Here is a 72089-nt window from a genome sequence, read left to right as displayed (position 1 = left end):
AGTTCGACCTCGGGTTACGCCTTCGGTGCTTTCCCAACCTCAGTTCGTGCCGCAATCCCGAAGTGCATGGTGTACACCGGACAATCACCCTATGTGCTTTGCGTGCAGGATGCCTGGGAACGTTGCAAGCTATTGTCGCCATTAACCGCCGTCAACCTGGAACTCTGCGCCTGCAGACTTTCCTCCGTAGTCTCAAGTCCATGTGGCGCCACATTCGTCGTTCCCGACCTCCTTTTCGGACAGCGCCACCTTTACTAACCACCGTTCGCCGTCACCACGCCGTCGCTCGCTCTCCCCGGTGCGTCGCCGTCCTGGTCCCAGAGATACGGAAAACTAGTCGCCGCAGTTCCTGAAGCACGAACTGCGTCGATGTCGAAAAGTCCAAGGCCTCATCCGCATCCATCCCCTAAAAATGGCATCGATGTTATTGTTGAAGGCGTTCGGACATTAGCTCTGGTCGACACACGAGCCGCCGTTTCCGTTTTTCACGCTGATCTCTGCCATTCCCTTCGCAAAGTGAAGACGCCCGTGGATGGACTATCGCTCCGAACCGCAAGTGCACAACATATCGAGCCAATGGCTGCATGCACGGCTCGGGTCGTTATTCAGGAGGTCGTGCACCATATTGAGTTCAGTGCTTCCAGCTTGTTCCCACGAAGTATTTTTAGGATGGGACTTTCTTTCTCGCCATAAAGCAGCGATTGGCTGCGCACGCGCATGAGTGGAGTTTTCTACCTTTTCTGACGCATCGTTTGATGACGACCATCCCATCCACGCTACTAAACTTGTCGTGGCAGAAGACACTCACATTCCGCCCTGTTCCGTATGTGTGCCTGTATGCTGTGTATCTGTGACCGACGCCACAGCCCTGTTCACGCCATCTGACATGTTTCACCGCCGCAACCTTTTTCCGCTGCCGTTTGCCGTTCTTGATTTCCACTCCGGGGCAAGCGCCATGTTCATCAGGAACATATCGACCGTACCGTGCGCCCTCCTAGAAGGCGAAACTCTTGGAAGTCTAGAACATATAGACCTTGGCCTTGTTTTCAACGTTACGGATGGCGTGTCACACATTGACATCGACGGACTAGATCCCTGTTCGTCAGATCCAAACTCAGCGACTGACGTTTTTCGTGCCTCTGTGGACGATGCTCTAGACAGCACCCAACAAGCTCAATAATGGCTCTACTTCAGCGATTCCATTCGTCTTTTTATTTGTCACACAACGCGCTTGGGCGTACGTCCACTGTGGAGCACACCATCGACACTGGAAGCCATGCTCCCCTTCGGCAACGGCCGTATCGCGTCTCCCCAAGCGAGCGCCGCACCATCGAGCAGCACGTCGACGACATGCTCCAGCGTGGCGTTGTTCGACCCTCAAGCAGTCCCTGGGCATCCCCTGTCGTTCTCGTCCGGAAAAAAGATGGTTCTATTCAATTTTGTGTAGACTATCGCAGCCTCAACAAAATCACACGCAGGGACGTCTATCCTCTCCCTCGCATAGATGATGCTCAGGACAGCTTGCAAGGGGCAGAATTTTTCTCGTCACTTGATTCCAGGTATTGGCAGGTTCCTATGGCGGACGATGATCGCCCGAAAACGGCATTTGTCACCCCTGATGGGTTGTACGAATTTAATGTCATGCCATTCGGTCTATGCAACGCCCCTGCAACATTTGAACGTATGATGGACAATGTTTTGCGGGGCTCAATTGTAAGATCTGGCTGAGCTATCTAGACGACATTGTCATCTTATCCGCCTATTTTCAGACGCACCTTCACCGTTTAGAAGAAGTTTTAACATGCCTTTCCAGAGCTGGGCTCCAACTTAACCTCAAAAAATGTCGCTTCGCCGCCATAAAACTTACCATCTTGGGTCATGTCGTCTCTAAGGACGGCATGCTCCCCGACCCAGCCAAGCTTCGCGCTGTCGCCGAATTCCCGAAGCCAACCAACATAAAATCCCTTCGTAGCTTCATAGGGCTTTGCTCATACTTCGGGCGCTTCATTGGCAACTTCGCTTCCATCATTGAGCCATTGACGAAGTTCCTATGTGGTGCCCGTGACTTACCTGACTGGTCTCCGGCCTGCGACCATGCGTTCCAGACTTTGCGGCTTCTACTGACCTCGCCATACTTCGACACTTCGACCCTACAGCGCCTACCGAACGTCGTACTGACGCCAACGGAGTTGGCTTTGAGGCTATGCTTTGCCAACGTAAACCAGGTTTCAAAGAATATGTCATCGCCTATGCCAGCCGCACCCTAACGAAGCCAGAATCCAATTATACAGTTACCGAGAAGGAGTGCTTGGCCATCACCTGGGGCGCTTGCTAAATTTCGACCATATCTGTACGGCCGCCCATTTGATGTGGTCACCGACCACCACGCCCTCTGTTGGTTGTCTTCTTTGAAAGTTCCGGCAGGTCGTCTGGGGCGATGGGCGCTTCGCCTCCAAAAATATGATATACGAGTCAAATACAGGTCTGGTCAGAAGCATTATGACGCCGACGCTCTCTCCCGTTCACCCGTACCTGCTGATCTATCGTACTCTCCAGGTAACCTGTCTTCACTTGCTGTGACTGATATGGCAGCTGAGCAACGGAAGGGCCCACGGATTGTTGCCCTCCTCACCTTGCTCACCAATCCTTCCCAAGCCGTAACGACACGCGCTCTCCGTCGGCAAGCATCTCACTTTGCAATACGCGACAGGCGCGTAGCCAGAAACTTTTTTCGAGGGGGGGGGGGGGCGCGGTCGACCAAAAGATGAGACGGGGAAATATGTAGGCAAGGCTTCTTGCGCGTTGTTTTTCAAACAAAGCTGGAAATAACTGACGTTAACATGCGATTTGTGTATGCTAAACGGTAACTCTAAGGCCACCTTAAGGAGCTTAGATGATGATGACCTAAATTATCGTTCGCCGGTCTATGGGTAGGCCACGGGTGATTCGTTCGTCCGTAGAGCAGGTGGTTATGCGGGCACGCGCTCGCGAGCGTGATGAGGAGTGTGCTCGTGAGTGGCGCGCGGTCCCCCCGAAGTTCGTCAGGCGGAAGTGGAGGCCAACACTGGGTGTTTACTATCAAGATTCGCGTGTTTTAGATTTTCCTTTAGGAAAAGGACTAAGTTTTCTTATCATCTATGAAGTACAGTCGAGCACGATTTGAAGGTTATCCCGCCAGCATCGAGCGGCCGTGCGTGCCACCGTCCTACGGTTTCGTTTCGGAACCATGAAAATCAAGATTTCGCACTCTTCTCTCCCTTGTTGGCTGTTCCATGCTACCATGGCCCGCACTACTGACTTGCCACCCTTTGGGGTTTCAAGCTTTACATTCGTTGTTATCAAGCACACACTTGGTTGCCTTTTATCTACGCCGACGATAACGAAACTGCAGCATGGAAGATTTGCTAAAGCTGGTGTTCTATCTGCTTCATTTGAAAGAGGAGCTTTCCCGCGATCACCTTTGAATCGCAGTGGACTGTGCGTGCGGCACATTCGTATATTATGGCGGTGAAGCTATCAAACGTGCGTCTTCGTCCTTATCGCCTTTTTTTTATTTTTTGTGCTAGTAACATGAATAGTAAACTTTAGCGGAACACCTTATTGCACTGCTGCTGAATGTTGAGCTTGTTGCACGTTTCTTAAATTTCATTCTATTTCTATCTGTTAAGTGGAACAGACATGGCTTCAGTAAAATTCCGGGTAAGCAAAGCTCCGCATTAAAGAGAATTGTACAGTTTTGTTGATGTGGAGGAAATACAATATGGGCAGTGCAATGCTTTTCATACAGCAGAAATTATGGAACTTCAATGGTCAATGAAATGCGATGTCGGTAGAGAAATAAAAATATCAGTTGACTGAACAAAATACAGTGACATGCTCTGTCATATGATTATACTTTGTACCAGTGTAAAGACAAGGAATGACCCGCTAAACTCCAGACCACATGTATGCCTATATGATGCTTTTCCTGCTGTTCCGCCATTTCCCGGCTGTGCTGTTGCGCCAGCGGCACAGCGGGACTGCCTCGATAGGCTCACGGCAGGTTCCCGGCGCTGCTCGGTGTATCCGGCGCGAAATGCAGCCGAGCTGTACATGTTTACATGTACAGCATCTGGAGCAGGCACAGGGATCAGACGTTGACGTAGTCCTTGTTCACAGCTTTATATGAGCAAGAATGTCGTTAAAACTAGTAGTTCCGCGCCTGCAGGCGACTTCAGGCGGTTATTCGGGCTACTTAAACCGCACCCCAGCCTAGCACGAAACATTTCGCAGAAGGGGGGGGACGGGCCCGGTGTGCCCCCCCCCCCCCTCCCCCCTGGCTACGCCCCTGGTACGCGATCAGCTGCTTTATCGACGCAACTACTACTTGGATGGCCGGAAATGGTTGCTCGTGATTCCTCTACATTTGCGGTCCGATGTTTGTGCCTTGTTCCACTCTGGTCCCACGTGTGGTCATGTCGGTCTACTCAAAACCTATGAACGTTTGCGTCTTCGCTACGTCTGGCGCGGGATGCACAACTTCGTGCGAAAATACGTTCGATCCTGCCAAGATTGCCAACGCCGAAACCCGCCGGTACCTCATCTGTGTGGTCCGTTACCGCCCCTGCCTTGCCCAGTGAAACCATCTGACCGTGTGGGCATTGATTTGTACGGACCGTTACCATGCACAGCCGCCGGTAAGCGCTGGGCTATACGCCTCGAGCTTCGCGATCGCTGCGCCGCCTGCCGCCGCTTCTCCGCGGCGTTGACGGGATATGCGCTGGTGGCTGATAGGGGCTCGTGCAGTGTTTTGGTTCTGTTTCGCTTCTTTTTGCCTTCCCGCGCCCTAAAAAACTTGTTATGATGACGACTATAAGCAGAGTACGTTTAGGTCACTTTAAAAGCAGCTGCGTCTTCGTAGAGCACGCGATCGCCTGCAAGAGCCACCCGCGGGGACGCGGTTCTGCGCGCATCGTCGCCGCTTTTCCGGGCGTCGGCGATGGTAGCAGTAGTATATTGTCACGTGGCCAAAGACGACGCAGTTGTCTTCAAGGAAAACAAGTTTATTGGAGCGAACTTGTGCTACCCTAACAACTCAAAAGAATACAGAGGCGACGAAGCAGCGGTCAACAAATTGACTTGCGCAGGCGAATGTCGTCGAAAGCAATGCCGCGGCGTCTCCTCCGCAGGCTTTTATCTTTCGGCGCAAGTGTTTCTGGAACCGTCAATTCACATCCAGAACATTGTAGATCACAGAAGATTATTCTGGGCTAGCGACGTTAGGGCGAAACAGTCTGCTTATCTGAATGAGAAAGCCCGTGCGGCATAAAAATAAAGAATGAAACACGTGCTTCGCATGTGACACAGATAACAGAGCCGGGCGCGGCCGGGCATTAAAAAACAAACAATAAATAAACAAACCCGTACATGGTTCGCGGCATTACCCCCCCCTCTAAGAGTGCATCGACCCAATGCTAAAATAAAACGACAGTCCGAATAAACAGCAACAACAAAACAACAAAAAATTCCCCCGCATTTCCCCGAGGGGGAGAATGTGAAAGTGCGAATGCACGGTTGTCGGCCCGCTTGCGGCGCTTGCGCTCGGCCCCCGCAGCCCACCGCCTCGCCGCCTTCTCTTCCATCTCTTCCATCGGGTTTGTAGTATCACGTGTACACCACGCAGTTATCAAGCCGCTATAACGCCGCTGAGTCGCCAACGCACGCCGCTGACGACGTAGTTTGAATGCGTTAAAGATATAAGGCGCGTTACTCACACTGATATCAGCGTGGCTTCCGTGGCTTAGTCGGTAGCGCGTCGCGCTGCGGCCGCAAAGTCCTTGGATCGAAACCTGGCGCCGGATGCTGTTTCTTTTTTAAATGTAGAGGAGCACTGCGGACGCCGCCGACGCCGCCGCCGCCGCCGCCGCCGCCGCCGGCGGTGGATGGTTTGGGGTCGCTTATAAAGAGCATTCGCTCTTAAAAAAAAAGTCCGTCATCTTGCGAAGTACGGTTTGAGGCGAACCATGTGGACGACTTCGGGTCGCGTGCGTCGTCGTGATGTGCCGGAATCACCATTGGGGATGACTTCGTAGGTTAATTGGCCAACACGTCGTAGAATCTGGTAGGGTCGGAAATACCGTCGCAGAAGCTTCTCACTGAGTCCGCGTCGTCGGATGGGAGTCAAACCCACACATGATCCCCTGGTTGGTACTCGGCGTCTCGGCGTCGGAGGTTGTAGCGGCCGGCATCCACCAGCTGCTGGTCCGTTATACGAACTCGAGCGAGCTGGCGGGCCTCCTCCGCACGTTGAAGGTAATCTTGGACGTCGGCGTTGAGGTCGTCGTCTTCTACATGCGGAAGCATGACGTCGAGCATCGTAGTCGGCCGTCTTCCGTAGACAAGCTCGAACGGTGTCATCTGCGTAGTCTCCTGGGTGGGTCGCTGTGTTGTACGCAAACGTGACATACGGGAGGACTTCGTCCCAAGTCTTATGTTCAACGTCGACGTACATAGACAGCATGTCCGCGATCGTCTTGTTCAGACGTTCCGTAAGTCCGTTCGTTTGGGGGTGGTACGACGTCGTTCATCGGTGATCCGTGTTGCTGTAGCGTAAGATTCCTTGCATCAGCTCCGCAGTGAAGGCCGTCCCGCGGTCCGTGATTAGGACTTCAAGGGCTCCATGTCGTAGCACAACTTGGTTAATAAAGAACTTCGCGCAGCCCACCTTGGAAGAGCGGCCGTCTCTGCGTAGCGCGTCATGTAGTCTGTCGCTACGACAATCCACTTGTTCTCGGATCGTGACCTAGGCCCAGAAGGTCCATTCCAATCTGTTGGAAGGGCCTCGATGGGACGGCGATTGGCTGTAAAAGTCCGGCGGGTCTCATCGGCGGCGTTTTTCGTCGCTGGCAGTCACGGCAGCTCCGGACGTAGTGGGTGACGTCAGAGGTAAGGCCGGGCCAGTAGTACCTCGCCTTGATTTTTTTAATCGTGCGAGATGTCCTGAAGACGGGTCGTCGTGGCACGCTTCCAAAATTTCGTCACGAAGGTCCGCGGGGATGACACGAAGGTAATTCGCTCTTGTTCCGGAGCTGAAATGAATGCTGGTAAGCTGCGTTTGAAGGTCCTAGGAACGGCAACGTTGCATCGACGCGTAAGTCGTAGTCGGCACGCTGCTGGGCGGCTAGGTCGCTCTCGTCACGAGTCCGAAGAATGCGCTGTCTTCATCAGAGTCTTGTGGTGGTGGGTCGACGGGGGCGCGAGACAGGCAGTCGGCGTCGGAGTGTTTCCTGCCGGATTTATAGACGACTGTAACGTCGAACTCCTGCAGGCGCAAGCTCCGCCGCCCAAGACGGCCAGAGGGGTCCTTCAAATTGGCGAGCCAACACAGCGCGTGGTGATCTGTCACAACCTTGAACGGTCTTCCATACACGTATGGTCGAAATTTTGAAATCGCCCATATAATAGCCAGGCACTCTTTCTCAGAGGCAGATTAGTTATTCTCCTCCTTCGACAGACCACGGCTGGCATAGGCGATTACCTTTTCGCAACCGCTTTGCTTTTGGACAAGGACGGCAACCAAGCCTATATCACTGGCGTCCGTGTGCATTTCCGTTTCGGCGAAATGAGCGAGCACGGGCGGGCTTTGCAGGCGTTTTTGCAGCTCGCAGATTGCTTTTTCTTGGTCGTTTTCCCAGCTGAAAGGGGTGATATCTTTCGTCAAGAGCGTGAGTGGCTCTGCAATGCGTGCGAAGTTTGCGACGAAGCGCCGGTAGTATGCGCACAACCCGAGAAATCTTCGCACGCCCTTCTTGGCCTTGGGAAGTTCGCAATGGCTGAAATTTTTGCCGGGTCAGGTAGGACTCCAGCGGCGTTGACGACGTGGCCGAATAACTTGAGTTCCTCGTATGCGAAGCGGCACTTTTCAGGCTTCAGCGTTAACCCCGACGTACGAATGGCCTCGAGTACAGACTCCAACCTTGCAAGGTGTTCGTCGAAAGTCCGGGCGAATACCACAACGTCGTTGAGGTATACGAGGCAGGTGTGCCACTTAAGGCCAGCTAGCACAGTGTCCATGACTCTTTGAAACGTCGCTGGTGCTGTGAACAGCCCAAACGGCATCACCTTGAACTCATATAGGCCGTCCGGGGTTATAAATGAGGTCTTCTCTCGGTCTCTCTCGTCCACTTCAATTTGCCAGGAGCCGGTCTTCAGGTCCATCGATGAGAAGTACTTCGCATGGCAGAGGTGGTCGAGGGCGTCGTCGATTCGAGGCAGGGTGTACACGTCCTTTTTGGCGATTTTGTTCAGTCGCCGGTAGTCAACGCAAAATCTTAATGTGCCGTGTTTTTTCTTCGCCAGTACGACCGGCGCAGCACAGGGGCTTTTCGATGGCTGTATAATGTCGTCGCTGAGCATCTCGTCGACTTGAGCCCTGATGGCTTCCCGCTCGTGTGAAGAGACGCGGTACGGTGACTCTCGGGTAGGTCGGGCTCCATCTTCGGTTATTATCCGGTGCTTCGCTAGAGGTGTCTGACGTAGTTTTGCGCTCGACGAAAAACATTCGCTATGGCGACGCAGCAAAGCCAATAATTTGTTCCGTTGTTCTTGCGGTAGCGCCGGATTCACGTCGAACGGCTACGGGTGTGCGTTCAAAGTCGGCGACCGCGATCACGTCACTTGCTTCTTGCGTTTCTTGGAGGAATGCAATTGCCGTGCCCTTGTTTAAATGCTGGTACTCCTCGGTGAAATTAGTAACCAAAACGTGGGATTGGTGTTCCCTGAAGCGCGCAATGCCTCTTGCGACAGAGACACCACGGTCGAGAAGCAACCTTTGATCACTGTCTACGATAGCGTCGACGTCAGGAGCAGCATCTTCACAGTAGACTGCAATCATCAAGCTTGCGCGGGGTGGCAGGGTGACATGATCATCGGCAATCCTTACAGCAGCACGGTATTCGGGGTTCGGTTTCGGCGTCATGGAGCGATGGGGGGGAGTTATTGACTTGGTCTGCAGATCAATTATTGCACCGTTGTCCATCAAAAAGTCCATTCCAAGAATTACGTCGCGGGAGCAGTTATAGGCAGAATGACGAACGCCGCAGGGTACGAGTTCGCTCCAGAGCAAGTTCGCTCCAATAAACTTGTTTTCCTTGAAGACAACTGCGTCGTCTTTGGCCACGTGACATCTGGTGAAGGTGCTGGGTAGGGCGACGGTGAACGGTTGAATCGGGCTGGTCCTCGGTTGGTGTTGGACAGGTAGTCTTCGATCTCAGTAGGGCACTGGCCAGGTCGGGGGCGTGGTGCGTCGACGGAAAAGCCTCGCAAACCGAACGTCTTGTAGGGGCAGCGACGGTATACATGTGGTCGGCCTCTCCGCAGTGGTAGCACAGCGGACGATTATTGGACGTTCGCCACACTTCGGTCTTCCTTGGGGCGGGGGGTTGCACCGCAGGTGGTCGGGCCGGCGACAGGGGGCGCCGGTACGGAGTTTCGTGACGGTAGGGCGCAGGTGGGCGAGGCCGGCGAACAGCAGCCGCGTAGGACATGGCTTGCGGCTCGCGGGGTGCTTCCGACGTCGTTGAGGTTCCCAGCGCTTGCTGCACTTCTTCCCTAATCACATCGGTAAGGGAAGCGACTTGCGGCTGCGGCAGCGTGGGGGGAAGTTTCCGCAGCTCCTCCCTCACTATTGCGCGGATAGTCTCACGTAGGCTGTCTGCCGGAATCGGCATGCTGTCGACGTAGTTCGCATTGGCCGCACCAACAAAGTTGCGGTCATACTGCTTAGCACGCATTTCGAGAGCCTTCTCAATCGTGCTGGCTTCGGTCACGAATTCAGCGATGGTTTTGGGCGGGTTGCGGACAAGTCCAGCAAACAGTTCCTCCTTCACACCGCGCATCAAGAAGCGTAACTCTTTTCTTCCGTCATTTCGAGGTCCGCGCGGCGAAATAGTAGCTTCATCTCCTCAACGAAGATCACGACCCCTTCGTTGGGGTGTTGCGTGCGCGTTTCCAACAAAAGGGTGTCTCGTTCTTTCCGCACCACGGTGGCGAATGTTTTGAGGAACTCCCTCTTAAAGAGAGTCCAGTCGGTTAGGGAGCTTTCATTGTTTTCAAACCACGTTCGGGCCGTATCTTCTAGGTAGAAGAAAACATGGCGGAAAGTTTCTTCGTCATCCCACCTGTTAAAGATGCGGACGCGCTCCACTTTCTCCAACCAGTCCTCAGGGCCTTCTCCGGGGGATCCGCGGAACGATGGTGGTTCCCGGGGCTGTTGAAGAACGAGGGTAGTGCTGGTCATGGTGCCTGCGTTGATCATGGTGGTGGTCACGACGTCTTCTTTCTTCACTTTATCCGGAAGGAGCCCAAACTCCGGCTGAAGACCTTGCTGTTGGGGGCTGGCACGAGTGGGACTTTCTTGCCGGCTTGACGAGGGCGTAGGGTGCATTTACCAGCACCTCCACCAGATGCCACGTGGCCAAAGACGACGCAGTTGTCTTCAAGGAAAAGAAGTTTATTGGAGCGAACTTGTGCTACCCTAACAACTCAAAAGAATACAGAGGCGACGAAGCAGCGGTCCACAAATTGACTTGCGCAGGCGAATATCGTCGAAAGTAATGCCGCGGCGTCTCCTCCGCAGGCTTTTATCTTTCGGCGCGAGTGTTTCTGGAACCGTCGATTCACATCCAGAACATTGTAGATCACAGAAGATTATTCTGGGCTAGCGACGTTAGGGCGAAACAGTCTGCTTATCTGAATGAGATAGCCCGTGCAGCATAAAAATAAAGAATGGAACACACGCTTCGCATGGGACACAGATAACAGAGCCGCGCGCGGCCGGGCATTAAAAAACAAACAATAAATAAACAAACCCGTACATGGTTCGCGGCAATATCACCCCTGTCACCTCCAAATACGTCAGGCACAAATGAATTCTACTGTACAGGGAGAGGTTGGCTTCATTTTGCAGCGTGGACAACGAATGCGGCTTCGTTTCGAATATATACGTCGCAGAAAAATATGTTTCGGGGATGTGATTAACCAATCCCGGACAATATAACTTTTGCCTTTTATAAGAATATAAACCATGCGAAAATGTTAAGTGTATTCCAAGCCTGTACGTCGTTAAATATGCGCCCACACACGCCTTATAGCAAGAACCAAGGCAATCTAATATGAAACCACGGAAAAATACATGCTGTGCAAGTGCGGAAGAAACATAATAGCTCTAACGGAATTGGAAAAAAAAAAAACACAGTGCAGCTTCTGACATGCTAAATACGTTCTGACATGCTAAATACGGGAAAAATCGGCAAGGGCTCGGACCGCCGAGCCCCCCCCCCCTCCTGTAGTCTCCGCCTATGAAAATGGTTCATCGCCATTGTGAGAGTACACATAGTAGCCACATATGGTTAGTGCGTACGTTGCTTGCGACAGTGGCACTAAAATAATTATCGGTAGTCATTATTTCATGATAGTCAAATTCCCCCCCCCCCCAACTGCATACGTCAGGAGTCCGTCCGCTTAGGGCAAACTCATTTGTCGAGTTCATTCTGCAGCAACATAGACGCGTGAGCGATTCATCTCCGAATGAAGGCGGTGCGGGCACGGCATGCTTAAGCATATTCTCTATTTTGTCGCGGCCTCAATGCGTAATGTGTATTTGATCAAGCTATAAATTCCCCGCTCTTACAAGCAGGCGGTCGTCCTAAACGGATTTCTTCTGCGCCCCTTATGACCAAACTTGTCGTGGTCGATCTGGCGGTAGGCGGCTATCGCAGGTAGCTCGTCGAAACATTTAATGCGCGTCGCCTAAGCAGGTTAGACATTCATTGTCTTTCTGATGCTGGGCTCTACTTCATCTGAACATGACAACATTTCGCAGCACGAAAATTCCCCCCTCCGCGGCACTATTTCACCGAAAAAAAATTTCTGCTGGTGGTGATTGCAGAGGGTTGACAAACAGCATCGTTTCATGGCACTAACCGGCGTGGGCTGCCAATGTAGACGATGTGACTGCCCATTGAGGAACAGCAGAGGTTTGAAAATGAGAAATGTTGCTACGAGTAAGAGCAGACCATGGCGCTGCTTTGGCTGCCAGCCTCTCCGGCGCATTGCGCACGTCAAAATAGCCGCCGGATTTAACGTTTCGGGAAAGAGTCATGCCGCTGCCTTTGCTCGTACGATCTGTGTAGCGCCGCGTGCTCAAGACCCCACCCATATCGGAAAGCCAACACACTAACTCCACCTGTGCGCGCGTCCAATGCAGCAGCCTCACTGGCCTCACTGTACGCGCCGCGCGGCAGTCTCGCCTCTTTCACAACCCCACTGCGCATGCGCAATCCCCTAGCGGCCAAGTCCCTAAGCAGCCCGGCAGGGGCAGCAGACGACATTCCCCACAGCTCCCGCACAAGCGGGAAGGGGTCGTGGTTGTATTTACATCGTTTGATTTTTTGTGTGTGCTCGTTGTGCCCGGAGAGAGAGAGCGATCTTTAATGAAGTCTGGCGATGTTAGCTGGGCTAAAATGCCTAACTTGCTACGCCAGTTGATGACGTGATGAAGATGATGGCGATGATGTTCAAGAAGTTGATGCGTACACATACGGCGAGTTATTCACAGCGACTGGTCTAGACCTGTGGGTTGCAGGTACTCTATCAGAGCTTTGGTAGCCCGCAAAGCACGCTTGGGACACGCCCATGGTCCTAAAACGTCCTTTAGCTGCATGTCCACGGAAAGCGGCAGTCCCAAAGCCACTGCGAGGGATACTCTTTGAGCACCGAATCGAGCACATTCACAGAGCAGGTGCTGCAGAGTTTCTCGCACATCACAGTGTGGGCAGAGTGGCGACGTAGCCTGTTTTATCTTGAAGAGGAAGTTGCGCGTGTATGCGACATTCAATCGTATGCGATGTAGAATTGCTTGTACCCGCTTGGAGAGTCCTGGTGGCATTTTAAATTTGCAGTTGGGGTCGATGAAAGATAACGGCGCGTAATACAATGCCCACAACTTGTGCTGCGTTCCGCTGTAACTCGGAGCGCCGAAAAAGGAACGGTGTCGGCTTCTATCGCTTCCCGTCAGCCGCACGCGATCGGCTACGGCGGCTTGCGTTGCTCGCGTCGGCTCGGGTTATGGGAACTTTAGGCTTAGCATCCTGGCGGATATTTGATCGCCGCTATCTGTGCAACTGCGAATGACAATCCGCAACACAACTTTTCACCACACTATGATCCCCTTTCTCGCATGTGGAACTCTATTTAAGCTATAACTGCCGTTTGAGCGATCGGTGACCAAGACATCTGCGTAGCCTGTTTCGATGCTTCCGCGCAGATATCGCCATCTCTCGGCCGCTCGGCGCACCGAGCGCCGCGGCGACCGCTCAGCGTAGGCTTGCATCGCGGCAGATATCTGATCGCCGCTTTTAAAATAAGCCCTGACAACAATCCCTAGTACAATTTTTCACCACACTAACACCTACTTTCTCGCATGTGGAACTTCTTTTTAGCGATCAGATTGGTTCAGAAGAGCAGCGACAAGCGCGGTTGCTACCGTGGTCTGCGCCGGTTCGAGCCGCTGAGTGTGCCGAGCTGGCAGGCGCGTCCGGCGTGTGCGCGGACTGTTTGCGAAGGCAGAAAACGCTTCACGATTGCTTGCTTTATCCATTTCTTGCGAGCAAACGCGCAGAATCTACAAATTCAGCTCAGCGATCATCGTAGTTGACCATGGAGCAAAAACAGTGGGCGGTGCGACGCCGACGACGCGTCTCATGCGCGCATCGGGCCGTCTCAAATTCTCGCGTACGACTAGTCGTGGCGACAGTCGTAACGATCAGTCTCATGCGAATCGCGTGTACAAATCGTACATGTGTCCAGCGCTTAAAGGCCGTGTGCGAACTGCCGGCCTTTGTTGAGCTGGCGATCGCAGTTCATGCCAGACGACTCCAAGTACTGCTCGCTCTGCTGCTCGGACGGCACACGGATCTGTCCGAGATTTCTCTGCCAGCCCTCATTCAGTGATAAGAAGCCGCCTGGTATTATGTGATGACCAGGGGCTGTCATCTTAAGGCGTTATAACACCAACACAGAAGAAAAACTTCGGCTGCTCCTCGCCGTAATGTGGGATTGCCGTGCATACGAGAACGCAGCCGGAGGAAACGCCGGCGAACCCTGCCGCTTCAACTTCCGCTAGGCAGCACGTACCGTTGGCCGAGACGTCACGGCTGCGGTGTGACGTACCCGGGCAGAGGTCCATTGATAATTTTTATTACTTACAGGTTCACGTTCACGTTCAATGTCCATTACTTACAGGTTCATGTGACCGATGACGTAGACAGACTGCAGCTCCACAAGAGCAGCGGCTGTGAAAAGAGCAACGCGTCCCCTGGTCGGGATCGAACCTGAGTCGATCGCGTCACCAGACCGAGCTCTATAACTATAAAGGAGGCTATGCCGAGGGATATCTGATTGCGCCACAGACGCACGGTTTTAGGAGCGAAGCATCTCAGGTGTTCAGGCTGTCGGCGTCTGCTGTCGTAGTCTCCTGTCGTCACGGTAAATCAAGTTGTCAAACGATGGTCAAAACACAAGGTGTAACGAATAAAACCGGTTCAAAATAAACTTACATCGTTTAAACTAATTTAAAATACACGAATAATCAGGATTTAATTGCATTAATAATTGAAATATGTTAAATTCCGCCTCGAAATTGGTTTCAAACTCCAGGTTTTCTCCTGTAAAGCATGCTTCTTGGCATGCTGCGGCGTGTGACATGAAGATAACTTACGGCCAGTCTGTCTCATTTAACACGGCCTCCGCGATCGGCTGCCGCCGGCGCGCCGTTGCTCCGGCCGTCCCATTCGGCGCGTCCCCCAGCAAAAACATGTAATTTGGCTAACTCCGCAACGCGCCGCGAGGTGGCGGTGTTAGCCGATGGTTCGGCAGCTTGCACCCTCCCCTGGCCGGCTTTGTGGGGCCTGAGTTGCTGCGTGTTTTCACGGCCGGATTTCACGTAACTGTGTTGCAGCTTTATTTTTGTTGAGCTGACAAACCGAACTACCGAGACATGAAGTCCGCTTGCCTCAGAAGCTTCGAGGAACAGCACCGAAAAGTTAATCGCGCTGTGATTGCTGCGCTTGATCGGTGCAGGACATTTACGTGCGGACATTCAGGTACGCGGATATTTGGGTGCGAAAACTTCTCGGCTACAGAATTATCGGGTGCTTGCTTGTTGGAACAGCAGTTATATTTTTATTTCCGCATAGGGTGGGTAACGGACAACAATCGAGCGCAGTGGTTGCATTTTTATATTGGCGCCGTGTTTGATTTTGCCAGTTATTTTTAGAAGTTGAACATTTGTATATTTTTGCTTGATACCTCGTCCAAGGAACACCTGTTACGCAGCCTATTGATTTTATTCTTACACACATGCCTTTTTTTTTTTAATTTACAAGATTTCAATTTATATCCGCTTTTTGCGGCGTGCAACTCAACTAACAATAAGCTGCCGTTTACGATGGTGTTATTCCTTCTTTATGCAGTTTTCTCTAAACGAAAGACACACTGTCACTATCTAAAGAAAGCAGCATTACAAGCATTCGGTTGCCCCCCAAAACGCAGAAAATCTTACGAGGAGTTTTATGCAGGTTGTGCGCTGTCACACTAAAATGATTTTGCAAACACTGTTGTCGCCACCTTTTTTTTTTCATACGGACAAGTCTCGCATATTTTCGTGTGGAAGAACGGGCCTCTGAAAACAGCTGCAGTGTGTACATGTCCAAAACAAACATGAAACCTGTCATCATTGCTGTCATGTCAACCTGTCATCATCAAATAAAATTATTATTATTATTATTATTATTATTATTATTATTATTATTATTATTATTGCACATGGATGGGCTTCGATATCAGTAATTGAAAATTTAAATGTCTTTAGTCTTGGGTCCAAAATAGGCAAAATTGGGCTTGCCTGTGGTCACCGAAATACGTTAAGAATACAAGGAAACCGCGCTCTACTGAACTGCAGTGACCATGCAGATTATATAAAGTACGTAAGCCTGGATAAGAAATTCCTGAAAAATAATCACCTTTTAGCGAACCGAACGTTATTTAAGCACCAGAAATTTTCCATTGGTAGTAGGGAATATTGTCCGTGTGTCGAAGGCACCATGCGGCACATGTTAAAGAAGTCGCGTAGCTGCAATCGTAGGTAAAATAAAGTCATTATTATCAGGTTCTATGAGTCGCTTTGCATCCATAACATCAGCTATGCTTTCTTTTTATTGCGATACGAAGAGCGAAAGTTGACGAAACGCCATTTCGAGAAGCGTTTCAGCATACCCGGCTTTCGTTTCAACCATCGGCTCCGCGCGCCGCAGTGCGGCGGAAAACGGCGAAACGGCCTCTTCGGAATTACGCTCTTTCCGGGCGATTGGGACGGCCGGAGCAACGGCGCGCCGCCGGCAGCCGATCGCGGAGGCCGTGCATTTAATTGCTTAAATCCGGTTCGACGCAAGAGAGGGCGCTACCACCTGAGCAAGCGCGCGATTGCTCCTCCCACCGGCGCTTCTCCGGCGCCCAATCAGCGCGCGCCATGTGGCGAGAGAGGCAACGGTGCGCGTTGGCTCCAGAAACACTCTTTTCTGCAATGGATGCTGAAATTGTCCATATTGACGGGGATTAGCAACGCGATTGCTGACTGTATACAATAAATATATAGTTGAAACACAATCGTCTTCTGTCTCTCATTGCCCATTAGCAGCGATTTTGCTGTGGGAAACACCGGCGCACACTGCATGCTTCCAGGCACACGATTTGTGCCTGGAAGAATGTGGCTTTAGTTTATTAGTTTGTAGACTGCATCAAGCTTAGCAAAGTCTATTAAGACAGATTTGTAGCCACATGTGACGCTTCGTTGACTGGTACGCTAGTAGAAAATCTATGGCCAATTAAAGGTGGGAGAAGAGTCAGCGAAGCTAATATAGGCACTACGGAATTAAAATCTACCGAAAATTTTATTGTAAAGCGTAAAACCAAGGCGCGGGAAGCACATTTTGCGCTGGGTGAACAAGCGCAGCAGTCAGCAGCACTACCACACATTTGCGATCGCTTTTCTGCCCAAGGAATGCAGCTGCTAACGATAAGATATTTGTGGGAATTTGGGGACGCTTACTGCACAAGCGTTATTCAAGAAATAGTCATCGAAGCTGCTGGGAATGCTGAATGTAAAAAAATAAATAAACAGGCTATACCGTATATACTTTAAATCCCTAAGCAACAGCGCTTGGTTATGGCCCTGTTTTTCACCGGTATGTATCACTGCCCGCTTACTAGCAAGAATTGTTGTCACTATTTTGTTCGCCGAATTCCGGATCACCCGTTTCACCCTGTATATAAACTCTTTCGTACCGTGCCTATTCCAAATCGTTCAATTTGAACGATACCTTGGGAGCTTATTTTCATAGCATTCCAGGAGTTGCTGAAACAAGTAAAGCTATTTAGAGTTAGCCCAGAAAATGCCCTTTCAAAATTAGTTTTGTTTTAATTTGTGCAACAAAAACGTGATTTTTGACACTCGTTTGCATCACCTGGGTGTGGGAAAAGGAGCGTGATCATCGCGCGCCACTGCATGCTACCACAGAAGAATGCGTGCCACTCGTAATTACTCTGCATTAGGGTTTGGTTTTTGTTATCAGGGCACGAATGGTGAAGAAATGGTCAGGTTTGCACTCTTACAGTAATAATCCCTGAAATCGGCTGAAAATTTCAAGCAGTGCCTGTTTGCAGAGTTACTTTATGATTTTAGGCAGTTTTTACTGCCTTTGCACACGTTGTTCCAATTTGTACTGTAGCTCTACTTACCACACGACCATCCTCAAACAGTTTACAACTGTTAGGTTTCGTGTCTGCATCGCGAAGTTCATATTTGGCGCTACTACGCAGTTACCCAACTTCAAGCCTACCTGGTATGGCGTCTTGAGCGTCCGTTACTGATGCTCAAAAAAGTATGCCGTTCCTGATTTCCGCCCACCTAACCCGATTTCTGCAATGAGAACTGTCGATGAAAGTCCAAAGATAACACCCAGTCGCTAGATATCAGTTCCGACGAGGATAGCGCTTCAAACCGGCCTTACACACCGCCAGCTGTTTGCCTGCCACTTTCGTTTCGATACGAGGGTATCTCTGGAGGTCTATTGTTGCTTCTTCGTTGAACTCTCTATTTGGACGGAGTCTCCAACAAGTTTTGTACTGTCAAAAATGTTAAGCGGCGCTGCAATGCAGGAGGCTCGTAGTGCTCCTCTCTTTCATTGCGCAACAGCTGATTCTAGCGCATCGCACCTTGATCCTGCAAGCAGGGCAACAACAGTGAGTCAGAAGATGATAATAAACCGCAAGCCTATGTTTTGAGAGATAAATGACAGTGATCGTCAACAAGCATCAACCATTGTGTTTATTTTTCAACTCCGTGCATGTTTTTCTGCAAAGCGTGCTTGTCCCGAATACTGTGCTGGCCGTTAATGCAAAGTGAGTCATTGACAAGATGTGTTACGTCATGTGGGGACAAATTGGTGCCTCTTATAAGGTCAAACCGCCAGATTTCTTCTAGGGAACCACCCAAAATTGCATTTTGAAATGGAGGTTGGGCTTCACCGCATGGCACGAGCACCACGCGTGCTAACATTTTTTTATACCTGTCAAACTATTCCGCGCTAGCCAACATTTTTTCCAGGAAGTGTTTTTAAAATGTTTCCCTACAAAATGTATATTAGAATTTTTTTATACTATCGGTGGTTTGTTATACACAACTCCTTTTTTATAATTTTCTTCGACTACTTAAATCAAATTTTTTGTCAATTGACAAAAAATTTGATTTTGATATTTTTTTTGCAACTACGATGTATGAAAACAGTTAAAAAACTGGTGTTATTGGAACTGGCGTTCAATCATCTGCATTTTTTGTTCCTCCAATTAGTGCCTAACCAACTTTTTTAGAAAAAATGTTTTCTTGGACCCCTAAAAATCGGTCAGTTTTCCCGCGGTAACGAAAGTTAAGCACCAAGTTTGTAAATAGTTCTTGTATATATGTTTCTCTATATTTGAATTATACCATGGAAGAGAAAGAAAAAAATAACGTGGTCAAGTGGTCTGATGCAAGGCTCTACAGCACTAGGTCCTTTGTTTTGCAGTTTGCAAGTTCGAATCCCCAATAGCACATGTTTGTTTTCTTTGTGTGTTTTTTTGTACTTGTGTAATGTTTTTTATACTGATTTCACCATTTTGTGCTGCAACTTTCATTGCTCTACGGGTGAGTTGGCAGAATGCGTGCACATTGACACTGATGCTCTGGCGATCTAGTTGGCATGGTTTTGACATAAACACCAATTGCTTGCGGGCGCAGTGCCAAATCAGCTGACTCTCGGCCTGGTGCGAACAAGCCTCTTACGACACAGGGACGAGCCACGTAGCTCCAAAGGTGGGGGCAAAGTGCCTCGCATTTCGGCATTTCCTATGACACGGACGGCCCACCTCAGCCACCTCGTACGCCTCGGCTAGTGAATGGTACGATCCTAAGCGGTGCTGGAAGGCTTATCTTACGAATTCTATAGCCAACAACATGGCAGAGGCGTAGTATGCCGATTCCAGAGATATCGGAATGCCCAGTGAACGATAAAGTCAGATGCCAAGCATGTTGTTTTACATAACTGAAACGGAAACTGGTTTGAATTCCAATTTTGGACATCGTCCAATCACGCCGCATCTTCAATACGCCGCAAATGTCGCAAGGTATTTTTTTTCCGTTCAGGCTTTATAAATTAAATACCGCTTTATAGACCGGATAAACGATGAAAAGTGTGTTTATTTGAGCCAGTCTATGCGATGCAAACAAAAACAGTCTATGCGATGCAAACAAAAACAGAAGTTTGGCAAATTCACCTCAGTGTTTCTTTGATAAAAGTGGTGAGAGGCATAACTAAAAACTGACAGGTAAACTGAAAGTGAAATGGGGTAAGACGAGTCCTCCAACAGGTGCTTGCAATTGCATCAAGCACTGCATTAGGCTGCACTCGCAAGTCCAAAGGATTTCTTGTGCAGGAGTTGGTCCCACACGCACACGCATTTTTGCTTGCCCAAAGCCACCCCTTCCCCCAGAGCTCACTGCAGCATTGGTCAGTGCATGGTGGTGATGTTCTCCCCTTTGCACGGTGATAGTTTTGTGCATGCACCACGAATGACAGTTGAAAAGCAGTGAAGAGTCTGTGAACACATAATGCACACTGTTTAATAAGGACCGCATCCTCACTCAGCACTGACCGGAGGAGGAGGGCAAATGATCGTCCTCCAACTCAAACAGGATGCATGACAAGCTCTGCCCACGTCATGTGATGGGAAGGAGTGTGAAAAGACAGTTTTACACAAACAAAGGTACCGAGGCACATTGATATGTCCGTACTGTTGCATCTGGAAAACTGGTAAACAGCCTCTGCCAATACTATTGAATCATTCACTGTTGCGTCTGGAAAACTTGTAAACAGCCTCTGCCAATATTGTTGCATCATTCACTGTTGCGTCTGGAAAACTGGTAAGCAGCCTCTACCAATACTGTTGAATCATTCACTGTTGCATCTTGAAAACTGGTAAACAGCCTCTGCTAATGTTGTTGCATCATTCCCTATGCACAGCATTGTATATCATAGTGCAATAAAATATATGTGGCAGGAATGCTGCGCTTCTGCATTACCTACGCTGTTGAAAGTGTTGCATTCACATTCCAAACCCTGTCATCAACCACTTTTCATTTTACAAGGAAGACTTGGTGGGCTAGTTGGTAGGGGGCCTTGGAAGGGGTTACTGTGCATGTAGGCCAAGTTAGCTTCGTCTACCTGTGCACCATTAACCCCTGCACATTTCAGTGTCCCTTATGGTGAAAATTTTGGAACCTCTTCAGTGTTCTTTTCGATGTTCGCTGAGTAGTAGCGGTGGTAAGGACTGCTGCAGTTTACTGCTCGGAAAACGGGAGAGCAATGCCCAGCAGGTGTGTGTGTGGGTGGGCCACAGGGTGGTTTTCATGAAAAGCACTGCAAAGCTGGATGCATCCAGTCCTTTTGGTGGCTTCTGAGGCAGAGTTGGGCACGTTTTTTCTCAGCCGCCCCAGCAGAAGGGGGGCCATCCTCTCGCGTACGCCAGTGGACGGAACCGGGAGAGCAGCTCCTGCTTGCCGAGGACCACTCGCGGCGTGCGCGCTCCACAGAATGTCCCACACGGCCGCCTGGAAGCTCCCTTTGAGGCCCACACACCGGGCCACTAAGGACTGCTCGCTAAAACGAGCCGCCGAGAAAAGCGCCGCACACGTTCATGTGCCAGCGAGTGGTGTTCCGCCGTTGAGACATGGGCACAATGCAGGCCTCCTCCTTGTGGGGGAGCCTGGTTGGCGTGCCCTGGTGGCCCCTCTTCCTTCCAGGCACCACCTGCAAGTACATAGATGGGCGTGACGCAGTCCCACCCATCCAGCTCGGGACAAAATGCATCCCACATATTGTGGGCTCAGGGTCTAAAATTGGGATTGTCAAAGTGTTTGCAAAATCTGCTTTCAATTATGTCGATGGCACTTCATTTGCCCTGGGATGCAACTGGTTCTGAGATCCCAAATTGCCAAAAAATTAATTTTTTGTATTATGTAGTAGTAATATACTTGCAGTTTGCAAGTCCCAAAAAATGTGCCTGCAAAATATTACACCTCAAGTCAGTTACAAAGGTTAGTTACACTGTGAAATTCCCTAAATGACCATTTTCGCTTATGTCTCCAAACTTTGTGCCTTGTTTTCTAGGAACCAATTTTTGTTCCACAATGTCAACTGTCGGGTACAATATCACGGGATGCACCGGTCAGATATGCGTAGGTTTTGCTTCCCTCAAAAGCTTATGAACTGGGCAGGGCAATACAGCTGCAAAAATGTAACATTCACTTTTCTAGTGCAGCATATTAGTACTTACTAACCTGACATGTAATATGGTCCTAGCTTTGGCAGTAGCAATGCTAAAATTACTTCTCTGGTACTGTTACACTCCCTTATCCTTCTAGGGCCCAAATGGATATGAAGTATTGTAGTCTTAAAGGGACGGACCACTGATTTTTGTCGTGTATATGTGCTCTAGCTCATACGAAAGCCAGCATTTTATATAGCCTGGTAACCACAAGCCAATTATGAACAAATAGGCGGAAATAAATTAAATTTGGCACCAAGCTTCCTGAAATCGGAAGGGTGGTGGTTAGTAGTGTAGAAACTTGGCACTACAATATGTGTCCTAGTCACGTGACGTGCAAACCTAGCAGCTACTGCAATTGCTGAAATGTTTATTCATTTATTAATAACCTTTTAACACGAGTATTTGTATAAGTTTAAACTGTATATGCATTTTTAAACATTAGCGAGTTTTAGCTAACCGTTTTTCACGGTCTGCTCCGCTCCGATAGCAAGCGGGAGCGCCATTGCGCATGCGTGGCCCGCTTGGCCGCGAACGGCATTGGCTCCGGTTGCACTGACCGTGCCGCCGATACCGGAGCGGACCGTCGAAAACGGTTAGCTAAAACTCTCTATTATTTTGAAAATTTCTAATACATGCCGCCCACTGCCGCTGGGTTGCTCTTAATAAAGGGCTAACTGCCCAGAATCAACGGCAGCGTTCAGTAAACAGACCCAGTGAAGGAGCATTGACGATTCTGCTGGAGTCAGGGGCATTTCTTCTGCCTAAAAATTCGGTTTAAGTTTCCAAATACGCCAACGGCAGCTTTAAAAAAAAAAAAGGACACACCCGGGGAGAATCAAACTGCCGATCTCCACAACTTGAAGCCAGATTTTACCTATCAATCATTCCAACAGATGCTGCCTTCGCACAAAATAGAGTAGTGAATTAAAAATAAACACATAAAGAAATGAGAGAGCCTGCGATTCACACTTATTTTAGCTAGGGACAAGTTTTTAAATATTGCTTTTCATCTCGCATACAGAAGAAAGTATGTTCCCGCGCTACTGTATGTCATGGTTGTCAGAATTATTTTTGGGAGGACACATAATGCTCGTAGATCTAAGAATTTCGATTTAAAAAGTTCTAGGGCGTTATCAGCAAAACTGTTGCTACCGCCGGAAAATTGACTAATTTTAGAGGTCCAAGAAAACATTTTTTTTCCTGCAAAAAAATTGGTTGGGCACTAATTGCAGGAACACAAAATGCAGATTATTTAACGGCCTTTCCAATAACACCAGTTTTTAAAGGTTTTTATATATCATAGTTGTAAACAAAAATATCAAAATCAAAATTTTTGACAAGTTGTCGAAAAAAATGAAAAAAAGGAGTTGTGTTTATCAAACCAGCGGTAGTGGAAAAAAATTAGAATATACATTTTGTAGCAAAACATTTCAAAAACACGCCCTAGAAAAAATGTCGACTTGCGCGGAACAGTTTGTCAGATATAAAAAAAAAATGTTAGCATGCACGGTGCTCGTGTCATGCGGTGAAGCCTAACCTCCAATTCAAAATGTGCAATTTCGGGTGGTGTCCTGGAATAAACCTGGCAGTTTGTCATTATCAGAGGCACCAATTTGCCCCCACATACCGTAAAAACATCATGTCAATGGCTGACTTTTCATTTGCACAATATTTGGGACTAGCACGCGATGCGGAAAAAAACATGCATGAAGTTGAAAACGGAACACCGTGGCTGATGCTTGTTGTCGGTCACGGTCAGTTATCTCTCAAAACATAAAGCTGAGCTTTATTATCATCTTCTTACTCGCAATTATAGCCTTGCTCGCAAAAATGAGGTACGATGAGCTAGAATCGTGCCCTGCGATCTTTGGCCAAGTAGCAGTTGCGCGATGAAAAAGATCAGCACAACGAGCCTCCTCTATTGCAGCGCCACCTAACGTTTTTCAAATGAAACAGTACAAAAACTTATCGGAGACTCCGTCCGAATAGACAGTTCAACTAAGCAGCAACATTAGACACCCGGATATATCCTCGCATGGAAACGAAACTGGAAGTCGAACAGCTGGCAGTGTAAGGCCAGTTTGAAGCGCTGTCCTCGGCGGAACAGATATCTGGCGACTGGGTGTGATCTTTTGACTTGCATCTGAAGTTCTTATAGCAGAAATCGGGTTAGGGTGGGGGAAATCAGGAGCGCCGTGCTTTGTTCGAGGATCAGTCGCGGATGCTCCAGGCGCCATAGCAGGTAGCGTTGAAGTTGGGTAACTGCGTAGAAGCGCTAAATATGAATTTCGCGATGCAGAAACGAAACCGAAACTGTTGTAAACTGTTTGCGAATGGTCCTGGGGTAAGTAGAACTACCACAGTACTTAGAACAACGTGCGCAAAGGCAATAAAACTGCCTAAAATCATAAAGTAGCTTTGCAACCAGGCACTGCTTGACATTTTCAGCCAACTTCTGGGATTATTACTGTCAGATCGCGAACCGGACGATTGAAAATCGTTTGCTAGTTCCCCATTCACGCCCTGATAGCAAAAAACAAGCGCTGGTGCAGAGTAATTACGAGTTGCACGCATTCTTCGTTGGTAGCAGTGACGCGCGATGACCACGCCCCTTTTCCACACCCAGGTGATTCAAAAGCGTGTCCAAAATCCCGTTTCCGTAGCAAAAATGAAAACAAAACTGATTTTTAAAGGCCATTTTCTGATCTAACTCCGAACAGCTTTACTTGTTCGAGAAACGCGTGGAACGCTATGAAAAGGCGCTCCCAAAAGTATTGATCAAATTGATCGATTTTGATAGGCACGGCAGCGAAAGAGTTAAGGGATGCCGTTTCATTGGGGATAGAGAACATATATTCGGCGAAAATCGGATGTCTGTCCCTTCAAGTAGGTAGATAATAAAAAAATGTGTCCAAAATGGAATGACATATGTTGCACAACTCCAAAATTAAGTCGCATAGGCAGTTTGAAAATTGACCGCATGTTTGTGCTCAGGGCGTTAAAATTCAGTGAACATGCAGATTTCAAGTGCATAAGTTATTAAATAACAAAAATGTCTTCAAGACAAGTGTCCGTCTTTAGAGAACTGACGAGGTTGAACTTGTTACAGACACACGAGACCCAAAGTTGGCTAAAATAAAAAATTTAGTTACGCGGAGCATTGATGCCAATGATTTTTTACTTAGAGGTGCAGCAGCCATGTTTGACTATAGCGTGCTGGAAGGATGTCATTTCTAACAGTGTTAGGGGATTGTGTGGGTCACCGAGATACTGAATTGACAAACTATTGTTAAAAACCATTAAAAAATAGGAAAACAACTAGTTTTCCGAAAGCGAAAACATCTAAAGCTGGTGCAGACAGCCAGTGGACACCAAATACTACTCAAAAAAACTCATCAGCTCCCCAAGTGGTTCATCGCTGATTAACAACGCTGATTAACAAACTCTCCAAGAAAGAAATTATATCTGAAGACATTAATTTCTCTTTTGCTCATGACGATTAGAAGGTGCAGTACACTTGAGTAAGAGGAGCAACTGGTGTAGCATTGCCCAATAAAAGAAAGCTGTGTCTCCCATGTCCAATGGGAGACACAGCTTTTTGGGGTAGTGCCTTGCCAGCACTACCCCACAGAACCTTTGTTGATGTCTGTGCAGCTCCTCCACTTTGCAATGGTGTCAGGTTGGCTTGCAAAGATGCAGTTCATCACTAGTTTCACTGTCCCAGGCTTTGTACGTTGAGGAGCAGGTGCCCCGTTTCAGCCGGTTCCTTTAAGATCAGTGAGGTAATAGAGCCGCATCGTAGTTAAGGTTCTTTGTTCCTGAGGCAAGAGGTTGCCAGCTATTTGTTTCCTGGGATGCCCACGTGGCTTGGAATGCAGCAGAATTTATCTCCAAGCATTGTGTCGCAGGCTTGAATGAAAAGGAGTAAGCTCTTCCATCGCTGCTGCACCAATACACATTACACATCTTGGAATAGTGAGTGAAAGGATGTGCGATAGACCTGTGAATACAGTCAGTTCAGGTGTGAGCCCACTCGCTACTTCATGTGGTCCAACTGACGCTTCGTTATAACTTAAGCAGGTCGTCGCACGTGCAATCAGCACACAGTATTCAGTAACAGACAAAAACTCGGACCTCCTTGCACAAAATTCACTCATCATTTCTTTGGGATCGCTACATGTGAGAAGTTTAAAACCGCACTGTGGTGGCAGGCGTTGCCGAGGTTCACTCAGAACTGCAAGGTAGAACGGCAGGCACTTCTTCAGATAAAACAGGGCAGACATTCACCCAACACTTTTACAGCGGAGCTGTTATAGGCATTTTGTTGCGCCCGTAGGGCGAGAACAGTCACTCGTTCTCTGAGCTCCCAGGCAGTGTGTACTGAGGCTGACGGCACGAGCTCTCCTCTCGCACCGTATGCCCACCCGCTCCCGTCGGCCACTCGTTTGCCTCCGGCGTTCCGTATTTCGATAAGAGGTGCCATATATTGCCCTTACACAAATGTCTTCCCAGCAGCGCATTGGTGTTTTGTGGGCTAACGTACGGGATAGCAGAGGACCCCGGCTAGCTTCGCTAGAGAACGCTACGCGCCGTACACTAGCCCTGCGGAATCCCAAGACTCACGCACGGGTTCGGGTACTCACATGCGGTAGACAGGCTCCAGCAATCCAAAATGAGGCTTTATTGCCTGGCAGATACACGGCACATACCAGACAACACGACTATCGCTCGCGGGGAGACAGTGGCTCCTGTCGCTCGCTCAAGCCGCTGGGCTCAGACCTCGATATCCGTCATCCCGGCCGCGGGAGCAGGGGAGGCATCCCGTGGCGACCGATCAGGGCAGAATCTCTCGGCAGAGTCCATGGAGCCAACTGGGTTCACCGTCATCGGGGCATTCGGCGTAGGCACTGCCGAGCCAACCGACTCCGACCAAATCGCCCAGTTGACTCACCGGCGGAGCGCTCGTTCGTCCCGCAGGTCAGCTCGGAGGGGAGAGGAGATCTTCCCCAGGTCGGGGAGAGGGTGGCGCGAAGGAAGGTGGCAAACTGGTCCTCCTTCCCTCGCGCCCTCGCGCACACGTTCGTGGCAAGCCGGTTCGGCGCGTTGCGCGGGGTCATGAAAAGGACACGACCTACGTGACGCGCCGGCTGCCCAAAATGGCGGCTCCCAGCTCGCGAAAACATGTGCAGGCGAGGCGTAGGGAAACAAGGGTCCCCACAGTTCAGAAGTGAAGCGAAGATTTGCGTAAGCTTGATAAGTTGGCTTTCCCACATTTGTGTTGTACAGTGAAGCCTACTCATAAAGGAGGGCAAAATAAAAAAAATAAAATAAGCCCAGTGACCAAGATCCGGCCACGGCACTAAGCATAAGTGCGATGGCCATCGCGACCCCGAATACGACAAGGACGAAAATGCAACCATAGAGGTCCATAACCTTATTAGTCGGTTAGATTTCTCACTCCTTTCTGATTCTCGTACTTGCTTAGGATATAAGACACGAGACATGAAACCGCTCCTCCCCTCAAAGCTTGTAAAAATAGGCATAATTAAGTCGTCCTTCCACGGTGATTTCCCCACACCATTCTGAAGTTTCATTCTGCTATCAGCACACTCGCCTTCTCACGGCAGCTTACCCCTCGCACCTCTCATCAGCAGTTGGAGCAAGCATGCTTAGAGCAGGCCACAATAAAAACCCAGAAGATACTTCGACGACCACTCAATAAAAGAAAGAACGTGGCTGTCATACCTTATATTTACACCGTTGCACACCACCTAAAAAAGATTGGTGAGTGTGCAGGTGTACATGTGGTCTCTTTGGCACCTAAAAGACTAGTTTGTTTATGCTGAAAAGTAAACTCAAGGATCAAAGAACGGTGAGATTGTGGCACAAAGCGCCGAAATCAATTTGCAGCTTGCAAGGAAGAAGTTGCCCTTGCCCTCGTTACCCTTGCCCTGCAAACAACAATACGTTGGCCATTAAAGAAGATGCGCTATTGACAGGCTTTGAGAACACCACGACAACGTCGAGAAGCTCGTGGCGACAGGGCACCTTGCCTATCATTGTAAGCAGTGTGGTTGCAAACCGCTGCATGACGAGTGCAGCCTGATAGGCAATGGTCGTGACAAGACCACCCAAGAAATAATCGAGGCTTTGGAAATATATTGGCTTCAAGAGAACTGTATTAGCAAGCCTCCTGCAGCGCTATCGGATAAGGTGTGCCACACAAGGAATTGGAACATCTGGCTGGATGTCAATGAGAGAAGATTAGGGACTTCGAGTGTACGTGTCCTGTTTATTTTCATGGTATGTATGTTCACCGTTTGCAACAGAACCTTCAGTTGTTAGTCAGTGCTGTGCCTGCATCCCTTCTTTGCATCCTGTTGCTGTGTGCTGTGCATAAAAAAAAATGAGACAATGATGGCTAGCATTGCACTGTAAGAGTTATACGAGTCGACAGTAAAATTGGGCATTAAGTGAGTGCTGCAATGGTAAGCCTAAGCTTACCCTGCCGGGAGTGATGGACAGGCTCCCTCGAGCGCTTGGAAACAGCCGCGGTACACGTGCCACTCCGCACGGGCACAAGTGGACCGGGCCCCATGCACACTGTTTGACATCGTGGTCCGCCGCCAAAATCCAAGAGGGAAAAGCGTCTGTGAACTGTTGGACCGCAAGGGCCTTGTGTGGTCCAATGGGCTGCACACACTAGAGTTCCTCTACATGGCTCCCGCAGGGAGCTAGGAATTGTGCGACCATCCAACATTTTCTAATCCGTATTCACGCAAGAAAGTCTGGCATGCAGGAGCCGGGCCGCCATGGCTCAGCCACCCGAGCGGGGCACAGCACTGCAAGCGTTGACGCTCGTTCTTTCACGCTGAATCTTCGTATATAAATTTTATCATCGTTTTATCAAGCTTAGCGACAGTTTTTGCCTCATTCATAACAAAACGCCTCATTTCACTGAAAATCTGCTCCACTGCATGAAAGCCGTGTCAAATGCCGGTCCAGTTTTTATTGAGAAGTATGCCCAGCATAAGATGCTACCAATGTGCCAAGCTCGAGTGCAAATGATTTCAATGCTTTTTCTGCAAGAATTGTCTTCATTAGCTACCTTAGGCTATACACTAGCTCTGGCACTCAAACTACCCTTCACAATAAACAGAACACTACGCATGTATTTCATGCCAGGCGACCCAGCCCCAAAAAACGCATTCTCTTCCCACTCTGAATGCATCCTGGCACAGTTGAGTGTCGTGACCAATGCGCAAAAGCCACTTCAGTTGTCGCTGGACAGCTCCCTTCCCAGTTGGGACGCGGTCAAATCACTTTCATGTTCTGTTCTGTTTGTAAAGCCAGGCAAGCAACACTCAGTCATTCAGCTACACAAAAGCACAGAAACAAAATAGCAGTGCACACGGAAACATGCTGCACGCCACTGAACGCAGATTCTTATGCTATTGCTCCCAGTAGCGGCAATGGAAATGTAGAGGGGGCTTTTCTGCACGGCATCGGATAACCAGAGCGACGTCATCAAGGTGGCACATGGGAAAGGGTCGTGCAAGGGTCGTGCAATGGAGGAATACTAGCACAAACTGTCCACGTCCCATCACGTGATGCTCGGACCGCGGTCCAAAAGAGTGATTTGGCCCGTGATGTGGAGTGGCCTTAAGCTGTGCCATTTCCTTTGCTTGTATTTGTTATTAATTTCCTGTCAAGAGAGCATTTATGTTTCAGGAATACGGAAGAGTATTGGGCTGAGCTCGATACCAAGGCAAACTGTTCACTAAAGACAGCAGCAAGTCAGTGTGACACAGCTGGCTGCCCAGTCCACCTAATCGCCGTACTGGTGACTGAGGGGGGCACTACCTGCAGGAACGTGAAAACGACTGCCAACCGTGCGGAGGTGAAGGCAGCATTGAGTGCGGCCCCTCATAGGGTGGTGAAGACTGCCAAGGCCACCATCAAGGCAGGTGTGAACACTTGTGGGTGCCACATTACACGCAGTGGGCATTCCTCTAACTTGGGGTCGGCTTATGTCAGACAAACCAGCAGGTGCTTGCATCACCAACCGAGGGAGTACGACAACGTCCTGAACGGTTCCCTTGCCAGCCACTGCAAGTCTTGTGGGTGTACACCACACCTTGACATGTTCAAGCTTGTGATGGGAAGGAGTGGAAATCAAAGCATGTGCAAGGGTATAGAAGCGCATGAAATTGTCCGCCTGGGTAGCAAGTGCATCAGCACGGCGTCCATTACGCCATCCCATGAAGAGATTGAATAAACAGTAATATCTCTACTTCATTGCAATACTGCACTTCATTGCATTGTTTAGCAACCAGGGAGTGCTATAAAAGTATTCCCATGCTTCTAGCCTTCCTACAACCAATTGTATGAGGGTTCAAACTTCGTTGTTTGAACAAACTTCGTTGTATGAGGGTTCAAACTTTGTTGTTTGAACCCTCATACAATTGGTTGTAGGAAGGCTAGAAGCATGGGAATACTTTTATTGCACTCCCTGGTTGCTAAACAATGCAATGAAGTGCAGTTTAGAAGCATCATTAAAGCAGTTTTTTTTTTTAAATTGGGGATAGGCTTTTAACAATGAAATCTGTATCAAATTAGAACTACTTGCGATATCCAAAATCTAAATTGATATTTGGAATCAGAATGCTGAAATACACCTGTTTGGAAGTTTTCATCTCAATAGCTTGAAAAATAAAAAAGTTTTGTCTAAGACCAGCCTCCCCCCTTAAAGGGGCACTGACACAAAATTTTGAAATTTCCATGAGTGAAACTTAAGCGCAAAATTTTTCACAGGGACGAGAAAGGGAACGACACAGGCGCTTGTTGTTCTGTGTCGTTCCTTTTCTCGTCCCTGTGAAAAATTTTGCGCTTAAGTTTCACTCATGGAAATTGCAAACCAACTAGCTCGTCTCTCCATTTTGCTTCAGTTTATTTCTTGTTCCGCGAGCTCTGTTTCTGTGACAAGCGCCTGTGTCGTTCCCTTTCTCGTCCTTGTGAAAAATTTTGCGCTTAAGTTTTCACTCATGGAAATTGCGAACCAACTAGCTCGTCTCTCCATTTTGCTTCAAAATTTTGAAGGCGAGATAACTTCGGAGATAGATTGGTGGGAACACATATACATCATCTGCAAAATATCAGCGGCGAATACAGCCTAGAACATATTTAAAATCAATTTTAAAGTGTGCGAAACGCAACCGAGCAGCCAGCAGAGGACCACACGCAATCGACATCCCGAGGATATTGTGTAAATAACCAACATCCAACACGTCACGAGTTTGTGTTTGCCGCTTCCGCACTGCCGGCGTTTTTCGCCGGCTCGCCCGGCTCGCCGCTCCAATAGGAGGGCCGGAGGGCGGAGCTTCTGCTCTCAAGAACGAACGACCCGATCGTTGGCAGCGGAGGCGCCGTGATTTCGTCAGCTAATCGGGCAGCTGGCCGCGACCAAAGTTCTACAGCGATTCCAGGCACTCTGTTTCTATTACTGTTTATTACCATTGGATGCGAAAACGCGCCGGAGGCACAAAAAGCCCACTGAGCTAGCCGCACGGTCGCTGTGCAGGCGGCGGCCACGGCCGCGAAGTGGCCCAGGCCGGCGCAGGTAGCTCGAGTGATAGCTTGTTACCGCTGCACGAAATTGTCCCCAAGTCCCGACCATGGTGGCTTACATGAGAACGGAGTTATGATGCGATGGCGGGTTGCATTAAAAATTGTCATCTGCACCGCTTACGAGAGCGGCACTCGAATATCCGCCGCAGTGCTAAGCCGAACACATCTGTAGGCGGACCTGTAGGCAGACTGGCCGGCTGCTCCCAGCGCGTGTCTTGCCACCCACCGTCTCGAGCATCGCGCGTTGTTCTTTAGCCGCGGTAGCAGTTGCACTCGCAGCGCCTGCGTCCACGGTCGCTTTTTAATTAAGCGCCTCACGAAATCAGTACGTGGGGGCATTCGCAGAAACTGCCGTCGATGCGGATTCGACAGTGCTACGGAGGCTCTGCTCTGTGATAACCCTCCGACGGTCGCGTGGTCAGCTTTGTTCACACAAAATCCACAAAATCCATCGTTTCGCGGCACTCGCTGAAACCGAAACTGCGACTGGCCGCATTGAAAATGCCTCTAATTAAACAACCGTCGCACGCTGAAGCAAATGAGGTTTCTACAGGTTATAAGTAGGTCACTAGCTACTTATCGCAACAAAAAAAACAAGATGCAAAATTTTTGTGTCAGTGCCCCTTTAACTCAACGTATGTCCAAAGGAATGATGGTGGTTTCCAAAAAGCTAATATGGATAGGTTCTTGCGTTGCACCAACTGAGCAACCTGGTCACGTCTCGCTTAGACCGTCTACTGGTTGCTAAGCTAAAGGGCAACAATAGTGGTAAATGCTTGCCGGTATAGCGACGACATTTTGGTGGTGCTGAGCAAGGAAGCTTTTCCTCTGGCTGTGGTAAAGACATTGAAAATGTTCAGAGAGAGCCCCTCGAGGTCATGCACGAGGTGCTCCAACAGCGCAGTCTGAAGCTTCTGGAAGCTTCTGCCTGTCAGATGTTCTGCCTATTGTTTAGAGGAAGCAAGACTGGCTGGAGCGAAGGGCTGCATTTTGAATACGACCTGGCGCAGCATGGCAAGCAGCAATGTCAAGGCGACCATGCAGTAGCGCCGGGACGCCAACAGCTTTTGCCGGCACAGCGGGGCCCGCGCTGCAGAGCTGGACCCCCGCTCCTGCCCCGTGTCCAGGCAGCCGAGCTTTGCACCGTCTTGCGGGGGCTGCCACCTTGTCGGGCACACCCCCCACTCCTCCCACTACTCGAGGCACCCTTGCTCTGCGCCGGGGAGCTCCAGCCCAGGCCAAATCATCCGGGGGCCACCGTGTCTTCCAGTGGGTCACCCATTCCTGCCAGTCAAGGCAGCTGTGCTAAAGACCTGGAATGCTAGCCTGTGGCCACCGGGCATCCCTACAGCACTAAGCCATATACGCCTTCCCAACATGGATGCACCTAACCTCACACACATAGAACTGTGACCTTCTTATTCTTGGCAGTGACATTTATTGTTTCCTGGAACTCCCTTTTCCATCATTTAATGTAAAGTGTTTGTTGTAATTTCCTACATTTGGCCGTTCGCGTCTTAAGTTCCTTTTTAGTCTTTCTATAAATGTCATTCTCCCATTTTCGGAAGTCCTGTGTTGCCTCTCTCATTCTTCGCCTGTCACGTGTGCGCATCATCGCTGATTTAAACCCTACCTGCATGTCATCACGCAGGATTTTTGTTTTTTTCATCCCACCTTGCATTCGCGATGCCGAAGGCGGTTGCGCAACGTACAGGTAGTGTAAACCTCCGGTGTCGCGGCTTGCTATCTCCAGATGTTCGAAAACAAGACAAGGCAGTTGCTTAACTCTTTCGCTACCGCGCCTATCAAAATCGATCAATTTGATCGATACTTTTGGGAGCGCCTTTTCATAGCGTTCCAGGCGTTTCTCAAACAAGTAAAGCTGTTCGGAGTTAGATCAGAAAATGGCCTTTCAAAATCAGTTTTGTTTTCATTTTTGCAACGGAAACGTGATTTTTGACACGCTTTTGAATCACCTGGGCGTGGAAAGGGGGCGTGGTCATCGCGTGCCACTGCTACCAACAAAGAATGCGTGCAACTCGTAATTACTCTGCACCAGCGCTTGTTTTTTGCTATCAGGGCGTGAATGGGGAACTAGCAAACGATTTTCTATCGTCAGGTTCGCGCTCTGACAGTAATAATCCCAGAAATCGGCTGAAAATGTCAAGCAGTGCCAGGTTGCAAAGCCACTTTATGATTTTAGGCAGTTTTATTGCCTTTGCGCACGTTGTTCTAAGTTCTGTGGTAGTTCTACTTACCCCAGGACCATTCGCAAACAGTTTACAACAGTTTCGGTTTCGTTTCTGCATCGCGAAATTCATATTTAGCACTACTACGCAGTTACCCAACTTCAAGGCTGCCTGCCATGGCGCCTAAAGCGTCCGCGACTGATCCTCGAACAAAGCGCGCCGCTCCTGATTTCCCCCCACCCTAACCCGATTTCTGCGATAAGAACTTCAGATGCAAGTCCAAAGATCACACCCAGTCGCCAGATATCTGTTCCGCCGAGGACAGCGCTTCAAACCGGCCTTACACTGCCAGCTGTTCGCCTTCCAGTTTCGTTTCCTAGGTGGCGCTGCAATAGAGGAGGCTCGTTGTGCTGATCTTTTTCATCGCGCAACTGCTACTCGGCCAAAGATCGCAGGGCACGATTCTAGCGCATCGTACCTTATTTTTGCGAGCAAGGCTACAATTGCGAGTAAGAAGATGATAATAAAGCTCAGCTTTATGTTTTGAGAGATAACTAACCGTGAACGACAACAAGCATCAGCCACGGCGTTCCGTTTCTAACTTCATCCGTTTTTTTTCCGCATCGCGTGCTTGTCCCAAATATTGTGCTCGCTGTAAATGCAAAGTCAGCCATTGACAAGATGTTTTTACGTTATGTGGGGGCAAATTGGTGCCTCTGATAATGACAAACCGCCAGATTTATTCCAGGAAACCACTCGAAATTGCACATTTTGAATTGGAGGTTGGGCTTCACCGCATGACACGAGCACCGTGCATGCTAACATTTTTTTTTATATTTGACCAACTGTTCCGCGCAAGTCGACATTTTTTCTAGGGCGTGTTTTTGAAATGTTTTCCTACAAAATGTATATTCTAACTTTTTTCTACTACTGGTGGTTTGATATACACAACTCCTTTTTTATCATTTTTTTTTCGACAACTTGACAAAAATTTTTATTTTGATATGTTTTTTACAACTATGATATATAAAAACCTTTAAAAACTGCTGTTATTGGAAAGGCGTTAAATAATCTGCATTTTGTGTTCCTGCAATTAGTGCCTAACCAATTTTTTAGCAGGAAAAAAAAATGTTTTCTTGGACCCCTAAAATTAGTCAATTTTCCGGCGGTAGCGAAAGAGTTAACTACACAACATTCTAATAGAAACAACTTGTGGGACTGGATATAACGTAGGTCCCAAAAATCCGCATTATATCCGGTGCCGCACTATAGGTGGTTACATTACAAATGGTCTACACAGTATAATGCAATGATTTCTATTTCCCAATATAAGCAGGCTGGACTAAACATGATTGGGCAGGTACGAACCGTTGTGTGTCTGTACAATACACAGTGATGTGGGGAGCATTTCTGTTACGTGCTTTTTAGGTATATGAACACCCTTTGTCAAAATTTTCTAGGCCAATCCTGAGTCTTCTCGACCACAAAGAATTCAAAGAATAAGCTGTACCTTCAAACGTGACAAAAATATATTGTGGCAGTAAGAAAGCAAGGTGTTCCGGCATAAAAAGTTTCAGCCTCACTTGGGACGTAAGCTTGTAAGTTGACTTTTTGGAGGCCTGCACGTTGCCGGCTTGGGCTAGAAAATTACCCCTTGCCCGATTCCCCCCTCCCAGGTCGAGGTTACTTGGACCAAGGCTCGAAAAAGCCGTCTTTTGGCCATTGCAGTGGCAAGAAGTGTTGCAGACACTGCGGGGTAGGACACACCTGAGCCTCCTCCCGAGCAGGTCAGAGCTCCTGGTGCGTGCGGCCTCCCCGGGTGTCCTGCGGGTTAAAGGCCCAGAAGGAGGAGGGCAGGCCCTGGACGTCGCGGTGGCGCTTGACGAAGGCGCTGAAGGAAGACACGCAGTTGCCCACAAAGTGGTTGGCTAGGCCCAGGATGGCCAGGTCCGTGTGCGGGTCACTCGGCTCCCGGCGCACCGCCCGCACCTGCACCACAAGGGGTAGAAGGGGGGGGAGGGGGGGGGGGGGGGGGGGGGGGGTTCTTAAACACCAGATTCCTTACTATGGGGGCAGAAGGCTGCAGTGTGAGTGGGAAATGTTCTGCACAGCTGGCTTTTTGAATCAACCAGAGGCCACTGTGCGCAGTTCATTCTCTATCACAAGGGATACGAAAATTCCTGCAAACTCAACTGTGCTCGCAGATTAATTTCCTAGAACGAGATGCTTTAAACGTTGCTCGAAAGATTTCACCGAGCAGGACATCTTGGTAGCAGTGCGAGATCTTGCACCGCACTGCCTCCGTGGTACCCTGACCTTTGCCACACAAGGGCCCGAGGCACAGTCTCACCTGGAGAGGCTTGAGGGCTTGGTCCAGCTGCTCCAGCATGGCATCGTTGTCCGTGGCCACGAAGACGGAGCGTGCCCGCAGGGCCCGCACCACACGCACCAGCTGGCCACCAACCGGAGGGAGAACAGATTTGATTGATTGATTGATTGTAGGGTTTGACACGCTGACGCAACACAGGCGATGAGGCGCGCCGTAGTGGAGGACTCCGGATTAATTTCGACCACCTGGGGATCTTCAACGTGCGCCGAAATCTCGTACACACTGGCGTTTTTGCTTTTCGCCTCCATCAGAAAAGTGGCCCCTGCGGCCAAGAATTGAACCCGCGTCCTTGTGCTCAGCAGCGCAACGCCTCAGCCACTGAGCCACCGCGGCGGGTCGAGGGGAGAACGGGGGGCCTCCCCGTCACCATCTGTTTCCCACTAGTCGGTGCGTGGACACAGCTACTGGCACAGAGGACGCTAGGCTCGACATTGGTGGCCCCCAAAGCCATCAGAGCATCATCTACCATCGCAAGCAAAAGATTTCTTGGCTAGAGAAGGGGTCTCCCTCATTGAGCACACGGAAGACTGCTCGCTCCGTTTGTTCGCACAGAAAAGAGCATGCTTGTGGGTGAAAAAAGCAGCATGGAAAGCAGCAGCCCATAAAAATGTTCTGCCATCACAAGCTGTGGCTTTGGCCTCGTGCCAGGAAATGAACCTGGGTAGGCTCAAAATAGGCATTAGTGGTTCAAGGAACGATCATCTGTTTCGTTTCTTTGTTTGACAAGAACAAGGTATGCAGTTAAGGGCAATTGTGACCGCGAAAAGTAGTCACACAATGGGTTACTGAAGGCCTTTTGAAGACCTGTGTTGGTGATGAATCACCCATTTTTAATTACACTAAAACCTCCTTACAAGAGACACTGTTGCAAGAGCAAGGGTGAGACAGCTGAATCAGATTTGGGAGCAGTTTTTGGAGCAGCGAAATCTCGATTTTGGAGCAGAAGAACCTCGATTTGGAGCAGAATGATGACATTTATTATGTCACCTTAGGAGCCGAAAAATCAAATTTTTGGAAACTCGAGGGGAAGGGGGGGGGTGCACTTTTTTATGGATTTTGAACATACATAACACTGAAACAGCCTTTCAATTAAGTTTTTTTCTACTAGAGTATCACAAGGACGAACTGCACTACCTTTTTACAAGCCATTTATAAATTCTTAGGCTCTATGCACAGAGTGCCGTTGAAAACATCGAATCGAAAAACTAAGCAATAGTAAGGCATTTTCATTATCTTGTGAATGCTGAAATTATTCCATTTGTAATCCCAGACTCTGCTTAACACACAATTGTAGAGGCATGGCAAAAGTTGCGCAAAGCGAGATGACAATTTTCGCACCCCAGCAGCCCATTTTAATCCCCAAGGTGCGCATTCACTACGATCGCAATTTGAATAACGGTGGTATAGTTTCGCCACCTCCCTCTTGGCATAAAATTTCACTTCAGATAGATAAACCATTATTATCGGCCACTATCAGCAGTGGCCATTATCGGCCACTGCTGGAACATTTTGCGGCGATGTAGCCTGCGCCGCCACTTCTGCAGTGTCGATCGCCCCATTTCCGCCACTCGCAAGCTCGCTGTCAAAGGCAGCAATAACTCAGCGTTTTATTATAACACCGCAACGAGTCCGAAATTTCACTTCAAGCACGCACCGCGCCTTTCACTCGATGCCGAAACACAGCGAATTTGCGGCCCCATGTTGTTTTTGATGAACGCGACCCCGTTCTTCGAGTCACGCAACTTCCCTCAACAGATCAAACGACTAAATGAAAACCCAACCACCCCCATAACCAAAACCACAGTAGAAATCTGCGAAGAGCACTCTGCCTGATCCACGAGCACGGTGTGACCGTGAGCAACGGCTGGCTTCGCCCGGCGGATATGTTTTCCAATATTCACCACACCAAGATGGCGGCGCCCAGTAATGTTGTTCCGGAGATACGGCGCTCCGAAAATTGCCCTCTGTTCATCAATTTTCACCAGTAGTTTGTCACCTGAGTACACATACGCATTTTTTTCTAGAGGACCTTGCAGTTGTTTTTCATGGGAAAACTTTAAAAAACCCGACATGGTGACCTTCGAAAAAACTATCTTGGGGAGAATTTTATGCGGGTTTTTTATTGAATGATCAATCAATTAAACCTTTACAAACAGGATCATTTTGGGGGTGCTGGAAAATTATGCCGTCAGTAAGCGTTTTCCCCCACTGAAACTGGCGGGAGCGTTAAAATCCTTGGCTCTCAGACTGTTTTGGAGCAGTTTGGTGCAATTTTTGCAATTTTCAAGCTTTTGGAGCAGCCTGGCGCAAGAAAGCAGATTTGTATCAAAAGTGCGCAATATGCGCAGCTGTCTCACCCCTGCAAGAGACACCCGGCTATAAGAGACGTTTGAATGAAAGCGGTTTGGTTGGCTTTCCTATGTTCGCCATGTTAGCGACATGGCATACAAGAGACCTTGGTTACAAGAGTCATGTTTTTTGGTTCCCTCGAGTGTCTCTTGTAACGAGATTTTACTGTAACACAATCTCTCGAGAACGTACCCACCTGGGCTGCCCATTGTTCTATGGCTAAACTGATCAGAACAATTATCATCCGGTGCCGGAAAACAGCACTCATTAAAGCAACAGGGAAGAACATTGCACCACCGCGTTTCCCTCCGAATTTATCACCTCGAGAAATGGAAAAGTGGTGCCAGCCATGCTAAGGCTAATGAGGGCAGCAACCATAGGCAGTGGACTACATACAGCAATGTACACATGCATATGCACGCACACACAAACGCAAAAAGATATTCTTCTTGGGTGCACGCATGTTATGTGAAAGGTGCAGCTGGTGTGAGGGGCTGTGTGGGCCCCTTGTCAGTGCAAGAAGAATTAAAATGAAACGCTAGCGGATAGCAAATGCCCCTCTTTACACAGCAAGCCCACACTTGTTCATGCTTTGCCGTGACAAAGCAGCAATCGTACGGAGAAGCAGAAAACATGCCGTATTTGCACGATTCTAGTGTGCCCCCGATTGTGACGCACAGGTACCTAAGTTTACTTAGGAAAATTTGAAAGGAAAAAGAAAATTATTTCATGCCGATTTTAATGTGCAGATTTAGAATTGGATTTTGGGAGGAGTTCATGTCTATGAAAATTCTGCTGGCTGCCTTGAAACCGATTTCAACTTTGGGCCGAATTGTAATGCGCACACAAATTTGGTAGCTAATTGTGGCAAAAAAAAGGTGCGCGTTAGAATCGTGCAAATATGGTACGTAGTAGCACCATGCAGTGTGTCCCCTTGTACAGCCGCTCTGTGGAGCCTCTCACTGAAATTTGTTTAATACCATATTTTTTTGAGTTTTTGTGACGCAAGTTTGGAAGGGCAGTTTTCATGGGTCGTTTGCCATAGAGTATGTTGCGACTGGAAGGTAACGAGAGCCATCATAGCATGATAATAAATGCAGTTCTTGTACTTGTACATATATGGCTTGTTCTGCGAAGATAACTTTTGTGATTTTTTTTTTCCCCTGTCGTGAAAATCGGGTGCGCGTTACATTACAGTAAATACAGTACACAGCGACACAACATTTACATCTGCACAATAGAATTGGTGTCAATTTTCTTTTCTTCTAATTTTCCTGGGTAAACTTACGTGCGTGTTTTGTTTGGGGGGTGCGTTAGTATTGTGCAGTATGGCAGGGCAAAGCGAACGCGTATTGCAAGAGCGATGGCAGGTATAAAGGTGCTACAATGGCCTTTAAGCAGCAAGTGGAGAGAATAGCAAAAAAGAAAATAAGCAAGCATTTTGTATGGTGCGCTAGCCGCGACATTCCGTTATCCTGTGCAATGCACATCCTTAACTATACACTTTGGTAGGCTGCACCCTACACTAAAGGCGACCTAAAAGGTACCAAATTATGCTTATTTTTGAAAGCAATGCATAGAATGGAGCAAAGAGAACGTTTTCCAGCAAAATAAAAAAAAAATCTTGTGCCTTGGCAAAATGTGTTGTTGCTGGGGCTGAAAAAACTGGCTCGTCTGCCCCATATGCTACTGCTGCTGAACAGTGAAGCGCCTTCCGCACTTGCTCAGCAGGATGGCGGGAGTTTTCCACGCGAACCAGCGAATGTGCGCAACCGGGTTTGCACCCACAGGGCAATGGAAGGTTGCTTTTTTCACCCAGACCCTGCTGGGGAACATAATCATGGAACGGGAGCACAGAGCTTGCTGGTTTTTTTCTTCTCCCTATGTGCAGGGTGGGCGGTGAGGGTATGTGATCTGACCTCGCTCCATGCAATTGCCAGGCACGAGGAGTCGACGAATGAGGCTGCATATACCTACTTTGCTGACAATTGAAACGCGTCAATTGGTACGCAGCTTTCGACACTTGCCGCTTGTTTCATTCGCTCACGGGCTTAGGCTATTAGCGCTTGAGGCGCAGCGTACTCAGAGCACGGTCTTTTTAAGCATGATTCACTGATGGGGTTCGCGATAAAAGGAGCGTTTCGACCAAGCCGCTGGGATGGAGCACCACAGCAGTTCATTGTGAACGGATTCTCGTGTGTGCTACTCAATCATTTGTGCCTTCTAGCCAAAACATGCGCGCAACAGGGGATTTATGTAGGCACATGAGAGGTTCCACTGCCCTCGCATTTTCCTCGATGTGCTGGCAAGCCAACTTTGCCTGCCCCTTTGCACGTGCAGCCAACGATGTGCTCCTTAGGTTTTACTTTGAAATCTCAAACTGGTGTTCACTGCATTCCACCAGTGCTTCTAAACAGGAGCGCTGGCGATCGGGGGGTGACCCTGTCCCAGCGTTTTTCTTTCTCACCCCTCTGTCCGTGGCAAGATCGAGTGCCTATCATTATCGACATGGCAGGGCAACCATAATCCCACACTTGCACAACCCATGGCAATGCCACATTACTACAGAAAAATCCAGCGGAGGTTTATCTCCTTGTGGAGAATGAAGACAAGGTACTAAAGGGACGCTGAAGTGATTTGTAAACATTGTGGGATTACGAGCGCAAATTGTAGTCTGGAGTCTCTAGGCCATGTTTTGACCCCTCTCGCTCCATTTACGCGACTTTATTCAGTAGAAAAATCAATTTGAAAATGCTGTCCCGCTCTCTGCATCCTCCTTGCCAATTTACAACAATGCTTTGGACAACGTCAAAATGAGATGGCTTGGCCTGACTACGCCACTGCACGGCTCACCGACCCTCTGACAGACTCAGTCGGCCCAGCGTTTAGTCGACCGGCCGCCGGTGTGTCGTCGTAATTTGTTCGTTCAGTTGAAACTAAGCCACGACACATTTGTGCCTAGAAGAATGTGCTTTTAGTTTGTCAGTTTGTAGACTGTATCAAGCTCTAAGTCCACGTCGCTCCACACAAGCACACATGCGACGCTTCCCTGGCTGGTACGCTAGTAGAAAAATCTGAGAAGAGTCAGTGTACTAAGGAATTAAAATCAACTGAAACTTTTATTGTACAGCGTAAAACCAAGGGCAAGGAAGCACTTTTTTGCGCTGGGTGAAGAACTAGCACAGCAGTAATCAGCACGACGACACATCTGCGAACGCTTTCCCGCATAAGGAATGCAGTTGCTGGAGATGAGATATTTGTGGAAATTTGGGGGACGCTTACTGCACGCGCGCTATTCAAGAAATCGTCATCTAAGCTGCTTGAAATGCAAAAACTAAATAAAAGTGTAAACTGGCTATATATTATATACTTTATATTTCCGCACCTGGCAGCTCTGGCTTATAGTGAGTAGTCTGCGTAAGCCTCGGCTAGTGATTACTACAATTCCAAGCCATGCTGGTAGGCTTATCTGAAGCATTTTACAGCCGACAACATGGCAGAAACGCGGTATGCCGATTACTGAGATATCGAGAATGTCCAGCCAACGATAACGTCGGATGCCAAGCATGTTGTTTCACAGAACCGAAACTGAAACCGGTCTGAATACTAATCTTGGACATCGTCCAATCACGTAGCACCTCGTATGGACGTCACTGCTTTAGTTGGTGTGGCCGCCGAGGACCGCACATGGTAGTTTTTCTTCTTTCGGCCTTTATAAAATAAATACTGCCTTATCGACCGGATAAACGATGGAAAGTGTGTTAATTTGAGCCAGTCTACACAGTGCAAGCAAAAACAGGTACTTGACAAGTTCACTTCTATATGATATTGAGACGCATTTTCGGGGGGAAAAGTGCGTGTTAGAATTGAGTAAATACAGCTGGAAAAAGACACTCATGACGCATGCGCAGCGAAAATAACCTTGTGCTTCATAAACGCGCTCATTTGGCTCCCGATGGCTTAAAAAGTGGAGCAGGGAATGTTGAAATCCTGCTCAAGACTACTTTGAAGACTACTCTGAGGGGAAGAAACCAGTGCACACGAGAACGGTGCCAATGCGGTACCTGCAGCCCCGAGACTTGAGAAGGAGCCACTTTTCCACAGATACTCCCCGAGGGCCGGCCCTGCGCTTACCTGCTGGGTGACCGTGTCGGCTGAGGGCAGGCAGGCCTCGGGCGGCAGGGGCCCCCGCTCCCCCTGGTAGCCCACGCACTGCGGGGCCGAGAAGAGCAGGGGGCTCGCCGACAGGTGCTCACACGCACGCACCTGCACCCGCACGAAGAGGCTGCTCAGGGCCAGCTGTCACTCCTGGTTTGGTCATACATGGTTTACCTTTACACTTATGAGGTTCACATCTCATCCCTTCCAGGTCTCCCTCCCCCCCCAACTTCCAGACGAAATTCTCTGCACTGTGCCCCTGTGGGTACTGTGCCCCGAGACACTGTGCTACAAAGATGGTGACAGTAGGAGGCAGCTGCCAATAGCCAACTCTTCTTCCTCCGCAGTATGTTCAACACCCTCCCGGCTACTCGATAAATGGAAGGTGCCGAACATAACATGAAGAGTTCAGCAGTCATTCAGCGCCACTGTGTTCGATGCAGGCCATTGTAGAAACACTCGTTCAAGCTCACTAAATGGGCCGTTATGATCAGAATCGATGTCATGTTTGTGTTAGCTGCACCTTGGTAGTCCTTTCTTCTATCTCCATTTGCGCTTCCAGCGTCTTTGGCACCTGTGCTCTGAGGAATCGAACAAGTTTAAGCGGCTGGTCTGAACCGTCGTCTGTCCTGGATGACGACATAGCAGCGCTCCCTCAAGCTTCATGTGGCATGCGCGTCAGAGCGCTTGCCGTTCCTTTTTAGAAATCCACGTATCGGCTGGCCCTTTTTGTTCGCACAGATCCTCCTCCACGTGGCTACCCGTTCCTTCCTCGTGCTTCCGATCCGTGGGAAATTTCTCACGTGCTTCGGTAGACCCTTGCTTAGGGTGCGTGTGTCTACCTGCATGCTGTAGGCCCACACAGTTTCACCGTTTTCGCAGTCTTTGAAATGAGGTCAGTGTGAAGCAACTGGCCACTTTCCTACGGTGAATGACAAACGCTGTTCAGACGGCGTTCTGTGAGGTTGCTTTACTGTCACTCGTGTTTAAGGTTGCCACGTGGCCGGTTTTTGACCGGCCCGACCGGTTTTTTTAAACAGCGGGCCCGTTGCCGGTCCATACCTAAAACCGGCCGTCATTTGCCGGTTTTTTGGCCATCGTGCCAAGATTATGATCGTTCTGGCGTTTTATAAGCATCAATTCAGCAACTAAGGCGATAAATACGTGCCGCCAAGCTGCGCAAAGACACGTGAGCAAAGAAAATACGTCACGTGTTTCCAGAAAATCACATTCACATTTTCTTTTTAGATACGCTTAGTCACTTTCAGTACAAACTTTATGCTGCTTTCACACTACGAAAAGCTACTATAACCAGCATTGCATGACAAAAAAAAAAAAAAAAAAACGTGGCGTCTGTTTTTCAACACAAATTCAACCTTCTATATACCCCCCCCCCTTTCCAGAAGGGCCGGTTTTCTTTTGGGGGAAAGGTGCAACCCTACTCGTCTTGCTGCTATAGCATTTCTGCTCAGTGCTCTGCACGCACTTGAAATCATTAAGCTAAGTATTTCAAGTATGTACATGTTGTATGGTCAACCACCAATGTCGTGTGGCACCCGCAGCAACATTGCGGGAAATGCGTGTCAACTGGCCACGCTCTAGCTAGCGCTAGACAGTTGGAAACACGCACTTGTTCTCGGAATAAACATGTACCGCGGAGCTCCCGGGTCCGCCTCTTGCCTGCGGCACACACCTGTGACCGTTCTGGTGCCTGAAGCTGAGCGGAAGCATCGCAAAAAACACAGCCTGCAAGGACCACAGTCAACTGGACAACGCCCAGAAAGCTATGATGGATTGCCGCAATGCCGCGGCAAGTTAGGACTTGCTGGCCTTCACCTTGATCACCGGGAACGACTGCACAGCCATGGAAAACAAGGCCACACTGACCAACAGAGACGCCTTCTCGGAGTATGTCGTCGTGTATTATTCAACCTCCCAACCTGTTTTGCTTCTTGTCGCCCAACGAGTGGCCCAAATAGCGGAAAAGGTTTCAACGCTTCCACACGTCATCACGCCTAAGCACAAAGCCGGAAGAACACCAAGTAAATGCCTGAAAGGGGCCATGAAGACAAAATACAAGTTTGGTTCATTTAAAAGATTGCCGCGTTAGAATCATGCTGACACCACTTTTAACGTAGACTTCGCTCAAATAAGCTGTATAATTAGGAAAAAAGGGAATGGCCCTGCGTCCCACTAGCTCATTTCCCAAAACAGAACCTATGATGTCATGTCAGCCAGTTCTGCGATTGGCGGAGGCCAGAAAAAGCAAACCTGAATTAGGGAGAACTAAGCTTGCCGAACAAGCTATTTGTGCGTAAATTTAGGGCACATTCTTTTTATATCAATAAGAATGGTGGGACAAACAGTGGAAGTTACGAAAGCACACGTAAACATAGAAGTACCGATGCGCACTGCTGTTGGTACTGCACGCACTATGCTTGGTTTAGATGCACAGGACTGCTGGGATTTGGGGTTGCCTCAGACGACACTGGCCGAATGACGCAAGCGATGGTGTCTTACGTGACCATATTTGTTGAGCGAGCACCATGTTTCACGAAACGATTATTTTCTCCGTGAACAAAAACAAGCCAGGTTTAAATATGGTCACAAACAAACCAAAGGCAGAAGCAAGTCTCCGCTCCACACCAAGTTTAGTGGAAAGACCTGTTAGTATGATGTCATTGGAAACGTCGTTCAAACACACGTTTTGGCATGAGAATCAAAATTTTAGCTTAAATTGATTAATTTTGCCCTGAATACAGCATCATTTGCTTCCGGACAAGTGGTGGGGGCACTATAGAACACGAAATCTTTTGAATAAAACAAACCTGTATTTTGTCTTTATGGCCCCTTTAAGCTCGGCATCTTCAGCACATTTCAGCTTGCCGCTGGTGAAGCAAAACATGCTTCCCGCACTGGCTTAGGCACTCTGTCAGTTTTCTGGCAGATTAAGCTCGCTGAATCGACCTTCATCGCGCCATTTGGAAGATCTCACTTCAGTTGTCTCCCATTTGGCATTGCCTCTGCGCCAAAGATATTTCAGAGACAAATGAACACCATCTAGGAAGAAATACCACAAGTCTTTTGTCACATGGATGGTATCTTCATTTGGGGAGCTACTGAAGAGGAGCACGAGACTCTTAGTACAGTTCTAGGACGTCTAGCCCAAGCGGGAGTCACGCACAACGAGGCCAAATGCCTGTTCAACGTTTGAGAGCTCATCTACCTTGGGGGGAAGGTCGGCCAGGAGGGCATCCGACTGGATGAAGCCGCCAAAATCAAGGCAGTCAGAGAGATGAAACCCCCAGTGAACAGAACTGAATTGCAATGAGTACTAGGCATGGCAACATACCTAGCTCGGTTTGTTCCCAACCTCGCCGAGGTGTTACGTCACTCTGCTCCTGTCCAAGAAGAAACAAGAGTTGTATGGGCTTTTTATCAACAAACTGCTTTTTACAAGTGGAAGCAGCTACACAAAGCACCGACGTCCTAGCTGCTAAGAAAACAGCCGTAACAGCTGATGCTTCTTCAGTTGGACTTGCAGCCGTTCTTCGTCGACAACAGGATAAAGGGTCATCACCTACGCCTCTCACCTCTTGACAGACACAGACAGGCACTACGCACAGATGGAGGAAAAAGCTCTAGTCTGGGCTGGCGACAAGTTCCCAAACTACCTCGTCAGTAAGCAGTTCCGTTTGGAAAGACGCTCATTCCAATGCTGCCCTCCAAGGCAGTGGATGGCCTCCCGCCACGGCTGCAGCGTCTGCATATGCACATGGCATAGCCTACATGTCAGGGGGGGGAGGGGAAAAGAACTTCTGGCTGCTGCGACATGCACCGCTCGCACATTCAGGTCCCTGGGATCCAGTGGAAGGAAAAAGTCGAGAGCTCCGTCTGCTTCGCAACATCGAGCGTGCCAAATCAAAGCGGCATGCCTGCAAGGACAGTCTGAAGGAAGACAGTCTGCGCATCCAGCAAAGACAATTTTGCAGCAAGCAATGGCCACCTAGAAGAGACCTGTGTCGGGAGGTCAAGCAGTTCTTCCATTTTCGCCATGGGCTGCTTCATGAAGATGAAACAGCTCTTTAGCATGGGACCAGAGCAGTAGTAGTTGCTCACTTGTGCCAACCAGCTATCCTGCGGCTACTGTATGAAGGACATTTTGGAGTCATGAAGCCGCTGGCAAAAGCGAAAGAGACAGTCTGGTGGCCCGCAATTTCGTGGGATATCGAAGGTATGGTCAAGCGTTGTCATAAACGTGCTGAAACCACCATCAGCAGGAAAGTGCCGCTCCAGCCGACACCATTTCCAGAAAGATCCTTGCAATGGACAGCAGTGGATCTTTGTTTCCAACCCAAGTGGTGGCTGATCGTCACAGATGCGATCTCCAGATACCTGGAAATTGCACGTCCTGATCAGCTATTGGCAATGACGGTGCTAACCCACTGCAAGTCAATCTTTGCTTGCCATGACATACCTGAAGTTGTTGCCACAGACAACGTACCCCAGTTCTCTACAGTTTCCGCGTCGGAATTCACCACCTTTGCTCGCGAATGCAGATGTTGAGCCAAGGCGTAGTGGGAACCGAGATATGAAGCTCGCCGCGGAACAAAAAACAAAAAGAGGAAGAGGATTTATTTGCATGTAGCCCAAGCCGGGCGCTCGATGCTGGACTTCCCTAGGGGCGAGCCTTGTGCCGCGAGAAGCAAGGCCCTAGCGTGAGCTGTGAGCTCAGCCTCTCCATCGCAACTAGCTGTCTTTCTCGTCGTCTTCATGTTCCGGAGCAACATGGCAATGATAATTTCCACATGCTTCAGCACGTCTCGTCAAAAGCTCACTACCTTCGGAGCAATGGTATGGCAGAAGCCACCGGGAAGATCATTAAGGCATCGACAATCTACATCACATTTGTGGCCTACAGGGCAACACAGCTTAGAAACTCCAGTCACTGATGGGATGGCCGTGGCATCCGAACTGCTGCTTCCTGTGCTGCCCGACGTCCAAGCCGTACACAAGCTCCAACAAACCGACAAGGAACGCCAGCATAAAGCTAACGACTGACGCCATGACCTGCACGACATTTTGGATGGAGAGGATGTCCAGGTGGCAGACCTCAGAAAAAAGAGAACAGTACTGCAAGCCCAGATCATATATTGTCAACGCAGGAGATGCAATTGTGCATTGGAATCAAACCCACCTCGTTCCTCTCTCTCAAACTCATCGTGGGTCAACACATGAAGCGCAAGGAGCTTCACTGCAAGATGAAGCAGCTGGTGATGCCAGGATACACCGCACAGCCATACCTCTGATAACCGCTCGGCCAAAGAAGGATACCACCTGAACCTCCCCCACACACGCACTCATTCTCAGAATAAGCGCAAGTCGTGAAGCTACCGGGTCTGCCTCTTGCCTACAGCACACAGTTGCAACCATCTTTAAAGCACCTGCAGACGTGAGCAAGGCACGCGCGATGTGCCTTTGAGTTAGGCGCGGCAGTCTAATGAAGCTGGTGTGATAATGCACAGAGCACATACCTAGCAGGCGACAGTCTGCACTAGGAAACAAAACAACCAGACAGCCGCAGATTCATAGCTTTCTCTAGTGCCACGCAAGAGTGAATCACAAAAACATGCTGACCATGAAAATACCATAACAGGTATCGGGAGTACTGCCCCTGGGAACTAGGACGGTTGCTCTGCACGAGATCTGCCACGACACTGCTACCATCTTTCCATTTCGGCGACATGTTTGCATATTTTTGCAATTCTCAATGTATCTGCTAATGTCAGCCTTCTGTAGCATCCGTTAGTAGCTTAATATAGCCACCAAGAGGCAGACCTGCCCAGCCATTCAAGGAGTGGGAACGGGCAAAGTTTTGGCATTCCGCATAATTGGATGAAGCGGAATTGAGGCACCTTCCAATTTCTCAGAGTAGAACTGGAATGGAATAGGGTCTGCCCATTTTGCAACACCGGTGGGCAGCTTCTGGAGTGCCGCAATGTCAATGCCTTCTTGTCAAGAAAGCATTACCTCGGTGCCTAGGAGCGCGAAGCTAGACAAGTTCATAATTTTTCTCATGTAGCATAATGGGGGAAAAAAAAAAAGTAAAGGTAACGGGTTAAAAAAAAAGCCAAATTCACCAAACAGGGGACTGTGTCAGCACACAGCTGGGCTTTCTTATCTAGAGGGTGTTGACCAGGGCAGCTTGAGCGCCACTATGTTACCAGGATGCAAAAAGAGATGCAACAGAAAAACAAAGACAGTACAGCGTGTTGTTGGGCTAGTTGGTGAATCATTTTTAAGAGTTGAAAAAACTGCGCATAAAGGACAAGACAATAAGAAAAGGACAGGACAAAGGACAAGACAATAAGGAAGGGACAATAAGGAAGACAAGACAACAGCAAGACAATAAGAGACAACAACAAGGGACAACAAGACAATAAGGAAGGGACAGACAAAGGACAAGACAATAAGGAAGGGACAGGACTATGCCCATCCTGTCCCTTCCTTATTGCCTTGTCCTTTATGCACAATTTTTTGAACCCTTAAAAAAAAAACTTCTTTTCACATCCTGATAACATGGTCGCACTCAAGCTGCCCTAGCCAACACTCTCTAGATAAGAAAGCCTAGCTGCGTACTGACGCAGTCCGAGAGTCCCCGGTTTGCTGAAGCTGACACTGCTTGTTTTTTCTCATTATGGGCCATACGAAATTTTTCTGTGCTATGAGAGGAACGCGAGGGCAGAGCTGGCCCAAGAAAATAGATAAGAGGTGCTGCCCCCAAAAGCGCCTTCCCCTTGCCGCTTGGCCGCACGTCACCGGAGCAGTGCGGGAAAGCCCATCACTGCAAGCGGGGCAATGCAGTGCCCATTTACGACCTTGGAAATAAGGATGCGAAACCATGAATGTCATGTGACAGGCAGAGACTGCGTCCACCCTACTACTCCCCCTCCAGCATTCAGAAGCAGCGCTTACCCTAGCAGACTTGTGGCTTCAATTTGGCAGAGCCCCTTTGCCACCATTTCAACATTTTAGTTTACGGTAGCCTAGATAAGAAAGCCTAGCCACTTACCGACCTAGATCCCTCCTGGGTTCCTCGATCAAATGATGCGCAGAGTTGCTACATATATTTTTGACTTGTAATGTACTTTTTTCTACATAGGACAACCTAAGGAGGAGTGACAAACTCCAAGACAGTGTCCAGCTCCAAGACAGTGAGATAAAGGTTCAGACAAAAAGGCGTCGACACCGCAGCACGGGCAAATGTAGTTTGCCAGCCATGCGTGTTTACTGCTACGTACTTATGCCAATTGTGGACTTCTTCCAGTACATTGATATTGGGCATGAGAAGCTCTTAGCAGAACCCATATTCAAAGATACTAGTGTGTGCAGGAACATTTGCAGCCCAAGCGTTGAGAGTACCAGCACCAGGAAAAGTGATTGGATGGTAGCCTCCCGCCATGAGGCAACCGTCGCAAGGTTTCATCAATCAGGCCCGTCTTTCATGCCCTGTGTTGCTCCACGTGCCGAGTTTCCTTCCTAGCACTGATGTGAACCTGCGCAGAACTGCCACGCGTTTTTCTTTTTGCCTGAAGGAATTATGGTTAATCATAGATTTCCAGGATATACCATTACACTAATACTCATTAAATATTTACATGATTAAAACAGTGCAAGAGACAGGACGAGAAAAGCGCAAGCTGTCCCTTGCGCTGTTTTAATCATGGATCCTTACCGACTCGCCCAGCTTCGCACTCTTGTTAAATATTTACACCTTGAGTCCATCGCATGAAATAAATGTTTCCTCCACATGAAATATACAAATAACCAAAGCTAAATGCAGCCTGATAGCATCTGTTTAATGTCAAAGAAAAATTACTCAGACTTTCAAACTAGCCCTACCCCACTTTTTTTTCCACAAGCTATTACTGAAGTGCACCCAAGAAATCGTAATTTCAGTTTTAATATTAGAAATGGCTAAATATATATTTCAACAAAATGATTTTGCTTGGAACACTTGCACAGCCCGTATAAACAGCCCTGTTGAATCCTTCACGGGGTGAAGAATTGTTCTATCAACATCACCATCATCACCGTGTTCAAACTGTGCCAATTAAAGCCGGCATCCCCATCTGTCTGTCTCCTCTGGCTTTAACATTTGGTGCCGACCATCCTGGGAAAGGGACCAGGGACCAACAGGAGAGTAGTTGGGATGCCAGTGGCTGCAGGCGAGTCAGCCCCAGAACCGTTCACCGCCGACTCATCCTGAGCCAGCTCGCTCCATAGCTGACTGTGACTGAACTGCGAAGTTCGAACCCCTTGAGAACACCGACGCCAACACTGGCGTATCTATTGTCTTCTTCGAGGGTCGCCGAGTTACCCACATTCGACCGACACCAAGAATTGACATCCCCGACCAACACAGCACTGACACAGACACGCACTGTCCCATCCAGTCTACCACGCTTGAGACGAACCCTATTAGTACCAAACATCGAGGTGGTGAGCTGGACGCTCTGCGTTCGTTGTGGAACCATGCCCAAACCGATTTCAAGATAATATTGACCAATAGCAACCGACTGTTAATTTTAGAATCTCGCCACGTACTAAAGCTGAAAGCTGACTTTCAAAGAACCTGCATGAAATGAGAAACGAACTTATCGAACTAGATTCAGATATTTCTTACTTGACAGAAGAGGAAATTGAGCAAGAGGGTGAGGAGGCGGATCACTACACGCTCTGCTTCTTAAAAGTGAACGCTTACCTCAACCATTCCATAAAGTGCCCCAGAACAAGCAATCCATAAAAATGAAGTCTACATCCATCATGATACAGTTGAACCCCTTTATAAGAGACACGTACCGAGGAGCAGTTTCTGTCTCTTACACAAGATGTCTCTTATAAGCAGGGAACCATGTTTTCACTTACTAATCAGACCCTAGTTCGATGTGGGCACCGTATGACTAACATAAGCTCAAAAGAACGCTACAGCATGTTGCAAAAGATTCATTATAATTTATGTTTGGCCCCCAGAATTTATGAAACAGTTCTGAATCTTTGTTTGCTTCATGACTGTATTTACACTGCTTTTTACAACCGATTCTAAAGCTTTCTTTCCTTTCACTGTTTGTGGAATCGTAGACGTTGAGTTCACAAGACTGATGAATAGCCATAGCGCACAGCTTCTTCCGCTGTGTGCTCAGGCTATTCATTACACTTGCAGGACTCAACATCTGCGATGCTTCTTGATTGGGAGCTACACGAGTGGGAGGGCCCGCATGTGCAGTCGCGCTCCAATGGATGGCAGTAAGCTTCAACCACTTCTGTAAGTTGCATTTCCATTGTCATTTCATAGTGACTGAACCACTGTGTGTTTGCTGAAGTTATAATAAATAGCGACTGCAGGCGTCTGTCGTACACCTGTGTTTCCACAATGGAAGCAACTGCAATTAGTGACTGGTGGCACTGCATCTGAAGTTAAAATGTCTTTTACAAGCGAGATTATTGATTAAAGTTCAAGGATGACTCGTCCCTTATAACTGACTGCCTTCTACATCCGATGTCTGTTATAAAAGAGGTCAATTTAATGGAAAAGATAGGGCGGCCAACCATGTGGGTGAATAGTGTCTCTTATACCCATTTGTCTCTTACATCCATGTCTCTAAAAACGAGGTTTAACTGTATAGCCATCTTTCTTGAGACTTCGAGAGAACTCTTATACTCGTTCGTTGAAAGCACGTCTCGGCCCATGAAAGGGGACGACAAGAACTTGTTATCTACTATGGAGCGTGGGGAAGCGCAAACAACCCCCGCCGAATCGAAAGTAGCACGAGTGCAAAGTGCCGTCACAGAAAGTGCGGCATGCATGCAGCCTGCTTATGAAGACATTGTTACCTCCAACAGGGTCTGTCTCGGAGAAGGCATCGTCGGCCTGGAACCTGCAGTCTATTGAAATTTTCCAACACCGTCATAGAACCGAAAAACAACCACAAGACCAAAACAAAGCGCAGCAAACTTGTAAATCGCTGATACATCCGATGCCTACCACTGAACACAACTCACAGTACACGAAGGCTCAAGATTCAAAGGAAGCCCCCGAAGGCAACCTTTCCACCTCCTACAGGAGCGCACTACTACCACCACCGAGCTCATGAAAAGATGCTGTCTCGCCATCTGGATACCAGTATAAAAATTCTGTCTGAGCCATTGTGACGACATTTGGCTTTTCTCACGATTCAATAAAGATTGAGGCACTGGTGGAAAGGAAGTTTATGAATCCTATGGATGTTACGTGACTATTACTGTCGTCCACCAAAACACCCAAATATCAGGATTGCGGACTAATTGTTCATCCCTTGGACGATTTTTCTCGTGGGCGGGAGTACAAGAGGGGACAAACCAGTTTGATCTGACAGGATGTAGTGACTTTTGGGACAACATCGAGTCTTCAATGGAGCCACACCTGCCTGAGCACCGGTGCAAGAATTCTTTGCTCCGCGCTATCGAGCCACAACGAGTCACGCCCATCGTACACCGCCTTCAGGACCTGCTCTGTATTGCACTATGTGTCAAGAAGCAGAGGGGACACGAAGAGAGACTTCTTCAAGCGGGAGCCGCGACACAGCATGGACATGTCCAAGGCCCGTCAAGGGCCATGGCGCCAATCAGCACGCATGGCTTCCCCTCAGGCGTTTCCACTAGGCAACTGCAGATCTCGGTGGGCTACAGCATCGTTCCTCCGTGAAGAACTTGCTAGCTAGACATAGGATGGCTGTTTGCAACGCCCAAGCATTACTGATACAAAGCGCCAGCAGGAAAAAGCACTCATTGCGCTCATGCTATGCTCATCGACATCCTTCGGAAGAGATTCCCACAAGATATCACAGTGGACTACCACTGAAAGAAAGCTCATGAAAGAACTCCCTCAGCTTCTTCACGAACGGACTCAGCCGATAGGCCCCTGCTGAACCTTTTTAGTTTTCTGCATGCCAATGTTGAAAGCCGCGAGAAATGTGCCGAAATTCCTGGCAGTCCGATGAGGCGACATGATCCACAACACAAACCCAATACTGCTTCAAATAAACACCAAGTTCCAACCGTATCTGTCGTCCACCATTCAGACAAGAGAAATTTGTCGTGCTGCTTCTGCAATGATACCAACCACTGAGCTGAAGACTGCACGTCTCCTGTCTCAGATGACGATAAGAAGGCTATTCTTCGCCGTGAAGGACAATGATTTTGTTCCTCAATGCGAGGACATAGAGCTTCACAGACTTCCACTCGAGAATTGTTTGTCATCTGCTCCACTGTACAGGAAACATTATGCACTAGGTTTTCTTAAATTAACGCCAATGCTCATTTTTAAAATCTTGGTGCATCATAGCTGGGACACCCTGCATGGCCCCCCAAGAAGCTACATGTACACATCCTCTACTCTGGGTTCTCTCAATGCTTGCATCAGCGCAGTGGTTTCCACTGAACCAAAGGCTTTTTCGTAGCCAACAAATGTCACATAAAGAGGTTTATTATACCCATTTTTCCACTGCCAGGTTGACCACATAAAAGTGATCCAGTGTTAAAAAGCCTTTTCTACATCCAGTCTGTTCCCTCGGTTGCTTGAAATCTAGGGCATCACTTATACAGTTAACTAGTATTCTCGTAAACAACTTGTATGCAACATGGAGTAGGCTGATAGGTGGGTAATTCTTGAGCTCCTAGCCATTACCTTTCTTGTAAATTAGAATTACATTTAAACTCTCCCAGGCCAGTGGTACCTTCCCTGCCTGGACACACGTTAAGAATAATTTTGCCAGCTTTCCTAGCGCAAAATTTCCCCCCTCTTTTAGTATATCCACAGTTATTCCATCGTCCCCTGCAGTTTTTGCACTTTTTGTTCCCTTCAGCACCTTTTCCGCCTCGTCTTTAGTTGCTGCTAGCAGAACCTCGTGACCCAATCTAGTCCGCTCACTACTATTTCCTGGCTTCATGTTACTGGCATAGAAATCTGCATTGAAGCCTTTTCACTACTTCATCATTTCATCCAGGTTGTTTCTTATATTACCACTATCATCTGCCATTCAATATCTGCTAATCGACCAGGTTTAGAGGAAATCCCCCAGGTGGAGTAGGCTTCTGCGAAGGAAAATTTCACATCCACCTTAATGCGACCATACGGCTACAAATAAGGAAAGCTGAACACCTTTCTTGAAACTTCGTAGTTGAAGGAAAATCCGTCCTGGTTGAGGACGAATTTTCCTTCAACTTGGGGATTTCCCCTAAATCTAGTTGATTAACACCTCTCCATCACTTCGAGTTGTTGATCAATTTGCTCTTGCACTACAAACAGCTAGCTAGCCTCCTGGTTAGCTCAGTTGATAGAGTGACTGCCCTAAATATCTGCTAACAGCAAGTTTCCTCTTTGCTGGCTTTGCTTAAAAGAGCCCTGCAACACTTTTTTCAACTTCTTTCAAACCCTGAAATGCTTTCAGAACATAAAAAACCAGCACAAGTACATAGACTGGGGACCTCAAAGAACCTCAGACAAAAATTGCTGCTCTGTGCCCATCAGATAACTAAGAAACTTTTTCAAAAGATTTTCCCCTCTTTCCCAGTGTTGACGTTGTTTGCACGCTCAAATGACGTCACTTGAGCGATGTCGCGAGTATTGGCTGGCCCCCATTCAGTCGCAGCAATGAACAAGTTCAATAGCCACGTTAAAGAAATTTGCAAAAAGTGAAAAGCAGAAACTGGAAGGCGAACCCGCTGCAGCGAGCAAACCACTCGGTGCCACTCTGTGCTTCCAGGCACAACGGAAAGAGTGAAAAGCGTCTGTCGGCAGTGTTGCAGGGTCCTTTTAATGTTTCTTCCATCTTTGCCTTGTTGTGGGCATGAAGTCACTCTTCTTGCTTTTGGCAATCAACTTCGCCAGCTGCACCAATTCGGTTTTGACACTTTCATATTTTTGCATTTCTCCATCAGTTGCTGCTCACACAGCTGCTGCTAAATCTACACTTTGTTCTGTAATGTTGCTTGAAACTCCAGAGCACTGTTGTCTCTTGGCGGCTGCGAGTTGGCTTTCCTTCTTCAGGCTCTCTTGAAATCTGGCTTTATTCTCCACCTCAATGTCCGAAACCATGAGGTTTGTCATTTTTATGGTCTCTTTTTACTCGTCAAATGCCCACAACTCCTCCAGAGCAGCACCAGATTTTATTTGCCCATAAAATTTCTATTGCGAGAGCAGTTTGAACAAATCAACAAATCAACAATGAACAAATCTCTCAACAGGCGAAGAAATGAGACCATGTGTTATACCACTGGGCTTTTCCACGTCCATTTCTTGTTTCCAAAAGAATCAGTTCTGTATCCTTAGGTTACTTCGCTCCAAAAATCCAACTCCCCCTTCCACAGTTTCCCACAACCTGTGTGCCAAAGTCTCCCATCCCAATATCGTGCTTACCTTATTTACTGCTGACTCTGCCTCTTTGTAGAAACAGCCTCGCCCTCGTATTTAGGTGCCTAGGCTTTAACTCGTACCTCCTACTTAGCACGACCACAACCTAATGCTGTACAATTCTTCCCTTTGTGGATAAGGAATGCCACCGTACCATTCTTGATGCCCTCGGTAGTGCTAACAAAACTAATGCCCACTAATCGATGATGGTTGGTTTTTAATGGCGCAAGGCCGACTACGGGCAAAGAGCGCCACGGAAGACAATGCCCACTAATCAACAACTACCTGTTCTTCGAACCTCCCTGCAATATCCCATTTACCACCGGGGAGTGTTCAGTAGCACGGCTCAGCTAACTAGCCAGGCCATGCCCCACGCTGCCAGGCTGCAGTGCAGGTGCTGGACCGACAGATCCCTGGCCCCCGAATAGCCGACCGGGGTGGCTGGTGGGCTATTCGAGGGAGCCTCATCCCGCGGTGCCGCCTGGCGAGATGTCTTCCCTTTTTCGTGTCGGACCGGCACAGTCCAGTGGGACGTACCCAGTCGATGCCGTTGCGCAGGTGTATGCCGACGAAGGGGGCGCGCAGGCTGGTGCGGATAAAGTGTCGCGCCCGGTTGAGGACCGCGTCGCTCCAGCTGAGGTGCGCCTGCAGGGCCAGGTTCTCCTGCTGCACGGGGAAGTTGGCCGGGGCGCCCACAAACGCCAGCACTGGGAAGCGCTCACTCGGGTACCTGCACGGCGGTCAGTGGACGATGCTCACTGCTCAATGGCTCAGCCTGACGAGCACCATCACTGAATATGATGCTGCCCTCATTGCCCCTTGCAGTCAATCAGTCTGCCATACTCTGGCTATGCCTAGCATGCCCAACACCCCTCAGCATTGTTGCCTCCATTCACTCTGTGACCTTGACTTGTGGGCTGCTTCACACTACACCAGAGCTACACAGGGGCACCTTTTGTAACATGAACCCAAAGTAACATCTCCTCGGCGTACACTTCTCTTATTAGTAACAGTGCCATTGACGGAACTAATTATAACTAACGGTGTGTGAATATTTTGAACTTTCCAACAGCGAAGCAAATAATGCAATATTCTGTTCAGCTTTGAACCAAATAGCACGGAAATTGACTCTTGGTAATTTCAAGTCGTTCCAAGTAGAATTTTCAGTTAACTGGAAGCGACGCAGTGGTCCCAGCAATTTGACATGCAATCCAATGAAAGAGAGACTTTTATTGAGCGACAAAGGGAAGCGTGGTGGCCGTAGGTTTGAGGTCTGGAGCAACGATGGCAGCTCGTTCCACCAAGGCGACCTGAACACCTGGGTCGGAGCTACCCGGCGCAAGAAGGCGCTTTTGGACAGCACCTCTTGCCTCCTTGGCACGAGGCCAACTCTGCCCTCCTGCTTCTTTTTTTGCATCCTGCAAACGTGGCTCCGCTCGAGCTGCCCCAATCAACGCCCTCTAAACAAGAAAACCCAGCTTCATACTGTGTCATAGTCCCCGAGTTACCAATTTTCTGATCAAATGATGCACAAACTGATCTTGTTTTTTAAAACCTGTACTGTTCCTGTTTTTCTTTTTCTAAATGAGACATAAGAAAAAAGAAAAGCAATAAATTTGTCTAGCCTCTAGCTCCTATTATAGACACCCAGTTGAAGCTCCCTCGACGAGCAGGTGTTGACACTGCGGCACTCGCAAAGCTGGACCAGCCATGCACAGGTATTTGTCATAATGCATTTCGGTTTGTTATTTTGCACTTGCTCTGATTTTGGTCTTAATGGATTTATATTAGGCATGACACGCCCTTCTCCGAACCCATATTTCAGATTCTTATCGTTGCATGAAAGTATGTAAAAATGCACGGCACAACTGCTTTTTAAAAGCAAAATTCATGGGTTATTAGTACTGAGAAAGGGAGCCACAAGCAAGTGCAAAGTGGAGATGATACCACCATACCACGAAGGCATGCAGAGGATGCTTTATGAATCAGGCTAATTTTTCACGCCTTGCGTTGCCCATACGCTGGGCTTTCCTTTTTTTATTTTTTGAGGTGACATGAATTGCTCCATGAAACTGGCATTTACAGTTCTTGCTCATAATCATATAGATTGTCAAAATATATAGCTACACTGTGATTACACTAATACACTGAAGCACTTGTGGTTGAAGTCACTGCAAGAGGTGAAGGCTGCCCCCATATAAAATCCAATATCAATAAAGCTAAGAGCAGCAGCAGGATAGCTTCTACGTGTTTCGGCCACATAAGAAGTTTGCAAATACTTTCACACGAGCTTTTTACTTTTTCTTCAGGCTAGTTACTCAAGTGTGCTTCAGAAATTGGAAATTTCACTTCTCTTATCAGAAATCACCCGCAAATATTCACTTCAATTCACAACTATTTGAACAAAATCATTATTAGCTTCGTATTTGCTTTGAGAGAAAAAATCTGTGTGAATATTCAGAATTTACAAATATCGAAGCAAATATCACAATATTCGATTGATAGCACTACTCGAACATTTCAAAAACATGCCCCGGCATCCTCGTCTCAGGGTGACGGCTTTCCTGCCCTTCTTCGGTGACCTGTGGTCAAAGGGCAAGAGGCCTTTCTCTCCTTGGCGTTGGGTCAACTCCCCCCTCGTGCTTCTCTTGTAAGAAAAAAAAAACATTCTTGTGGCCCATGATGAATAAAAAGGTACACAACAGGTTGAAAAAAAGATCCATTTCAGCAAACCGTGGACCATGTCCATACGCAGCTGGGTTTTCTTATCCAGAGACCAGGGAAGCTTGGGCGCGACCACTTTACCAGATGCAAAAAAAAATGTCTTTCTCTTCCTGATAATGTAGTCACGCTCAAGCTAACCCATCCTCAGACATCCTTTCTTTTTGAGAACACCAAAAAGTGTATCAGTTGCGGCTGGGTCCCGTCCAAAATCACCACGACCGAGTTATTCTCACCAGTTGTGCAACAAGACCAGGCAGCTTCCCCACACCACTCTTGGCCTGACTGGACTTTGGCTGTGCATACGGGCACAAACACCACTGTTCTATACAGGCAGTGCAGTTTGTCTACACTGTGCAGAGTTTGGCAACTGCAGGTCTACGAACAGCAGACCGAATTCACCTTTTTTCAGAGGCCAGCGAAGGATGACATTTCTCACGTGCTTCAAACGTCTTGCCCTGTGCAGCGCCGCAAAGCAAGGACAGGTCACACATCTCCAATGTGTTGTCCTGCTCGGGGTATCCCCCAGTGTCGGGCACGTCTAGCCATATGCATCAGGAGACAACGAAAAAGAAGCTCGCTCGTGTGGTGGCCAGTGAACACGTGCTGTGGAATGGCGACTCACATGTCCCTCCAGCGGCGTGCCATGTCCCCGTGGTGGATGTCGTACTGCAGGGGCGCGTAGAACTCGGACGCGTCAAACTCCACCCCGAAGGTGTCCCAGAAGGGCCCAAACGGGTTGCCTTCCTTGGCTTGGCAGCCCTGGCCAGACGTCCGCGCCTGGTAGCAGAACACTGCACCAAAAAGGACAACGGAAACACCCTTCTAGCGCTGGCCTAGCATCGTGCGATTAGCTTTATTTGGCGCCGATATAACCTGCACCACCAGCATCCTGCACTGCTTGCCACACTCTAGTGACCCCTTCTCTCGCTAAAGAGGCCAGTGTGTCGAAATACCAGTTCAGTTACGGTTCTATTTAAGGTGTCACTTCATTACGGTTCAGTTCCTGTTCAACTTAATCTCATACTGAACCCGTTCGCAACCAGTTTGCTAAGTCGAGTTACAGTTCTAAGAACCCCGATTACACGACTTTCTCAGGACCGTGAAAAAGCGTCGTCGTAAAATGCGGGAGTCGTAAAATCAGAACAATTACCCCTATAAATGAGTTCTGCGCGATAGATTTGCAAGAAACTTCAGTGTAAACTACAAACAAATGCTTTGCAGGGCTCATAAACCGAAATCACTAAATAAAAGTAAATGCGAAGAGAATCGTGCAGTCAGGTGCCAATCCCACTGTATTAACACAAACCTTGTACCGCAGTCCACTGCCACGATTCCCACCAGCCAGTGCAAACCATGGCACACATGATCACAACAAACTTATGTGGAAGCCTAGGCCTGTCAGCATCCCCTTGCAGGCGATTCACGGCTGAGTGGCAGGAATAAGCACCTGCACACTGCCCCCGTGACCGCTGCGCAAAAAGAGGAGACGCCAGCAGGGAGAGGGGGAGAGCGATTGTGCAGAGGAACGGGCGGCTGCTGGAGGGGAGAGAGACGAAAGATGAGACAGAGAGAACCGACTGAGCAGGGTCAAAATCCCACGCTTAGCATGCGCCGCCGGATAGCGCGGGCCAAGCAAGAAGCCACGTCGGATAACTTAGGCTTCTAATGTACTGTTTCTACGGGGACTTTGCCAGGACTCGACTAGAGTTCCTTTCCATCCTGTTTGATTGTGATGCATTTTACGGCTGTCACGCCTTGACTGCGCAAGCCTGGAGCATCAGTTCCATTCAGAAGTTCCCTGAGAAATTGCTCCCCTGAAAGCAGTTCAGTGCACCATGACAGCTGTTTCACCATCATCCATGTCTGTCTGGTGAACAAGGCTGTCTAATTGTTTTTTCCATGCCAACATTTCTCCAGACAAACGTGGTTTTGCTTTTTAGTTCCATCTAAATGGCTTTCTGAAAACTTGCTGATTTTGAAGACAGACCTAGCAACCCCTTGTTCCCAATGGAGGTAGTTGGTGTCACCTCGAACAGAAATTAAAGCACCACCGAATGCGAAACAAGATGCGTGTTTAAAACGACACGTACAAAACAAATCAATTGTTTTGTACAAAACAATCATGTAACCTCCATCTTGTTTCGCATTTGGTGGTGTTTTAATTTTTGCCGAAGATGGCCCCACTGGTGTTTAACGTCCTGCTTATTAGGTGGCCAAAAATTGTGCGAAATCTTCAGGCCCGCTAAACAATAAGCTGGTGAACTGTTTCAATGCTTCCGGGCGCAGAAATTCGCAGGACGGGTATAGGAAAAAACCACAGGGCATTGTACAGAGCACGGTAGGGGTGCTATTAAGTCCACTGATGGGGTTGCGCTGATGATTAACAAGAAGCTTCCTGCTGCCTTGTAAACAAACAAGCCTGACCAATGTCATGCCACATATTCTGTCAACACATCACCACACTGGGACGACAGAGCTCAGAATGTCTTTTATGCACCCTTGCCTTCTCTGCACAGTGTCATGTGGTAAAGCCACCACAGATCATGTTGCGACATTGATAAGGCTTGCGCATGCTTATGGGAAATTTTCTGATTTAAACCAACATATCAAATTGCAGAAGCATGCAGCAAATTGAATCAGCACTACTTGTGAAGTGCTGTTTTTAAGTATTTTAACACCTATAAGAACAAAAAACCACATGGCAGGCCCACACTTGAGACATGACGTTGTGTCTAGTTGTGACCAATGTTTTTAGTGAGTGTTACACTCCAAATCAAAATGAACAGCTTCCAGCCTCCACTTTCTTTCTATTTTTAAGAGCAAACGAAACGAACACCTCCTTGGCTACGCTTGCACCATTTCTTTCTATAACGTCGCGCCTGGCGCGAGATGTAGAAAAACTGCTCCCGAGAATCCTCGAAGCACAGTTTGTACTTGAATTCAAGTACAAACTGTGCTTTGACAATGTAGTGCTTCGAAAGTGTAGTGGCCTTAAATGAGGCACAAAAATTCCCCTTGCATGGGGCCGTACGGCACCCACCGAACTTTGTCTCGCCTCCAGCCTCCAACCTCCCACCAAATGAGCACGTTTGCACTAGGGTTCTTTTCTGGCTGACCTGTCCGGTTTCCCGGCGGCCAGACGGTAGGTGCCAGCCGGTCCATGAAGTGCTCCATGGTGAGGACCCGGTGGTACTTGGCCAGGGTCTCCACCCGGAAGTAGGTGTCGAAAGGCACTTGCACCGAGCGCGGCTCGCCCGTCCGGTACTCGACCCAGGGCGGCAGAACCAGCGTCCGGTCCAGCGCCTTGCTGAAAGCCAGTGCCCCGAGAAACTGGTCCGCCTGGTTCCCGAAGCGCCCTGCACCCAGAGGACCAAACTGCTCCCTCAATGCTAGCCACATGGGAGGACCCTAGTTCTTTTAAGCAATGCCAGCAATGCACTCGATGCTCTTCCCACTTGACTTTTGTGGCCCCCTGGTGGATCAGTTGCTCTCCTTAAAGCCGATTCCCAGCTCATTCTCCGCAACAGCTATCGCAGTCATGACCGCACCAAAAACAATACACCGCAGTACTATATTAAGGTACCAAAGTTTCCGTTCACACTGGGGCTTTATGCACTGAATCATGCCTATGAGGCACACCATAGCAGAGAGTCAGATGAATCTACATTCCCTGGGGGTTAACCTCCTTGATGGCGAGTTCCCAGAAATGCAAAGCTGCTTCCCAGCAGTGTTGTTCTTAACGGTAGATACGTTCGATAATATTTTTGCTTACACAAAGATGCCCGGCAGTTTTTACTCAAAACTGCAGGGACTCCTAAAGTTTGGCAAACCCGCACTTTTCTGGGAAAATGGCGCGCCTTTGTTTTTGTACCGCCCCATTTATGGCGGCTCCCTCAGTTAAACCACAACATGCAAACTGTCCTAAAGCACCACTCAGCCGTAAGCATTATAACAAGTACAGCAGCACACGCGTGTAATGTTAGACACTCCTTCTAAAAAAAAAGTGCTCAAAGCATAGTACTCCTGCACCGCAGTGACTTGCACGCCACCCTCGTCAGGATAGCTCGATCGATTCCCGCCAAAACTGATGGTAGTGCAATGACGAGTGTACCACCCTAATGTAATGCATTGTGCTTGCCTTGAGTTAATTATGTCAGCAAACCCCGTGTGCTTTTTTACCAAAAAAAGCGAGCACGAAAAAAAAAAATGGTCACCATCCCACCCTGCGAAAGTGGATGTCCAGTGAAGCTGTTGTAAGCCACTACAAATGCTGATGGCGGAGGGTATGAAATGTCTGTATTTAGTGACACTAGTCCTGCCCAGCCTTCAAACATAATCTTTACACGGAACACATAGGGGGGGGTCCCATTGTTCATAGGTGCCTTATCATCCATAATGCGGTTTCAATGCTTGCCTTGTGGGTTTTTTTAACAAATACCGAGCTCTATGCTGTGTGCCTGACTAGCCTGATGCTTGCACTCTGCGTCTTAGGTGAGAACTACTGGGTCCTGCCTGGGCTTCTTGCTTACAACACATAATTTTCCAACCAACTAGAGGCTAACAGCTTCACCGTAAAAACACCTACAAAATTGCAATGCGAAAAATTCGCTGCAACTGCTGCACATACGCTGCACATACGCTGCACACCAACGCTGCCTGTAAAAGAGATACCAGTTGGAGTAAAAAGCGAGACTGCGAGAAAGTAAAAGCTTTTTTTTTTTTTTTGTAATAGAAGCAAACCATTCCCTGCATTGTTTTTTACCACTGAACACAACCGACAAAATGACTAGCCGCTTTTAATGGAAAAATTTTTCTATTTCGCACTTACTCTTCTCTTTATTTGGCATAGGATGTATAGGGAAATTTCTTAAGTTTTGTAGGGGCATTAAATAGGATTTTTACACCCGAATGTTGGGATTTTTGCAAAGGAGATGGTCTCAATCAGGTTGGTCGACTTGGTGAAAATACACTTCAGGGAGAAAACAAACTGAAGCACTCATTTCGTTCTCTCCTATTATTCTTTGCCATTGAGTTGTGCATTTGTACCAAAAAAGAAAAACTGTTTATGCAACTTATAATGACTCTGAGGGTTTCCTTGGGTGTGTCTGGCAGCAACTGCACAATTTCAGGACTATGATAAAAAAAAGCCCGTCAGCAAAAAATTGATCAATTCACTGCCTTCATTCAATGATGACACTCATAGCCCAAGGGGCCCAGTACCCCCAAGTAGCCCACACACATAAAATTGAAAACATTCTAATAAAAAGTAAATTGGTGCAACATAATAAAAATCTAATGACCACAGCTTTTTTTCGTTTGGTTAAGGGTTAAAGTTGTCAAATTAAAGGTATTTGTTCTTTGAAGCCGCTAACTATTCCCCGTTCAGACACCTCTCTGCGACCTGAAGTTTCAAAATTCTGCTCTCAGCAAAATCAGCTAAGCAGCTTAAATTTCGCATCATTTCAGTATTTTTAGAGCTTTGGCTCCTTGAAAATTACGACCAAAAACCGATCTAACACACCTGGCAGGTTCACGCCCTCGTCCTCCCGCATCACCTGCTTCTCTAGCTGAGCAAAGCCCTTGGTAAATTGCAAAGTGGCTGTTCCGGCCCCTTCAGCTTGGACTCTCCGGGCTCCCGCTTCTTTCACGGCTACCCACGGGGCCCCTAAACCAGTGGCTTCCGAGCCCCTTTTAACTTACAGGGTCATTACCTTGCACCACCACTTCCTCCGACAAACTACGCCTACCCCCCACCTCTCCCTCAACCCCGCTGCAGTTCACATGTGGCGGATTCTGCGAACACACACTTTCCTCCACCGCACCCCACTGGTTCACACACACCTCCCTTAATTCCTTAGCATGTGGGGCTCTGGACACCCACTACCGCTCCCTTTGCGAGTGTCCAGCTTCCCCACGCCCCCTACCCCACCCTCTGGGAATAGGCCCTGGGGAGCCCGGACATCTCGGATAAAGTGTGACGTCGTGGCGGCCCTATGGGCCTATAAATAAACCTTTGCCTCTCCCAAGTGTGCAGAGCTCCACTGGAGCATGCTCAGAGGCCCTTAGGGCACCTTCCCTGGGCACGTGGCCACACAGTTGGCTGCAAAAGGCAAGCTAATATTGCACAAGGTGGCAGAGCTGCCACCTGTGCCCTGCAACGACGCGACCAAGTGTCGTTCCCGAAACACCGGGTGCCAGAAGATGCGTCTGGTGCGCCAGCCTCGCCACCGGTAATGCGATCGGAGGTTGCGATCGTGCCCCCTTTTACCTTTGCGCTGTTGGTTGGTTGCCTCAGAATATGGCACATACCCACGCAGAGGATTGGCCAAGAAGCTTTGTACCTGATCAGGATGTAACCTATATTATTTTAGATCCCAAAATTTAGAAAAGGAGATACAGAACAATTTTTTTTTACAGTATGAAAGTAGAGCCATGAAGATTAAATAAATGTGAATGCTTAGCTGGCTAGCAGGGAAACGAGCCTGTCGCCGCAACATAAGAGTGAAGGGCGGACAAAGCATCCCTGTGGCAAACTCCTAGAGCAGAAGCGCCGAGTGACAGAACCTCAGAGGTAGATAGTGGAAGGTGAAGCCGCTTAAAGGTTGACTCCTTTTAGTCCCTTTTAGCAAGCCCTGATTGGCTAAAAGCAAACAACCGAAGTGACGTAACGCAAGCGCAACAAACCTACTGCCAACACCCACAGCTTAACCGGAAGTACGTCACGATGAAAGGGACTCAAAAGGGACGTTTTCAAAACGGACAGTTACGAGAATGCCGCCCCAGATGCGTGCGTCACATTGGGGAGAAGCTGCGGCAATTAAATAGAAAATGTTCTATATTTCCCAGTTTGTCGCAGAAAGGGCATTGCGGAGATGGAGCCAGACCAGACTTATAAAGATAAAAATTTAATGGGGGAATTTCGCATCGAACAGGGTTCGTACAGGCTTCAAAAGCAAAAAATCAAGGGTGTTCAAGGACTTTCAACGACCAGGAAACACATTTTCAAGGTCCCAATCTAATGTTTTATCTGAGATTATTTATAACTTTTTCAACACAATGCGAAAGTTGTTTCTTGCACAATACCTAAGCACATTAGCACACATTTAGATAGGTGCTAACGGGTTCATGAATGCTCTCCCACCTTTTTTTATTTCATGATTGGCATTTTTCTTTTTTCTTGCTGTTTTGCTCAGGCGGTCTGATTTCAAAACTTAGTTAATCATGCCTGCATCTCTTGCTTTGTCAGCAAGGGCATCAGCTTAAATTAAATCAGCGAGTGTTGCTGCAAGGCAGGACAAGCTATGTACACGTCTGCCATTTGCACGTAAAAGCAAACGCAGATGGAGCATATGAGGCACAGCAAACATGCAATGAGCGAGCGTCCAGAGACTAGATGGAAGATGCAAGATAGAAAACACAAGCCGGCTTTCACTGTATTGTATCCTGACATGGAATGGATTGAGAAATGCCTGCTCGCAATGTTGCCTCATAATGAAAATTCACCAAACTTGTTGCAATTTCACGCAATACACTGAAATTTGATTGTTACAATGTTTCTTTACATTTGTTATCCCCTAAAATCTACAACAAGCTCTTTAAATTCTCGTGAAAAGACAGGACCATTGATTCGCTCCAGGAAAATCAAGAGTTTTCAAGGACCACTTAAAAATTCCAGGACTTTCAAGGCCTTGAAATAGGGACTTCTAAATTCAAGGGTGTTCAAGGACCTGTGTGAACCCTGATCGAAGCTTAGTGACTGCTACCTCGCATAGCCTTGATTCACAAAACATCGGCTTCCATGCATGACGAAGGTGGCTATAATCCCTAGAAGAAGGGCGTCTTGCCGATAAGTCTGGAGTAGTTGTATACGTCTAAATCTCGCCCCCAACAGGAAGCTATCATTTGGACATCGCACGACCACGGGCCCACCAAGAGACATACTGGCTAATTGATCAGCCACTTCATTGTATGAGATTCCTGCATGTCCTGGAACCCTCACTAGCCTAACCTCACAACCTGATGAGGAACAAACGCGCTGTACCATCACGCAGGCCGTCGTTTTCCTTTTGTGGCACATACCCACGTGAGGCATAGGAATGTAGGGGTGTCACTACAGTTAAAAAAATGCACGCACAATCACACCAGAGGACTGGCGAAGAAGGACCAAATTCAAGTTTTGTACCGGTAAAACCAAGCGCGACTACCTCGCGCGAAAGCAGACATTGAATCGGAGCGCCACGGTGACGTCTCGTGAGAGAAAAAGTACGGTGATACTCCGTTCACAGCGCTGACAGCGGTAGCGCGTAGCTGTCAGAGTAGCCACGCGCGTGCTCTGACAGCTGAGTAGCCTGGTACCGAAATGTGACGAGGTCATCGACATTTGCAGTCACTGTAGTCGGGACGCAGTTACTAAGGCACGCTGTTCCTGTGGCTGCCCTTCACGAGTAATCTTGAAGCTCCACAGCTTCGGCAAAGAAAAGGCCGCATTACAACCAAACTCGGCCTGCGTAACCGCAGGTTCCCCAGGAACGCGGAGCATTGGCGACGCGGCCCTGACGTCGGGTCCAGTAACTTGGCGAGTGTCAACGTACCCATGCAGGGACAGTAGACAATGTACCCCTTCCGGTCCACTCGCGGGGCGTCGGCACACACCAGCGACAGCGACAGCCACAGAGGCACCGCACGGAGCACGCCGGCCGGCATCGCCATGCTTTCAGCAGCAGCTACTCCGCTCGCTGCGGTCAACAACTGACGGCTGGCTGCAGGCCTGCTGGCTGGCTAGCGTGAATGACACGCATAGGGAACACTTCTCTCGACGCGAACGTGATTTCGACCACGCAGAGAGGCAATGCCGCTGGACCAGTACCTAAACTGGCTGCATTCATTATTTATTTGAAAGTGTGTAAAAAGAAAGCCGCGTCTGATTGGCTGGCGACGAAATCAAAGCTTATCACGGTCGCCTCCTTTGTTAACGGCAAATTTCTACCTTGGTAATTTCACAATATATTCTCGGTTGGACAGGATGATTCTTCGGTTTCGTCGGACCGAACTAGAACGCAAAGCGGTGAATTCGTGAAGGGCAGGGTCAGCAAGGTCAGGTCAAGCGGCGACGACAGCTTCACTGGCGCCACATTCCAAGCAAACACAAAAAAAATAAGTGTGACGTCACGGATCGAGTCTACTCTCGCTACCAGAATATCGCCGCTCAGTTGTGATCGCTGCGCCGCGCAACGTAACGTTGGCGCCGCGTACCTTCTTTCTTTTTTGTTGTTTTTGTTTTTTGTCGTGCTCATGTAGGCGGCTTGCTGTTTTGTCGCAGATGTTCGGTCGTTGTTTTTAGTAGCGGCAGTGACAGGTTAATCAACCGATAACCAGCGATGCGAGATGGTGAGTGCGATCCTAAATATATTAGTATGGAACTCTATGAGTGTGATAAACACTTCCAGTTTGTTAGGATTCAATGCTTAAAAATACGTTCACGTTTTCCCTCCTTTGCTGTCCCGCCCCGAAACAGTTGTCGCGAGGTCTTGCACACTCGATCCGCGAGGACAAAGTAAACGGACGATCATCACTTTTGAAATACATTGGCACTTGTGGTTAGTAGTGTCTGGTTGCTCAGCCTGAATGCAAACGAATGAAAACGCAACGCAGATTACGTAGGCAGGAGGCCAGCGAGGCCGACTAGACAAGTAAATAACGAAATATTTGCATTAAGAAAATGAGCCGTCGCCGTCGGTATTCATCACGTTAAAACCACATTCTCGACATCTTTTTGAGGTATTGCTACGACATATTGTTCTGGACGCGGTTTCCTGTTGCTTTCTCTCGCAGCTTCGTACCGCAGACCTGGAATCTATGGGGACTTGTTGCGGTTGTGGCCTGGTGGATTTCCTTTCTCTTCCGTCGCCACATTAGTTCCGTATGCACTCGTACGGCTAAAGTCAGTCTAGGGAATTATCACGCGATAAAAGTTTTTTTGATTTGGTTTGTGTCTGTCTTGAACCGTGTTGGAGTATTCAATTGTGCGTACGAACTATTCAGTTTGAGTGTGTAGTTTTTGTATGTTTTTTTTTTCTCATTGACTCGGCAGAAGTTAACAGCCTTTTCAAAGATTCCTTTGAGTTTTCAGTTTTTTATACGTAATAAACGTGCTCAAGTGATAACTTAGCGTCTGCACCAGCTGACCCGACTTGCGTCGTTTCTTTGCCTACCCTTTGCCCTCTGTCTCGTTGCACTGCGACACTGACCGTGGATGCAGTCCGAGCACACATCATGACCAGCACTGACGACATCCCTTCTGCAGCATCCTCAGAATCTGTCACTGCCGCTGCCACTGCTCAGTCACTCAAGATGGTTCAGTAGCTGCCATTCCACACATTTAAGCGCCATTTCACAACACATTCATTTATTGGAGCCGATAAATGAAGAAAGTAAATTGTGTGGCGTCTTATTTCCGACGGCCGTGAGTGAATGCTAAAGTTCTAGTCAGGGAGTGTTTTTTAATGTGAAAATTGGAGAGCATCTAATCCATTCCCTATTTCCAGGAAAGCATCCCCAGAACTGATTTATGCTTAACAGAGGCAGCAGTTTTGTAAACGAGCATGACTCTTTCTACCCACATTTTTCTTGCTTTTAATTTGTTTTTGTACTGCGACAAAAAGAAACTACCAGGATTACCGGTTACGACAGCCAACAAACGTTTTGAAGCACAATAAACGGCCCAATTGGAACGCCTGACTAAAAGCAAAACGGGAAGACACATTCTGCAGTCACTAGGAATCCGAAGTGGAAGTTCCTTCCCAAATGAAGTTGACCTCCCCACATGAATGGCGAAAATACATTCGCATCCCACCACTACCAAGAAATGCACCCAGAGCTAAATGTGGAAAGAAGACAAGCTAGAGCACGAGCCTTAGAGAAACATTTCAGAGAAAGCATTTTCAGCCACGGGACATTATCTACGTTGACACTGCAGGCTACTGCGATGACGGTTGTCTCAACACCACCACAGTTGCCGTCAGCAATGACGTCAGCATCCATGCAGGCCAAAGATCTGAGTTGGGGTGAGAAGGTGGCCATAGCCCTTGCTATAAATTCTACCCGAGCGACCACAATCATACGCAACTCGAAGTTCGCCGTACTTAACTTCGCGAAAGGCAGGGTTCCCTCCTACAGCAGCCTCGCTGTTAGAGAAGACTCCCAGCCAAAGAAAAATTCTTTTAATATGGACTTCGGCCCACTATGGTTTACGGGGGAATGAACTGGCCCACGCAACCGCTCGAGCTGTTGTCAAACGCGCTGTGTTACCGACGACGCCACCACAACCACAATCCTCATACCAGACAGCACAGGAAGGCCATGAACAAGCAGAAATTATTAGATCGCACAAAGACAGGCTAGTCACGTACAGGGATATTATAAATCGCAGGGATATAAAATATATAAACCAGATGCAAATATCCACCGGCCCACCTCACCCTTACCAGAAAAGAGGCAGTCATGTGGCGATGGTTGCAGACAAACACTTTTCCAAGTCCTGTTTTCCTCAACCGTTGCTATCAAGACCTTTACTCAAAAAACCTCTGCACTTTGTGCAACAGCAGAGCCAACCTACAGTGCGTGATATGGTCCTGCCTTGAGCTCCAAAAAAAAATACAACCAACTATAACAGCACGTCTGATATGAATACAGCGAGAAGATACAATATTAAGACTGCAGAACAATGGGAGACTTCTGTTCAACTCCCACCGGGGCCACCACTCGCAGCAGCCCAGATGGCCAAAGCTGCCGCTAAGCTGCAAGGAATCCTGGCTGACAGCTGAGGGTCCAGGGAGACCGTCCAATTGAAGTTTACCCTTCAGAGCATAAAAGTCATCCTTTCTCTGTCTGTACACAGGGTGTCTAGCGACCGGGAAAAGTCAGGAAATTGTCAGGGAATTTTTCAATCAAGTAGTACCAGTCAGGGAAAACCACTTCGGGGCCTGCCCACACTGTTTTAGAATAGGGGAAACCAGTGTTGGAGTCCACCAAGAAGTTACACAAACGCAACACGTTCGCGGGCGACGAAAGCGTGATCCGCATAAAACGTTTTCTCGGCACGGTGTGTGCCGAGCGGCAGGCGCCGGCAACATGGCGGCAGCACCGGTCGCAAAGTAGTGCGGCAGCTCCAACAGCCGCTTTTACCGCTTATTAAAATCTTAAAATGCTACTCAAGGCACAAACGCACTTGCTTGTGCAGGAAAGGAGCCACCGCAGGCACGAAATCGTCGATGCGGCCGTAAAAATACCGCGCACGAATCGCGTGCAGAAACTCCGCGTGCGCTGCCCAAATCACATGCACAACGCGCTTTTTTTCCAGCGAATTTTAAAAGGCAGCGCTTTTTGGGAGCTAATCTTGAAAGAACTTCTTTCTTATGACATCAGGAGCCAGAATTACATAATCAAAAAGAAACATGACATGGTTTAGCATGAACCGCATGCGGCGTTTTCTGCTCGCGAAAACGCGCCGCGCACGTCACAGGCGCACTGACGCTGCCGCGGAACCACCCGCATGCTGCTAGCAGTGCTGCCGGCGGTGGCTTCAACCGCGAAGTGGTGTCGGGAGCTCGAGCGACTGCTTCTAAGCGCTCTCTAAAATGCTGCACGAGGCACGCACGAAGTTGGTTGTGTGGTAAAGGAGCTTATAATGTGAGCTAAAACGGTACTATAAAACATCATCCGCGCCGCTAGTGAAAGCGCCCATGCAATACCTGCCAGGGGTGGTAAGCCTAAGCATCTCTGGCGGAGCCAGCCGGCTGTCTCGAGCGCTTCGAAACTGCTGCCATGAGGCGCGCGGCTCCCCATTGGCCCAAGTCGGCAATTAAGCTCCTCCCACTGCCGCTCGCCACGCGCATCATTTTCTGAGTGAGGCAGAAGCTACCGCGCACGCGAATCGTCGACGCGGGCGTCAAAAAATCGCACGCACAACGCCGACGCGCCCGAATCGCGTGCAAAAACGCACCATGCGGTTCACGTTGCATGTTGAGTCAGGACAATCAAGAAAAAAAGCAAAAGGTACTCGCTGAAGCGCGACTTGAAGCTTCTATCCCGCAAGACTCTCTGAAGCCGTAACTGAAGGCAAGCAAACCTCAAGCTGAACGAACTGAAGTTAACCAAAGTACAATTTCAGAATCAGGGCACTTGCAACAAGTGTGTTTTTCCCTACGATAGAATGTGTTTTCTGTACGCTTTTTATATGCCTCACGGA

General features: G+C 48.5%; 1 protein-coding gene across 1 annotated transcript; it reads right to left on the bottom strand.

The window, feature by feature from the left end:
• Positions 1-20232: 20232 nt before the first annotated feature.
• LOC144166880 (GDP-fucose protein O-fucosyltransferase 1-like) lies at positions 20233-68012 on the bottom strand. The gene is made up of 8 exons (XM_077696334.1): positions 67435-68012; positions 61960-62199; positions 59466-59634; positions 56657-56849; positions 42646-42777; positions 36124-36225; positions 35541-35762; positions 20233-21437 (listed from the first exon to the last, which is right to left on the bottom strand). The coding sequence occupies exons 1-7, from the start codon at positions 67550-67552 to the stop codon at positions 35562-35564; spliced, it is 1155 nt and encodes a 384-aa protein (XP_077552460.1). The 5' UTR covers positions 67553-68012; the 3' UTR covers positions 20233-21437; positions 35541-35561.
• Between the last annotated feature and the right edge of the window lie 4077 nt (positions 68013-72089).

The sequence above is a fragment of the Haemaphysalis longicornis genome, unplaced genomic scaffold (assembly GCF_048455015.1).
Source record: "Haemaphysalis longicornis isolate Haplotype H1 unplaced genomic scaffold, Haemaphysalis longicornis Haplotype H1 scaffold_195, whole genome shotgun sequence".
NCBI lineage: Eukaryota > Metazoa > Arthropoda > Arachnida > Ixodida > Ixodidae > Haemaphysalis > Haemaphysalis longicornis.
This window is presented reverse-complemented; position numbering and strand designations above follow the sequence as displayed.

Excerpts from the sequence above, each read along its gene's own strand:
- LOC144166880 (XM_077696334.1), bottom strand. The coding sequence starts at position 67,552 with ATGGCGATGCCGGCCGGCGTGCTCCGTGCGGTGCCTCTGTGGCTGTCG. Across the intron at positions 42,778-56,656 it reads TGCGCAACGGCATCGACTGG|GTGCGTGCGTGTGAGCACCT; the intron begins GTACGTCCCACT and ends GTGCGGGTGCAG. Across the intron at positions 35,763-36,123 it reads AAGCCCTCAAGCCTCTCCAG|GTGCGGGCGGTGCGCCGGGA; the intron begins GTGAGACTGTGC and ends CTTGTGGTGCAG.